The sequence below is a fragment of the Spermophilus citellus genome, assembly GCF_964194105.1.
Source record: "Spermophilus citellus genome assembly, chromosome: 1".
Taxonomy (NCBI): Eukaryota; Metazoa; Chordata; class Mammalia; order Rodentia; family Sciuridae; genus Spermophilus; species Spermophilus citellus.
In genome coordinates, this window is record NC_138182.1 from 39905147 (window position 1) to 39977235 (window position 72089).

Genomic DNA, 72089 nt, shown 5'->3' on the forward strand with positions numbered 1-72089 from the left:
TTATTCCATTTCTAAAAAATGCAAAAATATACAAAGCTAAATAATATTTTCCATGGGATACATTTTTGTGATAAAAACGGTAAATAGAAACAAAAAAATCATTAGCATGAAATTCAGACTGATGTTGATCTCTGAGATCAGGGATATGGAAATGATTATGACAGTACTAGTAACATTTTTTTTCTCATGCCTGGGAGTAAGAACAGAGGTGACAATTTTATTCTTATTTACACATTTTTGTTTGCATTAAATATCTTGTAAATAAAAGATAAGTGGAAACTTCTAGTCAAAATGACTTCTTAGAATCATACTTAATTTCAAGAACATTAATTAATATCAAGATGTTAAGCCCCTGTTCCATCAGGCGAATGGGGAATTCAGTCTTATACATTACAAATGTCCCCCAATTTGAAGGTTATACAACAGTTGGATATTCCCTAACTTGCAGGTTATGCAAAACTTGAGGTCCTGCAAGAGTCAGTTCATCAGGGAGACCTCTCTGGTCTTCAGCCACAGTTCCACACCCGTCCACAGAGCCATGTTACAGGTTATCTTTATGTCCAGTACACCCCACTGTGTCTACCCCACAGTTAGGATGCAGAGGCTTAGGGGTTGGGGTCTGGAGGCTCCTGGGCTTGGAATTCAGTCTCCTCAGCTCATCATCCAACTAACCTTTCACAGGCCTTTCTAGTTCCCCATGTAAATCAGCCTCTATTTTCGGGTTGTGCTTCTTTCATCTCTCAGTGGATCCTTATGCCAGTGCTATTATTATTAATTTAATTATTATTACTAACTAAATTATTAATTTTAATTATTAGAGTGTCAAAATATATATTAACATTGTAATAAGCTCTTTGTCATTGTATTTCTCCTTGTGGCTTTATTTAGCCCTAAATAGCTGCCCCATCTATTGTGGAAGAAAAGACTTGAAATGAAGCTCTCTCATCTCCAGATGCCTTGGGCTACCCCCACCTCCCCATTCTCCCCTGCTGGGTCTCTATTTTCAAACTCTTCTCCAAAAAGAAAAGTGAGCTGGGTAGCCGTGGTGCATGCCAGTAATCCCAGTGACTTGGGAGGCTGAGGCAGGAGGATCACAAGTACAAAGCCAGCCTCAGCAACTTAGCAAGGCCCTAAGTAATTCAGAGAGACCCTGTCTCAACTGTCTCAAAATAAAATTCAAAAAAGGGCTCGAGAGGTGGCATAGTATTTAAGTTCCCCTGAGTTCAACCCCTGGTACCAAAAATAAATAAATAAATAAATAAAAAGAAAAAAGAAAAGAAAAGAAAACTGAATTCTTTACAGAAAGCCATCATCTTTGCCAATCTCCTTTCCTAACCCATTTTTGGCCAGTATGACATCATCTCTACTTGAGAATAAATTGTAATGATGAAATATACAACAGAGAATTGTTCATTTAACATAGTTACAGAGTATAACTGGCACTTGCTTCTTAGGTCCCCATTGAAAAAGCACCCTTCCAGAATCATAATTCTGCCAAAGTTTGCTCAACAGAACTCCTTTGTCCCAGTTGAGCAATTTGTAGGTTTGCTTGAGGAGATATTGAATCCCTCAAACAAAAAGAGCTGGAATCTCTTGGCCTTTACTTTCTTAAATAAAGACTGCTGGGTTTTTTTCCTTTCCCAGGGGTGACATTTTTTTTACCAAATCAGAGGCTTCTCCTTGGTTGGAAAGAGGAAAAGTCTTGGGGAAAGGGAAAAATAATTCACTAAGTCTCTCTCCCTCTCTCTTTTCTCATATCAATGTTCTTATTCCTTAAAAAAATTAAGAATTCATTTGAATTTTAAAATTAATTTAACTTAATTTTTATTTTATTTTATTTCAGCAACACACATTCACAGACAGTTCAACAGTTCTGAGAAGGGAAATCTAAAATCCCCACCTCACTCTCCCACACCCAGCTTCTATCCAGAGCTAGTCTCTGTCCATTCTTCTTGCTGCTGTTTCTGGTATTTACCTCCTATCGCTAAATAACATACTGTACAGCTGTTTATTATTTCCCAGCTTCAGCTGGGATGCTTTTTCTCTGATGAAAGATGGGAACTCAGGTTTCTTACACCCGTCTCTCACACATGCACATCATCTCCCCTATTTCCTGAAAAGAAAAAATGATATCACAGTATTTCTGTATGTATATTACTCACTTTGTAAATATTATTCACAGCTGAGCCATGTAGTGTACTGTGGTTATTTTCATTCTCTGATCAAGTTTCTTTTTCACTTCAATTGTGTACAATGAGTCAAAAATGCATTTTGCTATCATATATACTTACTAATTAAAATAAATTAAGAAAAGAAAAGAAAAAAAGAAACATTGCTCACTACAAGATCACAAAAATTTACACTTACATCCCCTTGTAAGAATCTTGGGTTGATTTTTCATCAATTTTGAATTGGTTTTTGTTTACGGTGTAAGGTGAGGGTTCCAATAAATTCTTGAGCCTGTTCATATGGGCATCCAGTTGTTCCAGTGTTATTTGTTTTATATATATATATATATAAAATTCAGAATTAAGATAAAGTGAAAATATTTTATTGCTAAAGAAAAAAAATAGAGAATTCATCATTTTATTAAGCTGTGTTAAAAAAAAAAACTATTGGGGGCTGGGGATGTGGCTCGAGTGGTAGCGCGCTCGCCTGGCATGCGTGCGGCCCGGGTTCCATCCTCAGCACCACATACCAACAAAGATGTTGTGCCCGCCGAAAACTAAAAAATAAAGATTAAAAAATTCTCTCTCTCTCTCTCTCTCTCTCTCTCTCTCTCTCTCTCTGTGTCTCTCTCTGTCTCTCACTCTCTCTTAAAAAAAAAAAAACTATTGAAGAAAGATCTTTAGGCAAAAAGATAAGATCCCAGATGAACCTCAGAGATGCAGAGTAGAACAAAAAATAATGAAACTTGCAAATAGATGAATAAATTAAATGAAATTTAACCATAATTAATGCAAGGATGATAAAAAATGTTGAGGTCCTTCATTCTGAAAAGGCCTCTATCTACTCTCATTTATTTGCTGGTGTCTTTCACACGAGGGCCTTTTCCTCAAGTGTGCAGTGGTCACTGATGGCCGTTCATAATCATGGCAAAACAGGTTGATTTGATGCTCTTGTGAGTGAAAGGGATTCACTGCATTGTAGGCTCTGAAGTCAGGTAGAAAACAAAACAGATGTCCAGCTTTGAGGCTAGAGGATTCCCAACCTCTGTCAGCCTTTTTTCTAGGATTGTGCAGTTTCCTGTAGGCAGAAGCCCCAGGGTCCTGTCTTGACAGGCATCTGTCTGTTATTATTCTGGTAGCCAAATAAGGGAAGGGCACTGGGTCCTCATTTTAGCATGAAAGCTGTCTTAGTCCCTCCAGAGCCTTAGAACATCACTTCCCTCCAGCCCTCCACCGTGTCAGGGATCAACTCCAAAGAGAAAAATCTTTATTTTTTTGTGAGAATGAGGAGGAGCATATTCCTGGTGGGAGAGGGGAGCTCCTATTCACCCTTTCAAAAAGTGTCCCTGGAGGTTTGCAAGGGTCCAGTGGGTAGAGTACCCGGTCAGCCCTTCCGCAAGGAGGTTTTTAAACTCTCACTAGCTGTTTAAACTGAGGCACACTTCTCAAAGTCTCTGAGCTCCCATTTCTCCATCTGTGAAATGAAAACTTCTCCAGAGTCGAGACGGGAGGGTTCTGTGGGGTGAATGAATGTGAAGTGCCTGGCACAGTCTGCCTGGCACGGGGAGGGCACTCAGCTGTCGGCAGTGCAGTGTCCTTGGTAGTGGTTGTTGGTAGTGGTTGGCAGGATCCTTAGCCTGGTTTCTGTGGACAGAAAGGATCTCCTCCCACGTCCGGTACTTTTGTTTCCACTCTCTGCTCATGTCCTGCTAAAGCATAAACAGGACTTCAGGGGTGCAGCAGCCTTTGCACCTGACTTTCCACTCCTCCCTTTCCCTGAGTGCCCAATCCAAACCCTTAGCATCACCTCCTTTATTTTGGCTCCCAATCCAGTGGACCCACAGCGGGAGTAGTGATTGCAGTGACATCAGTCCAAACCCAGGTCTCAAAGTAAAACAGATACGTGTCCATGACCCTGCCTTCTCGCCTATTCCATGCCTAATTTCTCCACCCTCTACACAGTGCCCCGGCTCCCCCTCCTACTCCTCCTGTCCTTCCTAACCCCAGAGCAAGAAAGAGGCCAGGGAAACATTCCTTGTGCCTTCATTGTGCAAGAACCCTTCTCCCAGGGCAAAATGAAATTCCTCTTTCCCCCACTTGTCATCAGCTCTCTCTGACCTCAATCCTTCCCCTGCTTCTCTCTCACTGTCCTAGTTTGGGGCCTTGGTAACTGCTTTGTTACAGGACATCCTTTCTCTTCACAATATCTTAGCCTGAGTCCCTTCCCCCGCCCCCTCTGGTACCCAGGATTGAACCCAGGGATGCTTAACCACTGAGCCACATCCCCAGACCTTTTTCTATTTTATTTAGAGACAGGGTCTCGCTGAGTTGCTAAATGCCTCATTAAGTTACTGAGGCTGGTTTTGAACTCAACAATCCTCCTGCCTCAGCCTCTGGAGCCACTGGGATTACAGGCGTGCACCACCATACCCAGCCTCTGCCTGAATTTTAGGATGCACTTCTTCTCTGGGGATGCACTTGTGATGTACTGGGGCCTCTGGTATATCTGTAATGGGCTGTATCTCAAAGATTAATAGGGACGGGGAACTGGATATGCTGGGGAAGTTAGACAATTAAAAATGTAGAATGCCTGATGGGCCAGAGATCTGGATACAGAATCTGATGGAAAGCCGGCTCCACTGTGCTTGACATTTTCCCCCAGTCTGAGATTTCAGCATTTAAGACTCTACTGGGGGGTTTCTCCTCCTACATCATTTAGACTCAGCCACTGAAACTACACCCAATGAAATGTCCTAAGTAGGTCTTATTAACAAAGGTCATGGTTAATAAGACGTGGACATCAACATTTGTCAAGAGTGACGCAATGACAATGTCATCTGGATGCTGAGTGAATGAAGGTGGACACAATGGTACGTGAAGGAGCCTCATCTGAGGACCTTACACCCTCGTTTCCGTTTTCAGCCACGCACAAACAGGAGAGCTGCACTTTGTCGTTGCCCTCTGTATATGTTCTTTTCTGAACACAGCCCTTAATTTATCCTTGAAATTCTCCCCAGCAAAGTAATAGAGGAAAGGATTGAAGCAGGTGTTGGCTGCCGCCAAGGCCAATGTGATGACCACGGCTTTGTGCAGCCCGTCCCCGCACTCCTTCTCATCCCAGGTGACCAGGTGGAGGGTCCTCAACGAGTGATAAGGCAGGAAACACAGGAGGAAGATGATCAAGGTGATGATGATGGTGATCATAGCCTTCCTGTGAGAAGCCCGCAGACCCAATTCCGAGAGCTTCACCTTCGACAGGACCCGGATGATCAGCAGGTAAGAGATGGTGAGTGTGAAGAACGGCAGCAGGAAGCCCACCACCAAGGCAACGTAGTTCATGATCAGCAGATTGTTAATTTTTTGGGGATCCAGATCCAAGCATGATATGAGCTCGCCCTTTGGCTCGGAGCCTCTCTTCAGCAGCATTCCTGAGGCAATCATGATAAAGAGCCATATGATCCCACAGAGGATCCAAGCCGTCCTGAAGCTGGTGACGTGGAGAAGCCGGAAGGGGTGAACGGTGGCTAGGAAACGCACAACGCTGAGCACCGTCAGGAAATAAATGCTGGTGTACATGTTGACGTACAAGGAGTATGACATAATTCTGCAGGTCAGGTCCCCAAATATCCAGTTGGAGCCTCTGAAATAGTAGTCAGCCCTGAAGGGCAGAGTACTTGTGAACAGGAGATCGGAAATGGCCAGGTTGAGCATGAAGACATTCACAGATGAGGATTTCTTATAAGTCTGCAGGAAAACATATATGGACAAGCCATTTCCCAAGGATCCCCAGACAAATATGATTAGGTAGGCGATGGGGTAAAATTGTCTCTTGAAGGTTTCAGTCGTGCAGTTCCCCATGTCCTGGGTTTCATTTGATGCCATTTCTGATGTGGAGCTGGACAGAAGCCAGAACGTGAGTTTTCTCTCCCAGCTGCGTTAAAAAGGAACAGACACAAAAAGTTACTTTAGGCATTTTCTTTTTCCTTCTTGCTCATCGATTACATCTTTCTGGGTTGTAATGAAACAGAGAGAAATAGTAGATTTTTCTTGAAACTCATATTGAAAAATATTGGTATGTCTTTACAATAGGCTGTATTATATGTCATGATAAGTTTCCTAATGTATAATATAGAGAATAACCATTATTTGGCTGGAGCCTCCAACTTGGGGAACTTTTGGCCTTGTGCTCATGTTGGTATGAGTGCCTCCCTGTGATACTGCAGCCTGAATGCCCTGGACAGCAGATTCCTCATCAGAAATCATGGGAGGCAAAGGGAAATGGCATGGCATTTCTCAAGTGCTTAAAAGACCTTCCAGACTAGAATTCTCAATCAAGCAAAAATATCCCTCAGGCATAAAGGGGAGATAAAAACTTCTCAGATGGCGAGAAAACTAAGGGATTTGTTTTGTTTATTTGTTTGCTTTTTAATCACCAGAACTACACAAAAAGAAAGGGTAAAGGTAGCCCTTTAATCAGGAAGGAATTAAAAACAAGAATAAAACTTAGAGCAATCAGAAAAAGTAGACTTCCCTTCTTAATACACTCCGATGTGGTTTTATATGGATGTAGGGGAATTATTTAAGATAACTATATTATCCATGAGGAAGACTAAAGAGACATAAAGGAAGATCAAGTTTCCTCACTTCATTTGAATGGATAAGATGATGGTGCTAATAGACTGTGATGAGTAAAGTTTGCATAGTGAAACATGTAGATCATCAAGAAAAAAGCTATACGATGAGATGCACTCAAAAACCCTACAGAAAAATAAAAAGGGAATTACAAAAGATTTCAAGTAACCAACATGAAGGCAGAGAAAAGATGGGACAAACAGAAAACATAAAAAAATGGCAAATTTATCCCCAATATCCAATAGTTACATTAAATATAAATGGTCTAAGTATACCAATTAAAAGAGAGATTGGCTGACTGGATTATAAAAAAATATGACCCAACTATCTACTCTCTACAAGAAATTCACCTCAAATAGTGGTATTGGCAGGTTGAAAGTAACAGGAAAGGAAAATACATGTCATTCAAATCAAAGAAAGTTAGGAATGGCTCTATTGGTGTAAGATAAAGTGAACTACAGAGCAAAGCAAGTTATCAGAGACAAAGAGGAGCATTATATAAAGATAAGAGCATTGTCCACCAAGAAGACTCACAAGTTCCAAAAGGTTATTAGTCAAACAAGAATTGCAAGATATGTGGAGCAAAGCTGGCAGAATTGAAAGGAGAATTTAATAAATCCATAATTACAGTTGGTGACCTTAAGGCCCTCACTGAACAATGGATAGAGAAAATAGACAAAAACTCAGCAAGGATACAGAAAAACCGAAAATACCCCTAACCAACAGAATCTATTTGACACTTAGAGAACACAACATCCAACAAGAGCAGGATGCACATTCTCTTGAAGTGACCACGGAACATATACTAAGATAAACCACATCTTGGGATACAAAGCAAATCTCAACGGGTTTAAAGAAATTGAAATCATATAGAATGGGTCCTCTAACCACAATGGAATCAAGCTAGAAACCAACAGCATAAAGGGAGAAAATCTCTCAACACCTGGAAACTAAAAAGAAAATTCTAAATAATCCCTAGGTCAAAGAGAAAGTCTCAAGGCAAATGGAAATAGTTTGAACTCTTTTTTTTTCTATTCATATCCCTTTAATCTCTTTCTTTTGCAGGAAATCTCAAGGGAAGCTAAATAATATATTTAATTGAATAAAAATGAAAGTATAACATAACAAAATTTTTAAGACAGTAAAAGTGATATTAAGAGGAAACTATATAATACTAAATGTATATATTATAAAATAAAAAGTCTCATATCAATAAGGTAAGCTCCACCCCAAGCCAGCCTCAGCAACTTAGCAAGGCCCTGAGCAACATAGTGAGTGCCTGTCTCAAAATAAAACATAAAAAGATAAAGGGATGAGGATGTGGCTCAGTGGTTAAGCACTCCTGGGTTCAATCTCTGTTATCAAAACCAAAACAAAACAAAACAAAAAAACTAAAAGTAAAGCCATAAAAAACAACAAAACAAAACAAAAACTACCACCAACAAAACAAACCCAAAGCAAGGAGGAAATAAAGAGCAGAAGTCATGAAATTAGGAACAAAAATAGCAGAGAAATCAATGAAATGAGGGTTATTTTAAAGATCAATACAATTGGCAAACCTCTAGAAAGTCTGGAAAAAATAGAGCAACAACAAATTACCATTATATGAAACAGGAGATATCACTAAACAGACCCGAGACATGGAAAGAATCCCAACAGAATATTATGAACAACTCTATAAACATAATTCGACAACTTAAATGAGATAGACTAATTCCTCCTAAAATACAAACTGTCCCAGCTTACCCAATGTTAAATCAGTGATTTGAATAGCTCAATAATTATTAAGGGAATTAAAAATTTTTACTTTAATATTCTCAAAAAAGAAATCTCTAGATCCAGATGGTTTCACAAAAGAACTCTATCAACTATTTAAGTAAGAATTAACATCAATTCCACACTTTCTCTTCCAGAAAATAGGGAAAAAAAACAAGATTATTCTAAAATTTGCATGAAAGAATATGCTTTCTATTTATCTTATGAAGTTATTACTACTCTGATACCAAAACCACACAAAGACAATATAAAACAAAACAAAACAAAACCTACAGGTCAATATCCTCTATGAATATAGATGCAACATACACTTAGCAAAATATTAATAAATAAAATCTATCACAGTGTAAAAAGAATTATACACCATGACCAAATGGGATTTATTCCATGGATACAAAACTGATTTGATATTCAAAAATAGTCAAGTAGTCCATACTAACTGGCTAAAGAAGAAAAACCACATTGGTCACATAAATTAATACGAAAAGCATATGACAACATTCAATTCCCATTCATGATCAAATCCCTTAGAAACAGAGTAATAGAGAAGAATTTCCTCAACTTGAGAAAAAAATATATGTATGAAAATTCTACAGGTAATGGAAAAAGACTGAAGTCTTCCCCTCAGATTAGGAACAATACAAGGATGTTCAGTCTCACTGCTCTTATTCAATATAGTGCTGTAAATTCTAACTGGTGAAATAAGGCAAAAAAGAAATAAATATTATACAGATCAGAAAGGAAGAAATACAATACCCTCTAGTTTCAGATGACATAATTGTATATATAGAAAATCTCAAGGGATCTACAAAACGCATGCATAGACACACACACACACACACACACACACACACACACCTTCTAGAACTAATATGTGAATTCAGCAAAATTGTAGAATACACGAGAAACATACAAAAATTAATTATCTTCCCATAATATCAAAAGGGAACACGTAGACCCACTAAAATTACAAATGCAATCCCTTTTTTAAAAAATATTTTTTTCATTGTCAATGGACCTGTATTTTATTTATTTATTCTTATGTGGTGCTGAGAATAGAACCCAGTGCCACACACATGCTAGGCATGTGCTCTGCCACTGAGCCACAACCCCAGCCCACAAATGCAATCCCTTTATACTCACTCAAAAACCAGATGAAATGCTTAGGTATGACGCTAACAAGTCTTGTACAGGACTTTCCTGCTGAAAACTACAAAATGCTGATGAAAGAAAACAAAGTACTAAAGGAACAGAGAAACAGCCCTGTTCATGGATTGGAAGACTCAACAGCATAAATATTGTCAGCCTTCTCCAAATTGATGGAAAGAATTAATGCACATCTCAATAAAATTCCAGTCAGATTTGCTTTTTAGAAATGAACAAGATTATTCTAAAATTTGCATGGAAAGGCAAAGGAACTAGCATAACTAAGACATTTTGAAAAAGAACAAAGCAGGAATAATCCATTTACCTAATTTCAAGACTTATTTTATAGCTACAGTAATCGAGACTATGTGGTACAGGCTGAAGAATAGACAAGAAGATCAATAGAACAGAATAGAAATCCCAGAGATACACTTACACAAATATGCCCAAGTGATTTTTGACAAAGATGAAAAAGGCAATTAACTGGAGAAAAGAGGCTTTCAAAGATGCCGAGCAATAGGATGTTCGTGAGCAAAAGTACAAACCTTGAACTAAACCTCACACCTTAAACAAACATTAATTAAGATGAAACATGAACTTAACGCAAAATGTAAAATTATAAAATATTTAGGGAAAAAAACAGGAGAAAAATCTTTGGAATCTAGAGGTAGGCAGAACCAAAAACATGATCTATAAACAGAAAAATCAACAAATTGGACTTCATCAAGATGAAAACTTTTTGCTCTACAAAAAAGTCCTGTTAAGGGGACACAAACACAAACTATAGATGGTATGAGAATATTTGCAATCTGCATATTTAACAAAAGAATATATGAAGAACTCTCAAAACTTAACAGTTAAAAAATACAGTTAGAGGGCAGGGGATATAGCTCAGTTGACAAGAGTGTTTGCCTTGCATGCATAAGGCCCTGGGTTTGATCCCCAGCACCCCTCCCCCAAATATGATTAGAAAATGTACAAAAGACATAAGGGGACATTTCAGAGAATATACACATAACAGACAAGCACATGAACAATTGATTGATATCACTAAACCTTAGGTAAAAGTAAATTAAAATCACAATGAAATATCACTATGAACCTGTTAGAAAGGCTATCATGTAAAAGAGTGACATCACCATATACAAAGAAACTGGATCACTCATATATTACTGGTGATAATGTAAAATGATACACATACAGTCATTTTGGAAAACAATTCAGCAATTTCTTTAAAACTAAACATGCAACTGCCATATAATCCAATAATTGTGTCCCAAGCATTTACACCAGGGAAATGAAACTTATTTTCAAAAGAAAACCTATCTATGAGTGATTAGAGCAGCTTTATGTGTAGTAGTCCCAAAGTTGAAATACCCAGCTATCCTTCAATGGTTAGACAAACTGTGGTACATATATACCATGGAATATTACTCAGCAATGAAAATAGAACTATTGATGCATAAAATAACTAGAATAAATCTCCAGGGAATTGTGCTGCATGAAAAAAACAAAACAAACAATCTCAAAAGATTACCTGCAGTATGAGTCCATTTATATAACACACTTAGAATGACAAAATTATAGAAATGAGAAGATTAGATCAGTAGTTGCTAGGGATTAAGAAAGCAGCAAGGGTAGGAAGAAAGTGGATGTAGCTATAAAAGGGCAATTTGAGGAATCCTTATAGTAATGGAAATATTCTGTATCATTAATTGTATTAAGGTCAATATCCTGTTTGTGATATTATTCTATAGGTTTACCAGACGTTACCACTGGGGAAAAGGGTACAAGGGATTTCTGTGTCATTTCTTATGCCTGTATGGGAATTTGTAATTATCTCAAAAAGAAAAGATCAATTAAAATTAAAAGTTTAAGTGTGGTTTGAACCAAATATCCTGGGATGGTTGCAGAATTTCATCTAAAAAGAACTGCTCCATAGTTCTTTTGTTAGATCCATAAGGTCCTCCACCCTGCCTCCCCCTCACCCCTGCAACCTGTCCACACTCCATAGTTGCAGAAATAATCTCAGGGAAGTGGGAGAAGACCCTCAGGGGCCCCACCTCAATTAGTAATGAAGGTGTATGCCAGGGGTCCCCGGGTGGGGAACAGTGACAGGAATAGAGTTTCACCAAGATCCACCTGAAGTCCTTGCTGCCTGGAATAAGTGCCCTCCCCTCCAGGTACACCTCTGAGACCCCTGCCCATGGCTGAGAGAAGTTCACCCTGAAAGGAGAGCTAACAGTTTGTGAGAACCTTCAGCGGTGTGTTCATCTCTCCCTCCTAGGAATAAATCTTCTGAAGGTTTTAGTTATGATTGGACCTGTAAATCTGATAAGTTGGAAAATTTGTTTTCTAGCTTCTAACATCTGTTCTATGATCTATTGTCCTGAATGCTGTTTGTCAGGAAGAGGAAAAAATCCATAAGGAATGGAGAAGTAGCAGCTCCCTAAGTCTGCCGTCCATCTGACCCCTGGCTGGGAGTTCAGGAGACGAGCATTCTTTGCACAAACTGTCCTTTGGATAAACTTTGTGTCATCATTTCAAAACTTTAAGAACTTCCTCTGCCTTATCTTTGTGACTGTGAGAACTACTTTATTTCATTTTTTTTTTTTTTTTTTTTTTAGCCCTGATTGGAGACAAGTGACCTTTGCCCAAATTCTAGAGACACAAAGTCCGACAGGAGCCACCTTTACAATCCACTGCAGCGTTGGTGGGCTCTGCTCAACCGGAGACTGCCCTCCTCCAGGGCAGACACCTCTGCCTTCAGTTTCCTCACTGTCACAGGGGTCTCCGTGGTGAGGTCCCTCTGATGGGAACAATTTCACCAGTGACAATCTGAAATTGCAACGGCTACTTCGGGGGACGCTGACATAGACGATTTACATGAGGGACACTTTCAAACCAAAAGTGAAGAGATCTTCATGAGAAGATTGTCTTGTTTACCAAGAGATATTCTTCTTTTTTTTTTTTTCTTTTTTCTTTTTTCGGAGAGATTCTTTTGTTTAGAGTTGGAGACACAGTTGCCACCCTTTATGTCCCTTCTTTGGGGATTATTAAGTGCTGACTTTTCAATTATGTTAATTGATAAAGTTGCCAAAGACCTAAATCATTTTTGAAAAATATTTATTTTTTAGTTGTAGGTGGACACAATACCTTTATTCTATCTTTTCATGGTACAGAGGATCAAACCCAGTGCCTCACGCATGCTAGGTGAGCGCTCTACCTCTGAGCCACAACCCCAGCCCCTTAAATCATTTTTAATACAAGTTTTTTTGTGTGTTATCTTTGTAATTTGCTCTTCTCTAGATAACTTTATTCCCTCTCTTTTAGGAGGAAGCATAATTAGGCTTTTTCAGTGCTAATTGTCGTTTTCATCTGAAGCAGGCTCCTCTTTTTCTCTATTCCGCTTCCCCTCTGTTCTCCTGTCCTAGGAAATTAATGGTCACCTTACCAAAGAGTCCTTCACTTTTTATGTGCACATTCTTAGAAGATCCAGATAACCAGTCAAAATGTCTGGAAAAAAAAAAAAAGAGTTATTAAACTTTGTATCTTTCTGTGGAGCTTGAAAGTATATTTGCATGAGAGTCTTCATTATTGTAAGAAAAGAAAAAAAAAGCATGATCTTCAAGTTAAAAGAAGTATAATTTTTTGCCATGAGTCACAGTCTTCAGAAAATTACCTTACTATGAAAATTAATAACAGCACAGTATTTTGATTTGGACAAGGCCAGGGTTGAAATTCTTATGATTAAACTGGATTTCCTACATTGGTTGTATGCTTCTACTATTTTCATAACTTATTTAAAACTAATATTATACATATAAAAATTATATTAATACTAATGAATGCCCTTTCAAAGGTTTAATTTTATGAAATTCTTACAATGTGATAAGTCATGAGGATTTAATGTGTTAGCTAAAATTCTATTTCCTGATCCTTAACTAACTTTAAGGTTTTAGACAAAGGGTTAATTAAAAAGTTTGCCTAGGTGATTTCTAAATAAGGAAAAGATACAAATACTGATTATTAAGATCGTTTTTAACTTTATTTTTTTTTAATGGCAATAGACCAACAAAATAAGCAGAAGCCTTTGAATGATAGTACATGTTTATACATCAAAATTGCTTAAATTGTATGAAATAAATGTTACTAGACATCATCTAAACCATTTCTCTGTGTGTGTAGAAAAGGAAGGTTGACAACTTGGGTGAAAGATGATTATTAATATAAATGGTTAATTCAGAGTGCTATGATTTGAATATGGATAGTAACCCCCAAAGGTTCATGGTCTTGTTCCACAGGGTGGGGCTATTGAGAGGTGCCACAGACTTTTAGGAGACAGGGACTAATGGTGGATCCTTAAGTCACAGGGGACCAGCCCTTGGAAGGGGATTGTAAACCCTGATCTCGTCTTCCTCTTTTTTTTTTCCTTACTGGCTGATGAGATGAGCAATTCACTCTACCATGTACTCCTCTCTCAATATTCTGAGACCCAAATCAGCCATTTAATCATGGACTGGAACCACCAAAATAAATCTTTTCTCTTATTATAAGGTAATTGCCTTAAGTATTTTATTATGGTAATGGAAAGGTGACTAATATACAAAGAAATATAAATATACATACAGGATAATGAATATGATTTTCTGGTTAATTAGGAACTTTAATAAAGTTGAAACTGTTTATAGAGATAGTAAATTTAATATGTCACACATTGATTTATTTAATAGATTTAATTTAAAAGCTGTAGTTAACACTTCAAATTCATTACTTATTTGTTTACTTATATATCTGTGTGTGCCTAAATTGATACATGTAGAGGCATATTAATAGAGTCTTTATTGCGGGTTATTAATGAATAATGTACAAAAAGTAAAATTAGAATTTAGGTCTTTTAAAATATAAAATGATTAAGTTTTTATGTCCGTGTGAATAAAGGTTTCTTTTCAACATAAAATACTGTTAACTTTCAATCCTCTTGACATAGTTTTAAATCGTTTTTAAAAAGATTTCTTGCTTTAACAAAAACAAAAATTCCTGTTAACTATTGTTAAATCTGTGTTTTCACAATGTTGCCTATAGTTATTTCTTACCCTAGACATATATGCCTTGTATCTGTGTCCTTGAGAAACTATTCTTGATTCTTTTATTCACAAATTCAGGGCCCCAAATTGGAATAATCAAGCTATTTGGAGCCTTAACTATCTTTGAGTTTATTACAATGGTCACTAACAAAGATTTTCTTCTTTACCTTATGACAAAAAGGACAAAAGGGACAATTAGAAATCTAAATATCCTTTGACACTTAAAAGTATTAAACTATTACAAGCTGGGTTCAGTGGCACATGTGTATAATCCTAAATACTCCAGAAGTTGAGGCAAGAGAACCACAAGTTCAAGGCCTGCCTGGGCAACTTAGCAAAATCCTATCTATCTAAAATATATATATATAAATTAAAGGGTTGGGGATGTATCTCAGTGGTAGAATGTCCTGAGTCCAGGGAAAAAAGTAAAAGAAAGATGATTCTGGATTACTTAGTCACCCAGTCTCTCATGAAGTTTTATTATTCATGAAACATCAGCATGCGTTGCCAACACTCTAAACCTAGTGATCGTCCTTTCCTCATCTGTAGAAAAATGTGCCTATGATTGGGTACCTCTGTGAGGGAACTATCCATACCTTACAGGAAACTTCTAGAGTGTCTTTGGATTCCTCTGACTTAACTTTGATGTTGGTTCATACTAAAACACAAAAGCTAGGAATTGTCACGTAGGTCATGCTATTGTTGACGTTTCCCTTGAAATATAGCTTTTCCTATAAATAAAATAAGTTCCAATGGCTAAATCAATTGCCCTCCCACAGACCTGCCAGCTGACAAAAGATAAAAGAAAACATACTGATTTAAGGTGCGTGAATTTAGATGAGTCAGTCCATGGATTCAAAACACTTTAGAAATAAAAAGATCTCTTGAGACTACAAAAAAAAAATAAACAACAAAAAAACTCTCTAAAATAGACGATGGATTAAGGAACCTTGAGCTACGTGCCATTACCCAGGGAGAGAGCCATAATGAAAATAAAGTTTAGCAAAGCTTCTTCATGATATTACTACAAGAGCAGAAATAAACTGACAATGATCTTAAACCAACATTCAAGGGATGATTAAAGGGTATTTCCCAGGATGTCCCAATGCATGCCCTGCCCAGATTGGCACAATCATGCTAAGGCTAGAGAAGTAAAACATGATGACCCACGGCTGGAGACCACTTTGAACTTTTCCTACAGGCCTATGAAGATGTTCTGGTTATTGTCGTCTATTCTCAGAATGTACTAAGGCTTTTCTTTGCTGGAGCGCCCATGTCTATGATGGTATAAAACTTTTGTTTCATTTTGTTTTCCCAATTTGGGAAATTCCAGCTCTCCTCTCCAGGAAGAGAGGCAGACACACATTTCACTGGTACAATTAATAAAGAACAGTAAAGTTTTACCTTCTACATGGAAACTTCTCTGTCCTTATCATCCACAAACACCACGAAAAAAGTGATGAGGACTAAAGGAATTCGAAAGCCCTCAAATGACCAAGGGCCACTGGATTCCATTGGCCTGACCACGGTGAGCTCAGCCTCCTGCAGGTCAAGCACATTATCTCCTTCTGGGACAGAAGAGGCTGCCCCGTGTATTCAGGATTACTTCTAGTCCTCGATTCTGTCCTATTACAATCTGAGGGGAAGATTGCCAGGAAGCTCTAGTTTCAAAATAGCCCCCTAAGCAGCCTCTGTGTGATCTGAACCCAAGACTTTTGTTGTTTTGGAAAAGACAACAGAAAAAAAAAGCCCTTAGACCCTGATGGAAAGAACATCACTGGGTATTGTTATAAAGGCACAGCACAAAGACTCCAAAAGTTTAACCCTGGCTTCATGTCTCCAGCTAAAACCATGTATCCAAACACTGCATCCCAACTACTGGAAGACTGTTCCTTTAAGAGTCCTCAAGCTTAAGATTTTTTAGAAATTCCTCAGAAGCTGTTAATTTACAGTAATTTGCCTCCTGTCCAAAACAGCGTGACAACTTACTAACTACAGAAACAGCTTTTGACGGGGAGTGGGGAGAATGACTTTTCTGGCTTTTTAGCACGCTGTTTTCTTTCCTTTTCTCTGCTTTCTTGTCTGTCATGGTACCTGGGCCACCTCCCTTAACTGGCATAATGTCCCTTATCTTCATCCTACCCCTTTTGACTCAAGTGGTCTTTTGCCACTTTAGGAAACAAACAAAGCCCCCCATCAACCAAAGACTTCTCTGCTGAGGTCTTTATAAACCTATCAGCAAAACCTAACCCTGCAGGAATGGGGACAAAGTTTTGGCCTCTCCTGGATAAAAACAGTCACTCCATTTCCCTGAGGGACATTCCAGACTGCATGCTGATGTTTCATGAATAATAAAACTTCATGAGAGACTGGGTGACTAAGTAATCCAGAATCATCTTTCTTTTACTTTTTTCCCTGGACTCAGGACATTCTACCACTGAGATACATCCCCAACCCTTTAATTTATATATATATTTTAGATAGATAGGATTTTGCTAAGTTGCCCAGGCAGGCCTTGAACTTGTGGTTCTCTTGCCTCAACTTCTGGAGTATTTAGGATTATACACATGTGCCACTGAACCCAGCTTGTAATAGTTTAATACTTTTAAATGTCAAAGGATATTTAGATTTCTAATTGTCCCTTTTGTCCTTTTTGTCATAAGATCTGACTCCTCTGAAGGAACCTGTCCTTCTCAAGTGACACCCCCTCCGACAACCAAAGACCAAACTGAGTCTGTTGTGATCCATGATTATTTTTTTTTAAAAATTATTTTTTTAGTTGTAGTTGGACCCAATGCCTTTATTTTATTTATTTATTTGTATGTGGTACTAAGGATCAAACCCATGCTAGACAAACACTCTACCGCTGAGCCACAACCCCAGCCCGAGTGATCCATGATTCTTTTTTTTTTAATATTTATTTTTAGTTATAGGTGGACACAATATCTTTATTTTATTTTTATGTGGTGCTGAGGATCTAACCCAGTGCCTCATGCATGTTAGGTGAGCGCTCCACCTTTGAGCCACATCCCCAGCCCGATCCATGATTCTTAAATGCCCATTATCAATCCAGTGTGCCCTACTAGGACAGTCCTTATAGAACATCAGGCTTACTCCTGCCTGTCACACATGAACTTATCTGTGTATTCAGGATAATTGTTAGAGAATTTAAGATATTTTAAACAATCATCCCTTCAGTGAATCATGTTTTCCCTAAAAGAATCCATAGACGTCTTCAAGGCAAGCTCAGGCTCCTTGAGAGCACTTGTGGAGGGTGACCTGACTCCTGGACCTGCAGGCCTTGCGAGCAATAACAACCACAGCTGGGATCACGCAAGTGGAAAGGACCATCCAAAATTTGTCTCTGAGCCAGGAAAGTCACGAATTATACAACTTCCACTCCGGAAGCCCAGTTTTAAATTTATATCCATTAGGCAGAGTTGTCATGGATAATCACTTTGTCCCTAATTTCTTCTTAGCTAACCAAAGAGAAATTTATGTTAGAGTAAACACTCTGGCTGCACCTGCATAAATACTACACGACAGTCTAACTCAGGGGCAAGAACCTCCTGCATGTCTAGAAAACAGCAGGCAGATTTGAGGAACATATTTTAATTTGTTGGGTATAAAAATTTCAGAATCTGGGTCCTCATCTTCAGAATCTGTTACAAGAACTAATAACCATGTTTGTTTTCTGAAAAGTCCTGTTTCCCTGAATTCTATCCCCAAATTACCTAACACGTGCACAAATCCTATGATAATTCCTGTCTAATGCTCTTTTTCTAAGACATCTGTTTTCAGTTATTTTAATTTAGAGTCTTTAAGTTGGAGTGCACCCTTTCAATGATTAGGAAAGACACAAAAGAGAAATAAAGATTTTTCTTATTAGATTCTGGAGGTCAAGCACAGGGAGGTCAGGAAGTACAGGTGGGGAAAGAGAGGGACCACTGGCCAATGTCTTTATTGGATCCTGGGCTTCCTGTGGGGAGTTCTCATTGGTGGATTTAAAGCAAGCAGACATGAGTTCCAGGAACAACACTGTGAGTAAGGTTGTCCTTGTGACATGTCTTCACAGTCCATATGGAACATGGTCAGCAAGGCCAGTCAGAAGGAAACGTTAGCTATCCTATAGGAAGGGGGTCCCTAGAGGTGGTTGCATAAGGCAGTTATCTGGATTGAGCACATTGAGGACCTGGGGGATGGAGTGGAGATCTGCAAACAGTGGCAAGGGTGACTGAGTCCTGGTTTTGGTATAAATAAGTTAAGCTTGTATTTTAAAGGGATGTTTAGGCAACATAAAATTATAAGAATTCACTGTACCAATGGTGTGCATTCTCCCCAGATGTAAGTTCATACACCAACTTCGTACAATTATAGTCTTGTCTTAATGGCCTTTCTCTAGAAGACATTATCCCTGAGAAGCCAAATAATGTCAAAAAAAGGTACTGTACAGCATTAATTTACCCTGCCCAAATAGATGGTTTGTAAATGTATTTCTGATGCAGCAAGAATGTTTTTCACTTGTTCTTCAGAGAAGATGGGACTCACAAACATGGTCAATGTGAAAATGATGTAATAAAAGAGAGAGTTTACTTTTTTTCCCCTTTCATTGAGCACTTTCCAAGGTATCTTCCATAGAACATGGATTCCACAAGATGCTTTGAAAAGAAAAAGCTTCCATAATCAACGCAGCTTGAAAAACACAGCCAGCTCTAATATCCCTCTCTTAGAGATTCATAATGCATTGGAAAGGCTCTTTGGGATCCCACAGAAAAAGATTTGCATAGAGTTTCCCTCCCCAACTTTTTTTGACAGTGAAAACTCTTTTGCACATTAACAGATTCTAACTCCCTGTAATTTATCTAGAATATGATTTTGTTGAATGAGAAAGGGAGCCCCCTCCTGATGGACCAGATCAACTAGCAAGGGAGTGGGAGCATGTGGGGTTAAAGTTATTTGGAATCAGGGAGCCTAAGCGTTTATTCTTGAATAAATTAGCATTTTGGAGCACCCTTACTTCCTTTGTGAAATGGAGATTGTACTTGGTTCCTAGGGCTACCTTAGCAAAGTACCACAAACTGGGTGGCCTAAACCAACAGAACTTTACTTTCTCAGAGTTCTGGGGGCTACCAGCCTGAAATTAAGTTGCAAGTATGGCCAGTCTTCCTCCTAAAGGCTCAAGGGAAGAATTCTTCCTTGCCTAGAGTTCTTCTAGCTTCTGCTAGTTACCAGCAATCCTTGGCATTCCTTGGCTTACAGACATTCTGCTCCAAACTCATGTCTCATCACATGGTGCTTTTCTTCTGTGTCTTCACATTATCTTCCCACTGTGAGTGTCTGCACCTCTGTGTCTTCTCTTAAGAACACTCACCATGTTGATCTCAGGACTCATCTCACCCAGTATGACCTCATTCTAACCTTACATCTGCCAAGAACCTGTTTCCAAATAAAGTCACATTCATAGGCACCTGAGGTTAAGACTTGAACATATCATTTGGTGGGACATGATTCAATCCATCTTATAGAGTGGCCATAAGTGTTATATGAGACAGTGTGTGTGCCACGTAGGGTACTTGGCACAGGGCAATTGCTCCCTCACTGCTCCAGACTCATGAATGAATGTAGAGATGATCTGACTTCAACTTCTATCATCCCATTGGCCATCATCGATGAGGAGATGAAATGAACTCTCCCATTCACATGAGGTGTGAAAAGATAACTCCTGTTGGTGTCTCTTAAAAAGGCCCACTCTACGGGAAAACTGACTACTCTCAGATTATTCTGACATGTCTATAATGAAAATCTCTCAAGACAACATCACTCCATGACCCTGATCTATTCCTTCCAGAGAATAATTTGATATTGGAACCAGGTATAAACTTCTGTAAGAAGTTTATATCTAAGAAGCTGAGAAGGGTCTGGAACAGTAGAATAGACTTGAAAGCAATCGAAGCTTCAAAGTCTTTAACCATGAAGACACCATTGCTCTGTCTAAAGTCCAGCAGGACTTGGGTTAAGGTAAGAAGGGAAGCTGGAGAGTGACCCAGCCCTGGACTCCTCCCCTGGGAGGAGGCCTGGTCAGTACAAGCAGGCCCTGAGTCCTAGGGAGCATGTTAGGTAAAGTCTTGGGCACAGAGGTGGCTCAGGCCAGGGATGCTGGGACGGAGGGCCATATACCCTAATGAGTTGGGAACCAAATCTCAGGAATGAGAGGAAAGCCTAATTTTAGAATCAAGGCATAAGATCAGAAGCGGATCATCACTGAGGGTAACACTGAGTCCCAGAGCTGTTTTGATTCCTTGGCTTGAGGTTGGGGTTGGTGCTGGGCCTCACAGGGCCTACCTGGGTCGGGTGGGATGAGGTGACAGCTGCCAAGCAGCCCCTGTTGGAGGGAGAGGATAACCAAAGAGGCTGAGGGTTTTGATACCAGGAACATCTTAATTTCCTGGAAAGTTAAAGAGAGAAAACACAGAATCACCCTTCCTAGAAATATCATGTGGTTAAAGGACACCTGCAGAAATAGGGCCAGCCCAGATTCAAAACTGCATGTAGCTCCACATTTTTTCTTGAGAAACCTTTAAGATATTTTGATTGTTTTTTTTTCCTGTCTATGTAAAATACATGTGACTATGTCACACCGTAACCATTCCCTAGCCAGTAAAACAAACAAACAACAACAACAACAACAACAACAAAAAACCTTAAAAATAAAAAGGAAGAAAACCTCCCTATTAGATGTAACTGTAAAAATCAGTCAACCAGACAATTAAGTATGCAAGAGGAATCTAATAAATATATGAAGAGGTAAATTCAAGGGAAACTGGAAAATAATTGGGTCATGTAATTTCCACTGCCTTAATGGGGCAGGATTGAGCATGGGCACAGCTTCCAGTACTGAGAGGAGGCTCAGAATCAAACAAGAGTTAAGGCTTGCTCTCCTGCAGCTTTACTATAGTGGAACAACAAAGAAGAAACAGGGAACAGCAGTAGCAGGTAGAGATTTCATATTTGAGTACTGAAGAAAACCCACACACAGGTTTTCAGTGACCAGTTAAAAGCTGATGGGGATAAATAGCTTACATTGATATTTTGCATATTTTCCTGGTCATAGCAAAGAAATTATTTTTATTTTTATTTATGAAAAAATATCTTTGATATATTTTCCTGGGATTGTTAGACCTTGGCACAGAGACCTCCCTGACTATGGACAGTCACCTTGCATTCACCAGGTGTGTTCACCTTCAGTCCTTACATATACACTGTGTCCTGCCTACAGAGCCCTAAAGGACCAAAGTGCTCAGACACAAACATATAGCAGCAACACATTGACTCAGAACAGTAGCAAGCAAGGTGCAATTAGACACTCAGCTACCCTGACCTGATATATTATCTCCTAAAGAGCAGATGATCTTCTCAGAATGGATGTTGGTGCAATGTGCATTGTCTTTATAAGAAACTATTGATGTGATTTTGTGTAGAGTGGCCCTGAGCAAGAGGACAGCAACATCTAACCTGTCAGAGGGTATATTTCCCATGCTAGAAGCCTCTTAGTTGATATTGAGTGCTATTCTGAGTACTGGATGGGCTAAATGTAGAAATCTAGGGAAAAGGGGAGTTAAGGGTCCTCCTGGATATTTTGACCTCTTGACCACTGTCTCTGAGACTATTAACTTCCACATTGAAAATCCTCCCAGTGAACTGACATCAGGACCCTTGGCTGCCTGGTTGTATCAGCCCCCAGCACTGCTCCCCACTTCAAACTGTCCAGTCTCCCCCCAAGGGCTCTGGGAAGTGCACTTTCTCCATCAGCCCACCCCCACCTCCAGCCACAGATACTTGTCATTCAACAAGAGCAATTGTGTTCTCTCTAGCCAGACATTCTGCCAAGCTCCTTGTGTGAATGAACTCAATTAATCCTCAAATAGCCCTTAGTACTCTTATTTGGTAACTGCTCTAGGTGTTCTGATTTTATCATATCAGAGTTGAGAAGACCAAAGTGCAGGACATGGAGTTGCTTATGTTCTCAAGGTCACTGTTGGTCATGGGATGGGGCTTGAAGCCAGCTGTAAGCTCTGAGCCACAACACCAAGTGTGTCTCATGGAGCTGCAGAATTCTGGGCTCTGTGTACATGACAGTGAAGAAAACACAATCTCTAACCTATAGAAACTTCCATCGTGGTGAATGACTTGGACAGGTTAAAAGACAAAGGTCGAAATGAGAAGGACCATGAGAAAGAGATGTAGAGGGGGTGAGAGTGCATAGGGAAGGAGGCAGCCATCCTGGGGGGATAAAGAAGAGTTTCCTTGAGGTTCCAAGGAAAGAGGTTCAAGGATTCCAAGCAAAGAAACAAGACATATGCAGACCCATAGCCCAGAGCCCATGGCAGATTTGGGAAGTATGTAGAATACAGTATAGTCTAGGAGAAGCAGGCAAAGAAGGCAAGGTAGAGAATGGTCCAAGAGAGGCCTGTGTCCATACTAAGGAGTTTGGGTTTATCCTGAGGGCAATGAGAGACCCCAAAATCTGGAGAGAAGATCTGTGCTTTAAATAGGTGATCCTGGAAGTAGATGGAGGAAAGTCTGGGGGAGGCAAGCCTGCTTGAAGAGAGATGAGTAGCGGTGTCCTTGCGATGGTCCAGGGCAGATGGTGTGAATTAACCCAAATCAGATTGTAAGGTATACAGGAGTAACAGCTGGCCCCACGGTGGATGGGCTAGATGTGGAAATCTAGGGCAAAGGGGAGTTAAGGGTCCTCTTGGATATTTGGGGGGGGGGGAATGGGACTTTTCATTAATAAAAGTCATGAAAGATGCTATTTGGGAAAAGAAATGAGAAGTTCCATTTGGGAATTTCTGAATTTGAAGGTTTTCTGTAATAGACAAGTTGGAAGTGTCCCATTGCAGCCTAGAGCAGGAGAGGAGCTCCGTGAGCCTGTGGATTTAGGGAACATCAGCACTAGGTGGAAGCTGAATTCAGAAGAGAGAAAGAACTTGTGTAGGGCTGTGGAAACACAGAAGGAAAGAGGGTCAAGAACAGGACCTTGGGGAACATCAGCAATGAAGGGACAGGTAGAGAGAAACAAAGGCTGTAAGGATGATGGGGAAGATTGGCCAAATAATAAGAGGTGAATCAAGAATGTGCTGCCACAGGGGCCAGAGGAAGGCTGCTGTAAGAAGTAAGTGACCAAGTGATCGATAGGGATCACCAGAGGATTTAGCAACAAGGTTATCAGAGGGGAAGGTGCAAGCCAGTCACAGGAAGCTGATAAAGGAGCAGCAGTTGAGAAAGCACCCACAGTGAGGGGAAAGGATGAGGGGAGAGTCCTGTGGCTGCTGCAAAAGACATGTTGCTTAGTATCAGAGTTCATCTGTCTTACGATGTCTTTGTTTTTAGTTGTGTTTATTTATTTTTATGTGGTGCTGAGGATCAAACCCAGTGCCTCACATGTGCTAGGCAAGTGCTCTACCACTGAGCTACAACCCCACCCCTGTCTTTCCATGTTTTATGTTCTGGTGCCTCCTTTGCATCCTTCACTACTCTTGTGCTTTGGTGCCATTACTAAGTGAAGCAAGGATTTTTTGAACAGAAGCATTACAAAGCAAGATTGTCAACTGAGAGCAGAGATGGCTACTAAGTGATTAACGGGCAGGTAGAGTATACAATGTGGATACTCTGGACAAAGGGATGATTCATGAACTGTATACAGGATGGAGTGGGACAACATGAAATTTCACCATGCTATTTCTATTGGCATGAAATTTAAAACTTATTATTTCTGGAATTTTCTACTTTTGAATTATAATTGCTTGAGACCACTGAAGGGGATACTACTGCACACTCTACTTGAGATCCAGTAGTCCTGGTTTGACTCCCAACCCTCTCTTTCTAGTTGTTTAGCTTTGCTCTCTGACCTTTAGCATCTTCATCTTAAAATAAGACTAACGAAGCTAGTCCTTTAGGATTGTTTGGGGCTTCAAATGAAACTTTGCATAGCAAGAGGTCAACCAAATGTTAGTTTCTTCCCCTCTTACCTAACTGTTTTACCTGCTGAAATTCTGACCCATTTCTTCTTATCCTTTTACACCTAAACTCCCTCAATTATGTGCTTTCTGTTGATATTTCTTTCCCATGTTCCTCTTCCCAATCTACACAATATGTCTGCCCTGCCCCATCCCTTTCACCTCAGTGAGGCCCTCCTCTGAATCTCAAGTGACTTAGATAAAGTCATTAGTTCCTGCCCAATAACCAGCTCTCTAGTCATTTCTCATATTTCCTGTCTAGTCATGCCGTAGAATTGGGTCCTCATATCTTCAAGACCTCCGCTCCTCTGATTTCTGAAGCTTTATGCTTTCCATTTCCTGACAAAGCAAGAATGTCAACTAAGTGACCAACGGGCAGGTAGTCAGTGCACCATCAGCAGCTAAAGCCATCACTGTCAAGGATTTATCCACCCTGGGGACTTTGCCACCTCATCTCTCTGACTCCCAGATGTCTCCTTTGATAACTCCTGTTTTCACTTTATACTTCCAAAGAATTTTAAAGTTATCTCATTTGCTCTGCTTGACAATCTTCTGAGATAGACTGAGTTGGCATTATTATCTCAATTTTACAAATAAAGATAAAAGGCTGAGGCCAGGAGAATTTAAGGGGCTTTTCCTGAGTTCTAATCTGAACTGTATTCTCACACTTCTACCTACAGCATAGTCTCACTTGGAACTTCTGCCTCTACCACAAATGCTGATCTATTCTTTTCACATAGATCCTGCTCAGCCAGTAACCATTATTAGGACATTTTCTTTAATTTTTCTTGCTCACATCTAATCAATTTGGCAGAATTATGGCTTCAAATTCCAACCTTCATTTACAAGAATAATATCACCATCCTAACCTCAGTCTATGAGAGCTGATGCCTAGAAACTAGAAGTGTCTCCTGACCTGTAACGATTGCTAGATTTAACTCATTAAAATGACATTTTCACTTCACTGTGAACCACCTATAATTGCCTATCAGACCAAATGCAAATTAATCAATCAAAAAGATAAGGCTTCCTCCTCCTGGGCTCCAGTGTCCCTGTATTCTCACAAACGAGAGTCAGCACCAAACATCTGGAAACTGCACAACAAGGTGACAGATGGCAGAAGGAGAACAGAGATCTGGGTCCTGTTCCACCATTTTCTAACTGGTTGGCCTTGGATAGACACTTTGGGGACGCTTATCTGTAAAATGGGGACAGTGAAGACCCTGACCCCGTATCTTTGTTGTTATTTTTTGTTCTTTTTAGTTACTCACGACATTAGAATGTATTTTGACATATTTATACATCCATGGAGTATGACTTCCCATTCATGATGTGGAGTTACTTGGCGGACCCCATGTCTGAAGAGGGCTCCAAGAGGAACAGATGGTAATGATGCAAGTGAAAGCGCTTTGGAAACCACGAGCTGGCTTTATCGTCATTGTTCCACTGCTCCTCAGCACCAGGCAGCTCAGACCTGGATTTGCGCTTCATCCACATACCTGTGCCTTTCAGGCCGCTCTCTTCAGTCTCTGGCCTGCCTCTCCTCCCCATCTCCCCTTTCCCCAACCTGCCAAGAACTTAACTCTAGTTAGGCCAAATCTTCAACATCGATATTGCTTTCTCTGCTTCACTTTCCCCAACTGACACATCCCGCAGGCCCCACTTTTTAAAATGTTCTTTTCGCACTTGTAAACGAACTACTGCAGCCTAGGAGTAGTTCTTCACTGCTTTGGTAGATAGTGTTAGGCAGATAATACATCACGTTGCCCTCTATAGATTATCAGATTCATGACAGGAAGGGACAATCTCTTACTGATTTTGCATACCCTACCCTACCAAGCACATATCTGAGGGAAGTTGGTGAAGTGAGAAGGTACGAATGGCAGATCAAAATGACTTTAGTAAATATTTAAAAAAATGAATTTAAAGTCCATGATGTCTTGAATATTAGTATTAATAAAAATAAAATAGATATTTGTTTGTAGAAAAGGCTGGTACCTAGAGATATGAAAATCAGAGGAGTGAGGACATTTGGGATTAGGAAAATGAAACCAAGCTATAATGGGAATAAGAAGGAAAATGTTTTTGGGGGGCAAAAGATCAATGTGAAATTTCCAGTTAGCCAGATTCCAATGTCATAATACAATAAGAAATCATATCAAAACCCTAAAACAAATTATCCAGGTAGGCACGAAAGCAAGGTTATGAAATTTGGATAACTTTTCACTAAGCAAGTATGAAATTTGGAGGTATAAAAACATGATAGCAGCTTTTAAAGATCAAGTCATTCCTAAAGAACAAAAGTCACTCAGAGGCCTCAGGTTGTGGCTCAGCGGTAGAGCACTCTCCTAACATGGGAAAGGCACTAGGTTCTATCCTCAGCACCACATAAAAAGATAAATAAATAAATAAAGGTATTGTGTCCATCTACAACTAAAAATTATTTTTTAAAAAGTCACTCAGAATTATTTAATTGAATTTTGACTTTTTTTAAACCTAAGTTATATACAATTGGCCTTAGAAATCATCCATAAGGAAGATCCTATCCCTTTTCAGATGCCAGGCACCCACTGATGACATCCATCTTTCTGCTCCCTGCATTTAGTAACTCATTACAAAACATACAAGCTGACTTATGGTGATCCCCATAAAATAAAGACTGCATGCAGGACTTCCCAAGTACCATCTATTGGTGACTTTGGACTTGCCAATTTGTTTTTCACTGAAGGCTCAGAAGAGCTCACTACAAGTGTTATCTGTGGATATTAAAAAAAAATTAAACATCTTTCCTCAGCTTTAAGAGGATTATTTTATATTATTAAACATAGAAAACAAGTTTCGCACAGTATTTTTTTTACTCATAAATTCTATATAAAATGTTGCACACAATTTAATGACAGACAAAACTCTCTCACTTTGAGTGAGATTCCCTTGGTTTTCATTGTGAAAATCATTGTAACTTACAGACTGAATATTTAGGCTGAGATGTCATAAATCCCAGTGTGATAATGGCCAATCTTATAATCCTTCAAGTAGATTCTCACAGGCTTAAATCTAACCATTCTATTGTTGTGGGTTTGAATCCTCCACAGTAGGAGGGTTCTGTTTTAATCATCCACCCTGCAATCCACAACTCTCCCCACAATCATGCTCTTCATTTTATCCAAAAACTTTAGAGCATAACTTGGATTTTAGCTCCCAGAGAGACTGTATACTGTGGATTCACAAATAGAACATTTCTTTTTATAGTTCATAGAAATGTTCAGAAGAGAAAGTTGGTGGAAAGTGAGAGAGCAAACCTGCCACTTACTAGCCATAAAGTCTTGGCCAAGTGATTTGTCTTCTCTGAGCCTCAGTTTCCTCATCTGTAAGTGGCATAATGTAAGTGGCTCTCACACCCAGGGGGCACACCATGATGGTAACTATTATTATTAAGCTCAAATTAGGGACTTAGGAAAAGTATTCAGGAGGCAAAACTTTCTCATATAAAAGCAAGGGCTGGGGGATCATCTAATGACAACAATCATTGTGGAAGGCATGACAGCGCTTGCTCTCAGCTGCGCAGAAGCAGTAGGAGAAAAACAGGGAAAAACCACAAACTCAGAAACTGAATCCTGGTCTTTCCTTGATTAATTTGATGAAGTAGGCAGGTAATTTTATCTCCCTGTGCCTCAGTTCCTAATCAGTAAAATAGAGATAATGATGATGCTAGTCCTTACTTCAAAGGATTGATTGTTGCAAGGATGCCTTGAGATGGTATATAAATAGCACTCAGGCCAGCACCTGGGCCATAGAGAGCACTGGAAAAAGCTCCACGATAAGTTTCAGCCATTGTTATTGCAAAGGCTCACAAACCAGTTCCCTGAAGTCATGCAGAGAGAATGCAACCCTCCAGAGGGGACAATTCCACAGCACGTTTGTCTCTCAAAACCCCGGAGACCCCTGAGTCCTGAGTTAATGTAGTCCCCCAAACAGAGAAATCCGTTTTCAATCTATCATTGAAAATCTATTCTTGCAATCTGAGCTGCTAACCCAGAACTTAACTAGAACAGGCCCCAAATGTCATGTTAGAAATGTGGTGTTTGGGATGGAGATGTTTCGGTCCTAGCAGAAATGAGATTCTGCTCTCAGAATTTTTTCAAAGAATTAAAATGAGTTGAGTTCTTGGAGACCAAAACAGAAATACAGATAAAAACAACAAGACTGAGATTGCAACATCTTTTGAATGAGGAACTGAGCTGGTCTCTGGGCTCCCAGAGTATGTCGGGTAGAGGAGTGACCCACTCAGGGCCCTGTTTCCATGGAATCAGCACCTTGGAGAATTTTGCTGCTCCATTTCTTCCTCTGCTCTGTCACCCCCAAAGTACCTCAAAGAGCCGTGGAGTATAAGCCACTTCATGGGCCACCAGACTAATGACCCTTTGCTTGCTAAATGCAATTTGCTTTCACACATTGCATGACTCTGAAGTTACCACCTTGGCCCATTGGGAAAAGGTTTGTGGGCAGATCTACTGTAAACCAGACCATTAAATAAGCATTTATGGCTCTGGAAGTCTCCAGGGGAAGGATTTCTCCAATTCACTTTCTCTGTACTTTGGACAGCTCTGAGGTAGGCAGGAACTTCTCAGGAAGGGTCCAGGGACTCCATTGCTCACCTGTAGGGAGACTGGAGTCTCGCCCCTGGGGCCTGTGCAGAGTTTGCTGCATTTTTGCCCTCCTCTTCAGACTTCCTAGAGTTCAGATGCTACATTTGGAAGTCTTAGAGCTCACAGGGCCCTCTTTTTTTGGATCCCAACCAAACTGTGGCTTGACTTGCCCTGGTGTTGAGTGGAAAGAAATCTGGGCATGTTACTCATGGGATTGCACAGATTTCCAAGGCTGAGCTCCTGAAGAGTAGTCTCTGTTTGCCATTGGAGGAAGATCTAAGAAAATCCTGGCAGGAAGAATAGGCTAGTTTTAGTGAGCAATTGCCACAACAGGCCAGCATCCCTGTGGGGCACCAAATGCACTGGGAAGTTTCTTTCTTGTCATTGCCTCATCTAATTATGGTGGAGGATGCCATGTTACCATACCTACTTCACCATCTCTCCTCAAATTCCTCTTTGGGAATCCCCCAGGGTTGAGGTGGGGCAGGGGGTTCAGAAATGTGGGAGGTTGATAATCCATTGTTGATCTGTCTGAGCTGCCTCCTGACTAAATTCCAACAGGTCCAGAGAAAGTTTAGAACACACACACACACAACTTCTGAATTCATTATCGTGGTTTTCTATTTTAGTTCTAAAGACCAGACACACCATGCTGTAGATATAGTTTTCCAAATAGAATGCTTTTTTTAAAATCATAGTACTTGAGTTGTCAACTTCAGTGATTTCTCCCCATTACTTATCCACATGTGCCCTTCAGTTTATATCTGCTTCCTTCTCTTTCTAGCATTTTCTCTGACCCATGAGAACTCCTGGGAGCCACCAGAACCTTCCTTGCCTGGGTTCTGCCTGAGGTCCCTGGGACTTCTCAAAACTTTGTTAGGCCCAGCTTCTGGGTGGGGCTGGATACACAGCATGCATTGGCTACGGCCTTCTTCCACTGAAAGAAGAACTTTGCCCAGATCACAGAAATGTGTGCTAAAATGACATCTGCCACCATAAATATAGTGTACCTGGACAGATGGAAGAAGAGACACCCAAGAAGACATATATTGTCAAAGCTGCCACAATGCCTAGTTTGGATGATAGTTTAACAATAGCTGCCTTTTTGTATCTTTTGCTGACAAACATTTCCCCTCCATTGTTCTGATTGGTCAGTTTGCACATTCTCCACTGAAGTTGCTTTCTTGAGAATTTTCCTGTGCAAAAAGATGCCTAAGAATCATAGACAGATTTGCAGAGAACTGGCAAAACTGGAGTATTTCACAACTTCATTTCTTCTTGTGTTATATTAAGGGACAATGCTCCCTTAATATAACTGGTCCCCAGAATAACTGGTCCCAAGGGCTGTCTCAGAAGCTGAAGCCTGACAGAAGGCCAGCATCCAAACACGTGATGAGGCTTATGATGCCTCAGAACACAATGCCTGGCAGTATCTCTGACATCCTTCATCCAACCTCTGCTTTGCTAATTCCTTGTTCTCTCTCCATTATTTTTCAAATGCTAACTTTTCTCCCATCTTCATCCATATTCAGCCACCATGATAAACAAGCACAAATCAATACAAAGAAAACACACATGGAGAGCTGAGAGCTCCTTGGAGATATGACTTCCTTTAAAAAAAAAATCTGAGCAAGGAAGGTTGGAGATGTCTGTTATTAACCCAATAACCTAAGTAAGGCCACAGATTTGTTCTGCCTCTGAGCCTCTGATTCCCAAGTGTTCTGATTTCAAGACAGAAGAAAGATCAGCAAGTGCTATCTCAGAAGCTATTATGGTTGGATCTTATTTAATTATTTAATTTGAGCGTTCCCCTATTTTCCATTGTAATTGAACTCTTGTTTTGCAGGGTGGCTGTGTTGGCAGTGCTGTGGACTTTTGAGAGGTGGGGTCTAGTTCTTAGGTCACTAGGAACATGTCCTTGAAAGGGATTGTGGGACTCCAGACGCTCACACTCGTGTTCGATCTCTCTCTCTCTCTCTCTCTCTCTCTCTCTCTCTCTCTCTCTCTCTGTCTCTCTCTCTCTCCCTCTCTCTCTCTCTCTCTTTGCTCTGTTAGAGAAGTGACATGACATCTTACTCTGATACATGCTCCCACCGTGATATGCTGCCATCCATGGCCTTCACCAGAGACCAATCCAATAGGGTGGTCTAATCTGCGACTTTAAACTTCAAAAAGTATTAACTCAATAAATCTTTTTTCTTCATAAATTTAGTTGATCCTGGTACTACATCGCAGCAACACAACACTGACTCATATAAAACTTATTCCAATAAACTTCTAGGGGTTGGTCAACATCAGGACCCTCCCTGTCCTTAACCACAGTGCCTAAATGACATGACTCGGGGACTGCCCAAAGGCCCCTTTTCAAAGTAAAACTCACTTTTTTTCTCTTCTCTCCCACCTAGGCATTTTATATTTCACTATTAGATTAATTTCTTAGAGCAGAGGAATTGTTTACAAAGGTATTTTGTTAAACATCATCTGTGTTTACTAAAACTATATAGAGATATTGTAATATCATGCAAAAAAGCTTTAGAATAAATCTCACAGGACTGAAATCCTAACTCACTTTTTTTCTCTTCTCTCCAAACCAACTGTTTGCTACCTGCCTGATCATCAACAAGTAATTAACCTCTCAGAGTGAGTAGAGAACCATGGGAGGGAACATGGACAGCAGCTGAAAACAGTTGTGCTGCATTTGGAGCACGTGCATGCAAAAGAAAGAGAGAGGCTTACCGTGTGGGGGTGTCTCTTTTGCCTACATACTTTGAGCTCCAGCTCAGCCCCTGGCTATCCTTTACCCAATCTCAAGTTTCTTTCTAAATAACACTTCCAGAAAAAGCCTTCTTTGACTCCTCCAGGTCTTGACTGGCTACAGCTCCATGGGTTTCTCCCCAGTATCTCTCCCAGGGTACATCAGTGGCCTCCTGTCATCCCCACCACCAGAACATTCACCACGGCAGGCAAGAAGTGCCTCTTGTCTACTGCTATTAGCCTTAGCAAGGTGTGCAGCACATAAGGGTGTTCAGATAAATGACCACTGAGTGAGCCAATGAAATATTATTCAACCCTCTCATGTAGGTCTCACAGTGAACATTTTCTGGGAGGAAAAATAAAATCCACCCATCGCTTGGTTTTGGGTAATGAAATGCTATTGGTGTATTTTTCCTTACAAAATTTCTGTCCCTGAAATTCAATTCTAAGATCTAGGAACAAAGATAGGGTCAATGGCATGTGGGCAGGGGGCAACCACAAAAGGTACCCAAATGGTACTATGTTCTCAACTCTGAAAGAAGTGACGCTATTTATATCTCGGAGGAGAGCAAATTGTCTTTCTGATTCTGTGCCAATAAATTCCCAGTAGGGTTTTGTGCCTGTTACAACTAAAAAGGGGAGCCACCTTCAAACCTCTTGGAGAGTTTACTAGAGAGCAGAATTATTAAGGCAAGACTCAAAAAGAAACCAACTTGCTGAAAAGACTCTGCAAGGGGTTGGGGACATAGCTCAGTAGTAGAGCTGTCACCCCGCACGTGTGAGGCCCTGGGTTCCTGTGATGTCTTCAAGAACTCTTTATACCATTGTGTTTTCTGCACCAGAGATGCAGACAATGTGAAACGCCATCTCTCTAGGCTCATGAGAGGAGTCTGGATGGGAAATAGTCTATTTTTTAAGATCTAATTAAAAAAAACTTCTTTTAATAATGTACAGTGAATAAAATAATTTTAGACAGAATTTTTAAAAATTCTTCCATTTTAGTTAAATCTTTAAATTTCCAAAGTAAATGGGTTACCCTCCTCTGGCCTTTCCTCCTCTCTTCCTCCCTCTTTGTTCTTCTTGGGGTCAACTTCTTCCATTTCTTTAAGTCTCTCTCCCTTCAGGACTTTGGAGTTTGTATTAACGATGCAGAAATCTCTGTCTAGCCCCAGCTCTTCCTAAGGATCCATCCAGTTTCGAATTCTTTGTCTTCAAGTTACTGCGTATACCCTCGTCATCAGCCCCTCAGTTAATAACCAGACTTATTTTTCAAAGGTGCCAGACTGTACTGCCACCAAGCCATCAATCCAATTAGAAAGGTTTTGCTTTAGATATCAGCAAAGATTACACTTTTCCCCAAAGGCCAACTAATAGAATCAGATTAATAAAATTCAAAACAAAATTTTAATTGAACATTAAGGCATTAACATGATCATAAACTGTAAATAAAATCCCCATTCACTGATGAATTCATTGATTTGCACATTCCCGTTTCTCACAGTGAGTGAGTAGAGAACCATGGGAGGGAACATGGACAGCAGCTGAAAACAGTTGTGCTGCATTTGGAGCACGTGCATGCAAGAGAAAGAGAGAGGCTTGCCGTGTGGGGGTGTCTGGTTTTATGCAGAGACACATGGTCCAGTAGGGGGATGAGGACTGCACAGAAGTAACTCCAGTACAAAGAAGGAAGTGGTCAGAGCCTGGAGTAAAGCATTCAAAATGTGCCGGGGGGAGGGGGGCTCTGAGGGGATGTGAAAACCTCTCTAGCAAAGCTCAGCAACCACAGTAAGAGGCTTGCCCTTCTATGCATTATCCATCTTGGCCATTGCATTAGCCAGAGTTCTCTAGGTGATTGCACAATCCCTTGTGGGGCTTTTATCTTGCAGGCTTAGCTCTGGGGAACAGTGTGCTTCCAATATTTGCTGTGCAAGACAAATTAGAAAAGCAGGAGGGTCCCTCGAGTCCGGAATGCACACAGGTATTAACAAGGTGATCCTGACACAAGGCAATGCGTAGGAACGCCCACTTTCCTCCCAAACAGGTTTTACCCATGTTGAAAGGAGCTGCTCTTAGACCCCAGGCAGATGGGGAGCCGGACGGTATAATGAATGAAAACATGTGCTTCTAAGTTAAAAAGGAACTGGGTTCAAGTCTCAGCTCTGCCTTTTGGTCACTTATTACATTATCCTTCTGAATTTCAAAACTGTCATGGGCCGAGAGAGCATTTGAGTGAGAATCAATGAAGTAAATGGATGCAAAGTGATTGCTTAGATCCTGACACGTGCTAAGAGCTCAGTGCTAGCTAACCATCACAACAATGTGATCAGGAATGTACAGCACTCAGAACATTAGCAGGGAGGCTTCCATGTGGCCAAGTAAAAGACCATTTCATTTGGAATAGAGCCAACCGGAAAAACACAATTCTACTTAATTTACTTTACATTTTTTATTATACACACAGTGCATACTTATGGTAAAAAAAAAAAAAAGAAGAAAATCAAGGTAATACAAGTTGAAATAAATTACAAAGTTTACCACCAACCAGATACATCTAAATTTTGTGAATTTACTTCCTTTCATCTTTCTTCAAATATACATAATTGTATTTAAACAAAAATGGGCACACTGTGTCATGTCATGTCTTTCTTGGCCAACTAATAATTGACAATGTCATCATTTAATTGACTGAAGGCTATCCAATTATATAGACAAAACAATGTGTATTTAATCAACTTCTTACAATAGCTGTTATTAAAGTTGTAAGAAGGGAGCCCTGTGCCCTCTGCACCAGTACTGGTTCCACCTTGGGAAAGATCCTGTGTTCTCTGGGCTTCATATTTACCACCTTTACAGTAAGAATTAATGCCCTCTAGCACCCAGGGCAATTTCATGGATCCAAAGAACTGGTGTATGTAAACATGTTTCTAAACAGAAAAGTACTACATGAATGTTTAGGTTCATCAAAGAAGATACTAAACATCTATTCCCTTCTGTGTAATTAAAACAAGAAGAAATTTGATTAACACGTTATCAATTAAGTTAGGATAAATAATTTAAAAAAAAAGGCATCCCTGCTGTAGGCTAGGAAAGCAGTAGCAAATGCTTCAACTTAGTTTAGCTGCCTGTTGTCTGTCCTCTGTTCCTGGGGAGAGAAATCAGAAATTCTTTCCAGTTTTTTTATGACTTGGGATCCAGAAAAGATAAGTGTTTCTGGAAAACCTGAGAAACCTCCTGTCACTTATCATCCCAGTCTCACCCGCCTTTGCTTTACCTGGCTGATCACTAAATGTCCACCTTGTGCTTAATGAGAAGGTTGCAAAAGACAGGAAGACTTACTGCCTCAGCAGGTACTAGAGAGCCCGGGCTTAATTTTGATCTGTTTTGAACATTCTAGAGCCTCAGATTCTCTAACTTTGAACTTCCCAAGCAGGAGAAACAAATCCCTCTCCTTAAAGCATTAGCAAATTAAAACTCTCAGGTAGATGCTTGTCTCAAGAGTTGATGTGTCTGAGACAAATGAGAGAAATTTCTACAAGTCTTCTGTTTCCCACAAATTAATGTTTTGCATGGTTTAAGTAGCATTGAGAGGCAGGTTTGCATGGCTTGCCTGAAATTGCATCCTTTTCTTTTAACACATATTACTTTCAGGTAAGTGTCAAAGACAGGAGACTATTTCAAATAACCTCTGTCAACTTTTGCTAAGTCACCTTAGAATTTTTTGGAAGACCAAAAGTCTACAGATGGACAGACTGATCCCCCAAGGTTAAGTTTCTGGGGGCGGTTTTCTAATCTGCTCCAGTTCAGGTGATTCTGGCTGAAGGTACAGCCAGAGTTGAGAAACACTGCCGGCCCCACAGAGAACAGTCTGCAAACTCACATCCCCACACCTTCCACTCACAGTGCCTCTGAGCAAAACCACTGAAATACACATCTTCAAAGCTAACCTCCTCTCCCCCCACAGCAAGACTCCAAGTGAGAAAAAAAAAATATATATCTTCTAGAATAAAATGATTCCATCTATGTAGAATAGGGAAGATGCTGTGTGGCCAAAAACAGAAGAAGGCGTGTGTAAAGTACAATAAATCTCAATGCAATTTATGCAGCAATTTAAAATTATGATTATGAAGAATTCATAGCAATGTGGATAAAAACAAAAGCTGTGATCAAAGAAATGAACATAAACTTATCCATATTGTATGGGTGCAACATGAAAATCAAACTCCATGCACCAAACACACACACATACACACACACACACACACACACACACAGAGAGAGAGAGAGAGAGAGAAGGAAATAACTCCCCAAATGCCAATAGAAGCTGTATCTTGGTGATGGTTTTTGTTCTCTTCTCCTTTTTTTTTTATACTTTCTCAATATTTTTTAAACTACCATATGTATGGTAGAAAAAAAAAACATTTAAATTAAGAAAAAAAGAAGTGATAATCCAGGCACAATTCTCAACAATGAATTAACAAAGCAACAGTAAAAATGCCCACCTGCAGGTCTCTGCCCTCGGTGCCTTGCCTTCTGTCTTTCTCCTGCCTTTCTCCTCCAAGTAATTCAGCTTGATCATTTAAGAAAAAAAGTGAAACAGCAGATTGTGCTTTATGAGCAGTGTCAGCCAATAGCAAGAAAAGAAGGAACTTTGTTCAGTGGGTCATCTGTGCTTTGTGGAAGCTGGTGTGGGTGTTGGCAATGGCTTCTTTCTTAAGAGGGGAAGGCTTTCCGTTAGGGACTACCTCTAAAAGACAGAGCCCTGGGATTGCCCTGCTCTCTCCTGTCTCTCTCCTTCTCTCTCTCTTTTCTCCTCTCCACTCTCCACTCTCTCTCTCTTAATCAGCATCTTTCACAAGAGTTCAGGGGATGTGATGGACTAGAATCAGGGGGGCTCTAAGTGGCTTTTAGTTTTTCTGAACGGTTTCTGTTTCCATGACAAGAGGGACACAACACTACCTCCTGCATCCAGACAGCTCTGTGGCATTATTTGGAGTAGCCCCTTCACCCACGCGCTCTCTCACTTCCACCCAAGGGGAGGTCTTACTTATTGTGCTGAAAATTCTCTGTGAAGCCCAGGGATCACACCCCTGTTGCTCCTGTACGAGGTCTTCTCAGTCCTCATCTTCCTTCCCTTCTGGCTCGCACAGTTAACCAGGAATATCTTATCGAAACTTTCTCCCTCTTCTTTCTGGTTCTTTTTCTATCAATTCTCCAAATGTGAGTTTTCTGCAGAGATCTGTCTTCTGCCCTCTTTCCAATCTCTTCTCTTGCTTTTGGCTACTTTATCCACAACCATGGCCAAATTTAATATGACCTAAATAAAAATTTTCCTTTTTTTGTGGGGGGTGGTTATCAGGGATTGAACTCAGGGGCACTCAACCACTGAGCCACATCCCCAGCCCTATTTTGGATTTTATTTAGAGACAGGGTCTCACTGAGTTGTTTAGAATCTCGCTTTTGCTGAAGCTGGCTTTGAACTCACGATCCTCCTGCTTCAGCCTCCCAAGCTGCTTGGATTACAGGTGCAAGCCACTACACCTAGGTAAAATTTCTCTTTTCCTATCCCAAGCCTACATTTCCCTCATCTTTCCTATCTAGCAAATGGTATCATGTGATTCACCCAGTTAATTCATCCATAAACTTAGAAGCCATTCTTAATTCATCTCTTTTTCCCACAGCCCACTTCCAATCTAATAAACTCCATTTGTCTGCCTTAAGAAGTATGTCACAAATCCATCCATTTCTCACCATCCCTATCCCTTTTCAAACCCTTATTGTTTCCTGGATAGAAAACTGCAGTAATGGACTGGGGATGTAGTCCAGCAGAAGAGCGTTTGCCTGGCATGTGCAAGGTCCTGGGTTCAGTATCCCACGTGTGCATGCATCTGCACACACAAGCCCAAACACACACACACACACACACACACACACAAACAGAAAAATTGGGAATGAAAACTTCAGTAATATTAGGCAATAAAATGATATAAAAGCTTCCAAACTGAAATAAATAAGTAAATTATTTCTGTAGATATCATCTTTTATCTAGAAAAACTTCAAGAACATACATGCAAAGCTGTTTTAATAAACAAATTAAGCAAACTTGCAGAATACAAAATCAATACACAAAAATCAGTTACGTATCTATACATCAACAATGACCAGTCCAAAAAGAAAATTAAGAAAAAAAATCCATTTACAAAGCATTAAAAAGAATATAATACTTAGGAATTAACTTAACCAAAAGGTGAAAGACATGGGCTGGGGTTGTGGCTCAGCAGTAGAGCACTTGACTATCACGTTGGAGGTCCTGGGTTTGATCATCAGCACCACATAAAAATAAGTAAATAAAGGTATTGTGTTCAATTAACTAAAAAATAAATATTAAAAAAAGGTGAAAGACTTGTACACTAAAAACTACAAAACATTGCTGAAAGAAATTAAAGTAAGGCATAAATACACTGAAAGACACCCTATATTCATGGATTGAAAGACTAAAATATTGCCAAAATGTCAATACTATACAAACCGATAGACAGATTCAATGCAATTCCTGTCAAAATCCCAATAATGTCTTTTGCTGAAATAGCAAAATCAATCTTAAAATTTATATGGAAGGCTGGGGTTGTAGCTGGGTGGCAGAGTACTTGCCTCTCACGTGTGAGGCACTGGGTTCCATCCTAAGCACCACATAAAAATAAATAAACAAAATACAGATATTGTGTCCATGTATAACTAAAAAAACTTTAAATGATATGAAATCTAAAGTGACCTCTGAGTAGCTAAAATAATCTTGGAAAAGAATAGCAAATCTTGAAATCTCACATTTGAAGATTTCAAAACTTACTACAAAAATTACAGTAATCAAAACAGATACATAGACCAATAAAATGGAATGAGGCACCAAATGATTTTTTTTTTCTTTTTGGTGGTGCTGGAGATTGAACTCAGGGCCTTGTGCATGTGAGGCAAACACTCCACCAACTGAGCAACATCCCCAGCCTGGCCAAATGACTTTTGACAAGAGAGTCAAGATCATCTAATTAGAAAGGGCAATCTTTTCAACAAATGATGCTGAGAAAACTGTATAACTGCATATAACAGAACAAAGTTGGATGCTTACCTGGCACCATGTACAAAAATCAACTCAGAATGGATGAAAGACTTAAATATAAAAGCTAAAACTATAAAAATTTAGAAGAAAACCTAGGGGAAAGCTTTAAGACTTTGGACTTAGCAATGATTTGATTGTGACACAAAATTCACAATCAAAGAAAAAATGGACAAGTTGAATTCGATCTCTAAAAACTTTTGAGCATCGTAAGACACTAACACAGTAAAAAGGCAAACTTCAGAACAGGAGAAGATACAACAAATCACACACATGTAAGGGAATAATATCCAGAATATATAGAGACTCAAACAAGTAAAAAAAAAATAAAACAGGCAAAGTACTTGAACAGACAGGTTTCCAAAGATGGTATCTATATGGCCAATAGACACATGAAAAGATGCTCAGTACTGCTAGTCACTGGGGAAATGCAAATCAAAACCACAATCAGATACCACTTTAAAGATGGCTATTTAAGAGCAAACAAAATAGCAAAATAACAAATATTAGCACAGGGATGTGGCTCAAGCCGTAACGCGCTCGCCTGGCATGTGTGCAGCCTGGGTTCAATCCTCAGCACCACATACAAAGATGTTGTGTCCGCCGAGAACTAAAAAATAAATATTAAAATTCTCTCTCTCTCTCTCTCTCTCTCTCTCTCTCTCTCTCTCTCTCTCTCTCTCTCTCTCTAAATAAAAAAAAAAAAGAAATTAAAACCCTATGTGCTGCTGGTGGGAACATAAAATGGTCTAGCTATTATGGAAAACAATGTGACAATTTCTCTAGAAATTAAAAACAGAATTACCATACTACCTCTGCAGAGTTCCAGCCAACTTGGGACCAGAAGGTGATAGATGAGGACCAGAGAGGGTCCCTAAAGCATGGCTCCAGGAGCCACATCTCAGAAGAGTTCTGCCTTCACTGTCCAATCCCAGCCCCATTCAGGTCCCATTCCTGTTAGATGCTCGGCTATCAAACTGAGCTATTTGTTTAAATCCCAAAATAGAAATCACTATTTTAGGATACACAACAAGGAGTTTAGCTGTGTTTGGGTAGAAATTAGCCAACACTTCCTGATAATAAACAAAGATGGCCATGTTTGCTTTGCTTACAAGAGGCTGAGGAGTTTCAAGAGACCCAGTCAACATCCCTTGGGATGGAACAACCCCTTGTCCCATGGCGTGACTTATATAATAGGGATTAGGTACAACATTCTTTGTCAAGGGCATAAACATCTTCATTCTTCACTTTCCTGAATCATGCCCTTCCTTCCCTCCTTTTCAGCCAACCTTTACTTTTACCCCTAAAAATCTCCTGCTATTCATCCAAGGTCTTTCTTGTACCAAGGAAACAAATTAAGTGACTTAGGGAACATGGTGACTAAGGATGTAGCTGTCTTCATCCATTTTCTGCTGCTATAACAAAATACTTGAGACAGGGAAATTCATAAATAAGAGAAATTGATTTGGCTCATAGTTCTGCAGGCTAAACAGTCTAAGGGCATGATGCCAGCATCCAATCCACATCTGAAGAGGGCCTACTTGCTACATCATTATAGGCAGAAGGCATCCCATGACGAGACAGCAAGTAGGCTAGCTCAGGTCTCTTCCTCTTCTCATAAAGCCACTAATGCCGATATAGGGGCCCCACCCTCATAACCTCCTCTAATCATATTTACCTCCCAAGGGCTCCCAACTACAAATACCATCAACATATGAACTTGGGGACAAATTTCCAATGCATGAACTTTTTTTTCCTCTTGTAGTACTGAACATTGACCCAGAGGCTCCTACATACTAGACAAGCACCCTACCACAGAGCATATCTCCAGTTCTTTTTAAATTTTATTTTGAGATGGTATCTTGCTAAGTTTCCTAGGGTGACCTCAAATTTGTGATCCTCCTTCTTTGGCCTCCCGAGTAGCTAGAGTAACAGGCATGTGCCAACACATTAACACACAGTTTTTTGAGGGACATACTCAAACTATGGCAATGGCATTCTAGAAAAGGACCACAGAATTAGAACCTCAGCAAAAGGCATAATACAGAAGAGATTCTAGATGCACCAGTTTAGCTTCAAATCTGTAATCGCTCATTATTCCTTCTTGTTTCTTCCAAATCCCAACAGGGGTATCATGATTCCCTACTTGACTAACGCTTGAAGATCTCTCTTTAGGATTCTGTTCTATGATCTGAGCAGATGAGACAGTCCTTCTTCACTTCCATCTGTGTGACCCTCAGCCCAGGTGGCATGTGGCCAGGTAAGAATACCAGACAGAGAATCAAGAGACTGTCTGGTCCTGTCTCAGCATAACTGGTTGGATGGTTTGGAAACTATACTGGAGACCCTTCTCTGTGTTTCCTTCACAATAAAGGACCATGAGGTTCTGGGAATGGGGAAAAAAGAGAATATAAGGTTAAATAAGAACAGTTCCTGAGCTCAAGGAATTTCTATAGTAAACCTCATTTCTTTGCATTGAAAACCAATCGGAGTACCGTCCCCCCAAGACAATACGTTGGTGTATTCCCTGTATTTTTCTGGGTTGTTGTTTGCTCATTTGTTGCATCCTTTGTTTGACAAAAATTTATTTCCCATCAACTTTGTAACAAACATTTTCCCATGTCAGCCCAAATATTTCAATGACTAGATCACATCCCATCAACAAAATGTGCCAAAGTTGGGAAAAATCAATTCCTTTTGTTTTATTTTTCCCCTGATACACGAATCTTTTCCTTGCTTAGGATGGTGGACCGTTGTGATTGGCTTGGGGTTAGTTTCAGTCAGAGAATGCAGATAGATTTGCAAACATGAAGTGTAGCTTGAAAGATGAAGAAAGAACTCTGGGAGAAAAATGGCAAATGAATTACCCGCAAAACCCTAAAGAATGCTCTATCCTCTACCTCCCCTGGGTTGAGGCTGAGTTTGAAGCCAGAGTTTTAAGCACTAACATGGGTGACACAAAGAGAGGGCCATTCCTGATAACATAGCTGGTGTCTAAACTCAGGACCAAAGCACCTCATGCTCCCCAAGAGAGCCTGTAGGGTGCTTCTACCCAGTTCTGAGAAGAGTGCATGTGCAGTAGGAGCAGCATTGATATCTAACTTCCTCCTGGGCTTGGCCCCACCAATGCCCTTAGGCATTTAAATAGTAATTGCAATGGCAGCAAGGGTGATTGCTGTAGTAGAGCTGCTCTCTCTCTTCCATTGCCATCTGCAGACAGGAAAATGACTTGGTGTGTTAATTTTTTATTGCTGTGACAAAATAACCGAGAAAAAACACTTCAAGAAGTAAAGATTTATTTTGGCTAATGGTTTCCAAGGTTTCAGTCCATGACCAGCTAGTTCCATTGTTTCTGGACCTGTGGTTAGGTAGTACCTGATGGTAAAGGGCATTCTGGATCAAAGCTGCTCATCTCATGGCAACCAGGAAGTAAAGAGAGTGAGAGAGGAAGGGGCCAGGACAAGATACATATCTTTCCAGGGCGTGCTCCCAGTGGCCTACTTCTTCCAACTAGGACCTACCTCTTACGTTTCTATCACCTCCCAATATCCCATTCAATTATGCATGCATCAATGGATTGATTCACTAATGAGATCAATCATGATCCAGTTACTTCCCCAAAGGCTCACACCTGAGTACTGCTAAAATGGAAACCAAGCTTTCAATACCTTAGCCTTTGGGCAATCCAAACTATGAGATCCAGCTTTAACAGAAAACTTGCCTCAGTCTGGCTGGGCACAGAATCACGAGCCACTGAAGCAGGAACAAAACTTTATTTTTGAAAAAGCCGCCAATACTCCGTATGCGCCGGCAAGCCAAAACCGGTCCACCCACACGCACTCGGAAGGGGGGGGGCCCCACCTCCCCCGGAATTCCCTCCTACTATCCTTCCCCAACCAATGGGAACTCTCCAGGAGTCCCGTAACACGAGTCCCTAGCAGGCCAAGGTGAACAGCAGGAGTCCAATTTCCATATGAATGTAAATCTTAACATAATCATATCATCTCAATGGCTAGCTGGCGTCACCTTACAACCCAAAGTGCCATGCATCATATTATTTGCTTGTGGCTCCTAGCAAAAACTCAGGAACACATGAGAAATAGAGAGGTATGGGGAAGTTTGGGGACAAGGACAGAAGGGGAAGAGATAGGTTGAAAACAAAACAGCACCCTAAATGAAGACTCCCAAGCCAGACCATGTCGTTTGGTACCTCTCCCACCAAGAGGCACACCTGGCATATTTGCCCTCAGTTTTCTTTATCACATCTCCCCTACTCTGCTTTCTGTGGAGTTGGGGTGGGGGACTCATTCTAAACCTCAGGCCCCCTGCTGACTCAGATTCTGACTGTACTTGGCACCGGTAGGGAGAAGGAAGGTGGAAGAAAAGGAGAAAAAAAAAAACAGAATATTTTTCCCTATGGATTCTTCAGGTGGCATTTCTGACAGCTTTGGTATATACTCTGGGGATTCCAGTTCCTGCCCACCTTGCTAGCCAACCACCGGATTGGAGAAAGCCATCTCCTTTCCTGTCCCTGTAGCCAAGGTAGTGGTAATGGCTTCTGTGTGCTAGTCTCAGTGTTGACTCTGTCTACAGCTTGTTAGCTCTTTCGTCACCTGGGTAATCCTTCCCTGTTTTAAGTTTCTAAATGGACTCCAAGGACCATGGGTCCCCAGGGTCGGCCTACATTGATGCACTCTTGGCTCTGGGAGGAACACACATTTAAATGCTCCAGCAGCTGCTGGACATCTTCCATCTGCCAGGCCCATGATGAGCACCTGACACTTATCTCTTCACATATATTGCAATGATCCTGTGTGTTAGATATTGTCCCGTTAGACAACATCTAAATGATGAGGAGGCCACATTTCTGAGATGCTAAGTAATTACACGTCTTCTTACCTCTAGTGATACAAACCACAGCTCTCTCTGACATAAATCCATTCCACCCCATTAGGGAATTTCTGCTTGCTAAGAGGAACTGGGGTCTTCTCTCAGCATTGTTGAACATTTATATGATGCTTACATTAATCTGATGCTTTATATGTTTACATATAAAGATGGGGGCAATGGGTGCCTCTTCTACTGGGCATGTGCAATAAAATGGTCACCAGCTCATGTCCAAGAAAACAATACTAAGAAATGCATTGTGCACTTACTATAAAAGGAGTGTTTCGCAGTGGCTTTAATAGCTGGCGACTTCAGAATTCTGCAGAGCCCAGGAAATTGCATTATTTCATCCAAGTCATTAGAGAGGTCTTAGGCACCATGCCATTTATGGCCTGCTCAGACTGTTTAATTCACTTTGCTTCTCACAGATGAGCCTTAAGGCTCCAGCTGATACCGTCCCATGCTAGTGGGGTACAGTGGGCACATCAGAGAAAAGCACTGATGGGAAACAGGCTGCAGAGGGGCATTCTGAAACCCTGGTTTCTCACACCCCAGGGAGTCAGTGTTTATCAACTCCTACCCATGAAGAGGCCATCATTTCTGTTTTGAGCCTGTTAAATAATTGGGAGCCTAGAAGCATGAAACCTAGAAAAAAACTAGAAGGGTATTTTAGGGGACCAGCTTGATGTAAGGCTGTAGTTTCCTCTCTTTGTGTAAAGTGATAGAAAAGAATAAATGAGTTTTTTCCTTGTGGGCCAGAACCAGAACATCCTAGGTATATTTTTGGGGGGTAGAGGGGATTCCAGGGGTTGAACCTAGGGGCGCTTAACCACTGAGCCACATCCCCAGCCCCATTTTGTATTTTATTTAGAGATAGGGTCTCACTGAGTTGCTTAGAGCCTCGCTTTTTGCTGAGGCTGGCTTTGAACTCATGATCCTCCTGCCTCTGCCTCCAGAGCCACTGGGATTACAGGCGTGTGCCACTGTGCCCAGCCCTTAGGTATCTTTTTATCTCCACCATCTACACTCTGACTGGCACCTAGTAAGTACTTAATAAATACTTGTTGTATAGATAAAGAAGGAATAAAATAATCTTGCCAACTTCAAGAAACACACATAGGCTCCTCCTTTCCTTCATTTACCCTTCTACTCATTTGTACAGCACACCTTAAGCAGAGGTGGGCTAGTGCTCATGCTAGACGAGGGGCATAGGATGACACCCAAGACTCGGGTCCTATCCTCAGAGGATCGCTGCCTGGTAGAGAGAGGCAAGAGGCAAACATTTACCCGTGCTGGTAGGGCCTGGAGGAAGGAATGGTCAATCCCAGGGCCCAGCAAACACCTACAGGTGCCTCTGTGTGAAGAAGGACCTTTCTGGGTATTAGGATTACAATAAGGTAGACCTTCCTCAGGACCTGCAGCCTGAGGCCAGGGCTTCCCAGTTGCTAAAGCAAAGCCTGGACTTCCATCACTCTCCTAGTAGGCCTTGGTCTGGGGCAAAATGACCCTGCTGTCCTGCTGATCCTGGTCAGATATTGCCAAGAGAGGGCACATCAGAACAGGATTGCTTTAGGCAGAAGGGCTCAGGGAGAGAAGCAGGTGCACCATGGAAGGAGTCATGGAAGAAACTTTACGATGTTCTGCAGGGAGGTCCTGAGCAACAGGCCAGCCTGGGCTCCAATTCCATATCACTGTTTCTGGCTCTGTGTATGGGTACACATGACTTACCCTCTCTACTATAGACTGTGCTCCCACCAGAGTTCATATGTGGAAATCCTCACCCCTGAGGTGGTGGGGTTAGGAGGCGGGGCCTTGGGGTAATGATTAGGTCATGTGGGTGGAGCCCTCACAAGTGGGATTAGTGCCTTATAAAAGAGGCCCCATAAAGCTCCATGCCCCTTCCTCCATGGGAAGATGCAGCAAGAAGACCGTCATCTGGAAGCCAGGCACGCAGGCTCTCAACCCACACCGAATCAATCATGCCCTGATTTCAGGCTTCCAAAGCTGTGAGAAATAAACTTCCGTTCCTTCTATTCTACCCAGTCTGTGGCATTTTGTTATAGCAGCCAAAATGGATTAAGACACTCTCTGGACCCCTTTGCTCCCCATGAAATGATGGTGATAATAACTCAGCAGCACAGTGAGGCCCTTCTGAAAGTCAAGCAGATGAAGAGTTTAGCAGGGCCCAATTATACAGTAAATTCTTCCAAGTTTTCTGAGAGGACACAAAAACTAATTAAAAGTCAAGTCTCCCCTCCCAACAATCTATAATCCCTTTAAAAAGTGTTATTGTTCTCATTTTTTTAGTTGAAGAACAGTCACATAACTGTTCAAAATTATCTGGATTTCAAGACTCTTTGGTTCTGGAGATCAACCCCCTTGGCACTCCCTGACACTTGAGGACCCAAGTAAGACACTGAGGTGGATCTAAAAGCCTCTCAATAAATGTGTGTTCTTTTTTTTTTTTTTTTTTTTTTTTTTTTTAAGGAGAGAGAGAGAGAGAGAGAGAGAATCTTTTTTTTTTTTTTTTTTTTTTTTTTGGTAGATGGACACAACACAATGCCTTTATTTTTTTTTTATGTGGTGCTGAGAATCGAACCCGGGTCCCGCCCCTGCTAGGCGAGCACTCTACCGCTGATCCACAATCCCAGCCCCAACAAATGTGTTCTTATGAGGAAAAAAACGGAGACTACCAGTAAGGAGCTCAAAGTTGGATAGTTCAGTAAGACATGTATGCAAAAATCATACTCCAGACAGAATGAACGTTTCACAGAGGACACCAATGAGTTTAGCTTCCTTTCAAGTTGGTTATCTTGTAAGCTGAAGTGATGGTTAATTTTGTGTGTCAAGTTCGCTAAGCCCTGGTGTCCAATTGTTTGGCCAAACAGCAGTCTGGATGTTACTGTGAAGGTATTTTTAAGAGGAGATTTAACATTTAAACCAGTGGACTCTGAGTCAAGCTGATTACCCTCCATAATGTAGGTGAGCCTCATCCATTTCTCGAAGGCCTAAAGAGCAAAGACTGAGGTTCTCCCAAGTAGAAGTTTCTCAAAGCTGCAACATAAAATCCTGGTTGAGCTTCTAGTCCACTGTGGCATTTGGACTCAAAACCACCATGTCAATCTTTCCCAGAATTTCCAGCTCGCCAGACTGCTCTGTGGACTTTTAACTTGCCAGTTGAGCAATTCTTTTAAAAAAAAAAACAAAACTCAATCTCTCTCTCTCTCTCTCTCTCTCTCTCTCTCTCTCTCTCTCTCTCTCTCTCCCTCTCTCCTTTGTGTCTTCAACTGGTTCTGTTTCTCTGAGAAACCTGAACTTATACAGCATTGTTCAGGGAAGGAAGGTTTCAGGAAAAGGGTGGGGAAGGGTGCAGGGAATAACTTCCAAACAACACAACTCTCCCTTTTACAAGTCTCTGGCTTGTGGCCTCGTCCGTTTCCATGCTGAGTGGTATGAAAGCAGGCCTTCTGGGGTCTGATTTCAAACAAACCTCTCAAGGAATTCACATCATCAACAGAAAGAGGCAAAGCTGATTATCACTGTTTGGCACTTAGCAGAAACTCCCTGGCATTGCTAATGCATGCCGTCCTGGGTTTCTCCAGCTACAATGGGAAGCTTTTCCTCCTCACACTTGGCACCTAGTTGGCCATTCGAGACTCAGTAAGTGCTCAAAAAACATTAATCAGATTGAATGGAGTTGAATCTGTCTTTCTTGGATAGCTCATTAGAGTATGTTAAAGCCCTACAAATGGAGGATTCTAAGCAGACCCCAGGGGATGGAGGGGATGGGGATGGATTTAGAGATTGCTTCAACCTCTCTTCTCCCCTCTTCCCGTCACACACATTGAATCTCACCCCTGCTTTCTGTTCCCTCTGTGTACCTGACTTTCAATCCATGATTATAAAGGACTGATTCTATGTAGAGCCCTGTGTTTGGTGCCTGGTGGGAGAAGAAAGGATCAGGACTCCAGCCTCTTGGTTTCTTAGCCTTTAAGGCAGGGGTCATTTTTTTTCTACCCACCTTCGCCATCTGTCCCTACAGACTTTCTTCACCAAGACCCACATCATCTCCAAAGTCTCCACTCAGATGGCCTGCTTGATCCTGGCCATCACCTCCTCACCTCCTGATTCACTCACCTGACTCCCAGACCCAACTATGCTTCACCCACCTGTGTGCACATGCCATGCCATACAAAGAACTGCTCACTCAATTTTCCTCTTCCCCATTCTAGAGCCTGTGGTTACCCTGGCCCTTCTCCTACAAATGCCCTCAATCTTCCGTCTCTTCTCTCCTGCCATCCAGGTCATCTGGAAAGTCCAACACTGATTAAACCCACTGTGTCTCCATCGCGCTTGTGCTCCAGTGTTGAAACTCGATGAAGTCAATCAAGCAGTCCTACTGACTCAAGGACACCACACTTCCCGTGTAAATCCAATCCCCTCTCTTTGGGGAGACCGTTTGGCACCTTCTCCTCTCTCCTCAAACCTCCATGAGCCTTTCTTCCTTGGTTTCATGACTTCATTTCGTACCTCATAGAGAAAATACTTATAATTAGGTGAGAACTCATACCTCATCTTCCTACCACCAAACTCCCAAACATGTAACTGACCTGCAGATTTTTGTCTTCTCATCTGATACAAAGGAAGAAAGATCCCTGCTCCTCTCCAACCCAGCCCCTCTCAATCCTACCATCTTTCCCTCCACAACATCAACCTTCTCCTCCTCCTCCTCCTCCTCCTCCTCCTCCTCCTCCTCCTCTTCTTCTTCTTCTTCTTCTTCTTCTTTTAAAACTTATTTATTTGTTCTAATCAGTTATACATGACAGCAGAATGCTCTTTGATTCATTGTACACAAATGGAGCACAATTTTTGACTTCTCTGGTTGTACCCAAAGTAGGGTCACATCATTCATGCAATCGTTTGTGTCCTAGGGTAATGATGCCTGTCTCATTCCACCATCTTTCCTACCCCCTATGCATCCTTCACCCTCCCTTTGCCCCATCCAAAGTTCCTCCACTCATCCCATCACCCCCCATCATGGATTAACATCCACTTATCAGAGAAAACATTTGGCCTTTGGGTTTTGGGAATTGGCTAACTTCACTTAACATGATATTCTCTAACTCCATCCATTTACCTACAAATGCCATAATTGTATACTCTTCTACTGCTGAGTACTATTCCATTGTGTATATATACCACAGCTTCTTTATTCATTCATCTATTGAAGGGCATCTAGTTTGGTTCCACAGTTTGGCTATGATGAATTGTCTGGCTTCTCTACTTCTAGTTCTTTCCTTATGTGATTTCAGCCAATCACAGACCCATATGCCACCTATATGCTAATAACTCCTCTGAGTTCCTGTAATCAGGAGCTTAACTTCAATTTCTAATGATAATATCAATCTCAATATGTAATCATCTGCAGTTTTTGGTTACGCAAAAATCTGGCAATTATCCTTGATTCCTTGATTTTATTTCTAACTCATGTGATAGGGACATTGTTTTTCTCCAATATTCATTTCCTCCTCCCTCCATAGTAATAAAATTTTTACTGGACTCATGTTCATTCAGAATAAAGACTACATTTTTTGGCTTCCCTTTCAGCTAAATATGGACTTGTATTTAGATCAGGTCACGTGGATATAACCAAAAGGGTCAAGGGATCACCCTTTGTCTCTTCTTCATCCCTTCCTCGACCTGAATGCCTGGGATATAGATACTGACTTGGATCCTGAGGATGGGGTCACACCCTATGATGGCCTAAGAGCACAAGACATTCAACCAGTCACAAGTTCTGGTCCCTACATAGGCAGGTGATAAAACCTCAGGTCAATGAGATATGAGAGGAGTTTGTTGAGGTGTTATGTTTCCTCTCTCCTTGCAGAGTTCTACAGGGGAAGTATCAGATGTTGTCCTATATGTCTGGATTCAGAACAACCAAATAAACAGACCATCATGCATAAATTTGGCATTTCCCAGGTAGGTATTCTTTCTGATAGAAAGGTTCAGTTGCCATAAAATGGGTACAAAAATAATAATAACCTACTTCATGAGATTGTTATAATCATTAAATTAAATGACGTATATAAAGTGTTTAGTATAATGCTTACCACATAACAAACATAAATACTATTGCAACATTATCTCCAGGTATTTTAGCAAAATTTAAAAATCAATTATGGAGTTAAATAAATGTGACAACAACAGGATATCTACTTACCCAAATAAAAAATTATATATGAAGGCATTGAGCAGGGAAATGTCTAATAATTTCCTGATTAAGATGTAAATAGTTATTCTAAATTTTTTAAAATTAAGTTATATGTTGAAGAATAAGACAAAAAAAGAATATTAAATGAGAGCAAGAATAAAGAAATATTCTCCACCATTTCCATCAAGCCCCAAATTAATTGAAATATTATATCTCGCCAATAGAAATTGAACCTGTGCCTTCAGGCTTTTCCCTTTCCCATCTCCATTTCCTTCCCAACCTTCCTTATTTCCATTACTGCTGTGAAATCCCCTAGATTTATCCATCAGTGATGGGCAATACACACAGGCTTTTCCCATAGGATTCTTTTTTGGGTGGGGGAGGGCAGTACTGGGGATTGAATTCAAGGGCACTGACAAGTGAACCACATCCCAAGCCCTGTTTTGTATTTTATTTAGAGACAGGGTCTCAATGAGTTGTTAAGGGCTTCTCTGTTGCTGAGACTGGCTTGGAACTCAAGATCCTCCTGTCTCAGTCTCCTGAGCCACTGGGATTACAGGCGTGAACCACTGCACTCGGCCCCATAGGATTTTTTTTTTATTGGTTGTTTAAAACATTACAAAGCTCTTGACATATCATATTTCATACATTAGATTCAAGTGGGTTATGAACTCCCATTTTTATACAGATTGCAGAATCACATCGGTTACACATCCACATTTTTACATAATGCCATATTAGTAATTGTTGTATTCTGCTACCTTTCCTATCCTCTACTATCCCCCCTCCCCTCCCCTCCCATCTTCTCTCTCTACCCCATCTTCTGTAATTCATTTCTCTCCTTGTTTATTTTCCCATTCCCCTCACAACCTCTTATATGTAATTTTGTATAACAATGAGGGTCTCCCTCCATTTCCATGCAATTTCCCTTTTGTCTCCCTTTCCCTCCCACCTCATGTCTCTGTTTAATGTTAATCTTTTTCTCCTGCTCTTCCTCCCTGCTTTATTCTTAGTTGCTCTCATTATATCAAAGAAGACATTTGGCATTTGTTTTTTAGGGATTGGCTAGCTTCACTTAGCATAATCTGCTCTAGTGCCATCCATTTCCCTGCAAATTCCACGATTTTATCATTTCTTAGTGCTGCATAATACTCCATGGTGTATAAATGCCACATTTTTTTATCCATTCATCTATTGAAGGGCATCTGGGTTGGTTCCACAGTCTAGCTATTGTGAATTGTGCCGCTATGAACATCGATGTGGCAGTATCCCTGTAGTGCGCTCTTTTAAGGTCTTCAGGGAATAGTCCGAGAAGGGCAATAGCTGGGTCAAATGGCGGTTCCATTCCCAGCTTTCCCAGGAATCTCCATACTGCTTTCCAAATTGGCCGCACCACTTTGCAGTCCCACCAGCAATGTACAAGAGTACCCTTTTCCCCACATCCTCGCCAGCACTTGTTGTTTTTTTGACTTCAGAATGGCTGCCAATCTTACTGGAGTGAGATGGTATCTTAGGGTGGTTTTGATTTGCATCTCTCTAATTGCTAGAGATGGTGAGCATTTTTTCATGTACTTGTTGATTGATTGTATGTCCTCCTCTGAGAAGTGTCTGTTCAGGTCCTTGGCCCATTTGTTGATTGGGTTATTTGTTATCTTAATTTTTTGAGTTCTTTGTATACTCTGGATATTAGGGCTCTATCTGAAGTGTGAGGAGTAAAAATTTGTTCCCAGGATGTAGGCTCCCTATTTACCTCTCTTATTGTTTCTCTTGCTGAGAAAAAACTTTTTAGTTTAAGTAAGTCCCATTTGTTGATTCTTGTTATTAACTCTTGTGCTATGGGTGTCCTATTAAGGAATTTGGAGCCCGACCCCACAATATGTAGATCGGAGCCAACTTTTTCTTCTATCAGACGCAGAGTCTCTGATTTGATATCAAGCTCCTTGATCCATTTTGAGTTAACTTTTGTGCATGGCAAGAGAAGGGGATTCAGTTTCATTTTGTTGCATATGGATTTCCAGTTTTCCCAACACCATTTGTTGAAGATGCTATCCTTCCTCCATTGCATGCTTTTAGCCCCTTTATCAAATATAAGATAGTTGTAACTTTATGGATTAGTCTCTGTGTCCTCTACCCATAGGATTCTTAACAACACCTTAAACCACAGATTTGGCTTAAACTGAAGACCAAAGCGCGCGCGCTCTCTCTCTCTCTCTCTCTCTCTCTCTCTCTCTCTCTCTCTCTCTCTCTCGGGGTGTGTGTGTGTGTGTGTGTGTGTGTGTGTGTCGCGCGTGCACACACTGAGGAACCTATCTGAACACTGGTGCAGGGCTGTGAGTGTAGCTCAGTGTTGGAGCACTTGCCTAGTATATGTGAGGCCTGGGTTCAATCCCCAGCACCAAAAAATAAATAAATAAAAATAAAAATCAAGGGCTGGGATTGTGGCTCAGTGGCAGAGTGTTTGCCTAGCATGCATGAGGCACTGGGTTCGATCCCCAGCACCACATAAAAAAAATGAACAAATAAAATAAAGGCATTATGTCCACCTACAACTAAAAAAATATTTAAAAAATCAAATACACATTCCTGTCTGTCTAAAACACTAAGACAACAAAAATTAAAATTATAGAAGGAAAATTATTGGCGTGCACCTTGTGCACGCCTCAACAAGTCAACCTCCTTTTCTACACTTCACTACATTCTAAAGTTTGTCAATCAATCTGGTAGTAAATGCTTCAAATTGTTGCATTTCAATCTTCTCCAGGAGCCTCAGAATAGTAATCAGAATACAGCCCACAGATATTTTTCCAACACTCAGTCCTATTTATTTTCTTAATTTCATGTGCCTAACCCAGAAGTTCTATTCTATTGATCCCATAAAGCCTCACAAGGTCTCTAGGTTCTGCCTCTAAGCAAATAAAACAGACCATGAGGCCATGATGTATCACTTGGCCTTTTCCAGCAATCACTGGTTGGTCTCAGCACAGGACATGGAGAACAGACAATGCCCTGCCCTTCATATCCTTTGTGGTCTCTGACAAGAAGATCCTGGAACCCTAGATTCCCCCTCCCCCGACTCTGGGCATCCATTAAGGTAGAAACAAAAGTTTAGGAGTGGTTTTCATTATTTTCCAAAAAATGAATAGAAACTTAAGACTCCATTGGACGTCACAAGGTCACCTCCTTAAACAGGTATCGTCATTGGTTGGTCACAATTTGTGTGGCTATTCTTGTGGGCTGGTAGCTTCCACAACTCTTCCACCAACTCTGTGACCAGCACTGTGCTCAAAGTTCTACCTGTGTTGCTCCCAATCCTGTGTGATCCAAGCTTCACTGAGCCCTGAGCCCACCTATAACAAAAAGACCACAGTACTGAGTAAAGTTCTACCAAATATTTCTGGGAGTCCCTGCGGGTATTTCGCCAAGGTTCCAGTCCCATCAACTCTGCCAATTTTGGTCTCATTTGGTCTCATTTGTGGCTCCATCTGCCAATCACTGCCACATGACTGCCATTTGCTGCCAACTGCTCAGTGGACATCTCGGCTATTCCCACTTCTCTTCCAGAACAGCCACCCAGTACTGGAGGCTTTGAGCTACTAAACAGCACGTGGACTCTGACAAAGACGTGGAGACCATGTCTACCTCCACACTCTAACAAACGGATACCCAACAACGCAGTTTGTGTCCTGGTATCTTAGTTTCCAGGAAAATGATTCTTTCTGTTCAGCCTTGGTGGTTACTTCCTCTTTTCCCCTCCCTTCTTTGCTATCACTCCATCAGACTTGAACATGGAAGGCAAAGTCACGGGACAGACACCCACTGCACTGGGAGTCATACTTCCTTCCCCAGAATGAAGTTTTGTGACTGCATCTGGCCTGCCTTGTCTGGAAAGTTCCATCATGGGAGGCGTGCTGAGCTCCTAGCAGATAAACTCCTAGCAGACTTGTCTTTCCAGAACTCCAAACACTATGACCTTTTCTGACCCCAGTGGTAGATGGGACTTAGAATCCTGCTAAATCTCAATCATCCTGCAAGGTTGAAGCCTATTCGTCTCTCCTTATAAATAATAAAACCAAGACTTGGGGAGATTAAGAGATTTGCCCAAAGTTCCATAGCAATGCCCCAATTTACTTTAAATATAAATTTGTCAGTTAATGAATATGGTTTTATAATAAAAGGATTTCAAAAGTGGTGACTCAGGGGCACTGAAGCAAGGAAAAGGGATTAACTGACGAGGTCTGGGTGCTGAAATGATGGGGAAGATCAACTCTAATGCCAGTGTTCCTACAATCATGCAGGCGGGCCTCCATGGCTGCCTGGGACGTAAACCTATGGATGCCCAAGGGTACAACCTCTGTATGATTCCACTGGAAGAAATCTGGTTCATTTTCCTCTTCATTTTTGGTGCTGACACCCTGGTGTAAAGGGCAGAGTGAAACATTTGATTCAAGGTGGCAGATTATGATGTGGTCTTACTATCCACATGGGTCTCACCCTCCCTAGCTGGAACACTGAGCATGGTTACTCTCTAGACAATCCACAATCCCAGATATAATATAGGTATTATATAATATCGATGTATAATATAATATATGTAATATGTTATATATTATATAATATACAATGTATATTATATTATATAATATATATTATATAAATGTAATATATATAGTATATTTGGTATAATAAAGATAATAAAGATGGGAAACATGTCATTGCTCTGCTTGTGATGGAAAGGCAACAGAATGTAGATGAGTAAAAAGAATACCAGGGCTGGGGCTGGGGCTCAGTGGTAGATAACTTGCCTTGCACGTGTGAGACACTGAGCTCGATCCTCAGCACCACAAAAAAATAAATAAAATTAAAAAATTGTTTTTTAAAAAAGCATACCAGTGGAAGAAGATTTAAGCAGCACCAAAAGGTCAATTATTCCAAAATTTTTGAATAAATCTATACAAGTCAAAGGTTTTGATTGCAAACATTGAATCAGCTTTAGGTCCCTTAAGTAGAAGGAGAATCAAATGGAGAGACTTGGAGAGCAGGAAGAATTGTTAGGAAGGCTGGAGAACTGAGCCTGGAAGAAAGGCAAGGAATTAAGGGAACCAGGCCATTGACCCCCTCTTGGTCTCACCCCAGGACGGTGCATCTGGGGCGCTGTTGCCGCTGCTCCTGAACATTCCACACTGTCCTGGAACCCAGCAGCAGCCTCACCACCACCGGGCCCTGGATTCCTCCACTGCCACTGGGCCCCTGGACAAAGGGTGCCACTAACTGCTGCCCTGGCTTTTGGGTGACCTCACACCAAACTCAGAGTCCTTGAAAGAGCCAGGCTTCGACCACCTGTCCCCTTTGTAGAGGGACAGGATAAACAATATCTTCTTTTGAGCTCTCCTAGTGGAAGGTGGAGACCTGTCTCCCAGCAATACTCACACTATGGTGGGGTCCTCAGATGCAGGAGGGGGCTCAGAAATGGGTACCCTCTGCGTCAGTCTACTCAGACTGCCATAACTAAGTTCCACCGCCCGGGTGGCTTAAGCAATAGGAATTTATTTCCTACCGTTTTAGAAGCTGGAAGTCCAAGGTCAAGGTATGGGCAGGATTGGTTTCTCCCGAGGCCTCTCTCCTTGGCTCATAGGTGGCTCCTTGCTGCGTCTCACACGCTAGTCCCTCCATGCACATGCTTCCCTGGTGTCTCTCTGTGTGCCCAAATTCCCTCTTCTTATAAGGAGTCCAGTCAGATTGGGTCACATCCTTCCCAACAGTTTAACTTAATTGGTGCTTAAAGGGCCATATCTCTAGCTACAGTCACATTCAGAGGTACCGGGATTAGGGCTACAATATATGAATCATGAGGGGATTACAACTCAGCCCAAAATATCCTTCTAAATGGAAAACATCTACTGCAGCAATTAAAAACAGAGATGACAAGTGGGAACTAGGCCGAATGTGTGCTCAAATACAGAGTGAACTCTTAGCAGAGAAATTCTTGTCACTGAAACACTGAGGATGCCAATGAAGATCCAGAAGCAATCCAGGGCCAGGCGCAGTGGCACACACCTGTAATCCCTATAGCTTGGGAGGCTGAGACAGGAGGATGGAGAGTTCAAAGCCAGCCTCAGCAAAAAGTGAAGTGCTAAGCAATTTAGTGAGACCTGTTTCTAAATAAAATTAAAAACATGGCTGGGGATGTGGCTCAGTGGTCAAGTGCCCCTGAGTTCAACCCCTGGTACCCCCACACACACCCAAAAAAAGAAAAAAGAAGCATTCAAGGTCCTTTTTTCCAGTCAGTGGACCAGCTGCAGCCTCAGACCCCACTCTTGCCCAGCCAAGTGGAAACCTGCCCTCTTACTGCATCCCAGTTGAATCTTTTGCTCCTGGCTGTTGGAGACACTGGCTCTAGGGAGTGCTTTAAGGAACAGGATTTACTTCCTGCAGATGAGACGGTGTGCACAGCCACATGACCCCAGGGTCCTGGGGGGTATATCTCAGTGGAAGAGTGCATGCATAAGATGCAAAGGTCCCTGGGTTCCATCCCCAGCACCAAAAAGAAAAGAAAAGAGATCAAGTCACAACAGCTACTCTAAGAGGCCTCCTCCCTGGTCACTGACTGGAGCAGGCCCAGAAAGCCCTCACTGAGGGCCACCATGACAAGAGCAGTAGGGACTCTCTCTAGTATGCTTCCTGCTTGGGAGAATAACTTTTATGACATTTGGATACTTAAGTTAAAAATTCACTGGGGCTGGGGTGGTGGCTCAGAGGTGGGGCACTGCCTAGCATGCACGAGGCACTAGGTTTGATCCTCAGCACCTCATAAAAATAAAATCAAGATATTGTGTCCACCTATAACTAAAAAACAAATTTATAAAAATTCATGTAGTGAACTCACTTTCTACTACTTCCTTGAGCAAGTTTTTAAGCTCTTTGTGACTCGGTTTCCATATCTGAAAATAGGGACAGGAGTACCTTTCTCAAGAGCTGTGATGACTCACTGGGCTGGTGATGTGGCTCCGTGGCGGAGCACTGAGAGGCCCTGGGTTCGACTCCCAGCACCACATGAAAAATACCTGGCACATCAAATGTGCCCCCTATTAGCTATTATTTCAGGAAAGGCAAAAGAGGTACCATGACCTCCTTTTATGGCTCTAATATATTCTTAGAGTTAACATTCAACAAGAGATCATCTCCCCTAAGATTCATCTCCATACCTAAAATATTTGCCAGAATTTAAATTTTCATGCAAGTATTTCCAAACCACATGAGCTCCTCTGGCTTCCGGGCAAGTTTCTGAAGCTGTTGTCATCTGGCTGGTGAATACATTTACATGTGGCAGCTGAGGTACTGGAATCAATAGTCAACCCCTGGCCTGAGGAAGAGAGCAGATAGAGCCTCCTTGCTCCTCCAGAAGAGGAGAACTCACCAGGAGCGCAGTCTGGCTGAGGAAAACAGCACAGCACTTTGTACAGAGATGCTGTGGGTCTTCCTCGATTGGAAAAGAGAGACAGAGGAAGGGGAGGAAGGGAGGAAATGCCTTAGAGCAGGGAACCAAAATAAAAAGGACCTGGATTTTTGCTAGATAGACATACCAGAAAGGCAAATAATGACCACACGTTGGTTGGGTCCAAAACTACCAGTCCCTCCCAGGAGAAGAAAGAACCCTGATGATTACAAAAATACTAGGTCATCTTGGGGAGATGAAGACACTTGCTCAAAGCTCCTCACCAATGCCTTCACCCATTTTGAGTAGAAATTTGTTAATTAATGAGTCGGGTTTTATAACAAGAAATTTCAAAACTGACGACAGAGTCCCCATGTCCTGGCACTCTGGTCACTCCTGGGAAGAAAATGGCACATATCCAAGCCCCAGGCAGCATGGAAGGGGGACAATGGTTAGGTAGGATTTCCTGTTTCGTTGTTTCATTTGAGCCCTGAAGCTCCACTAGAATGGAGGGAAGCACTTTCTAGAGATAATTTGGATCCTATTTGTTAATTACAGTCCGTAATTTTCGACTTCCAAGGAAATTTGGAAGGCAAATCCTTAGGGTCTCAATCATCTTTTCTGGGACTTTTGAGATGTGCCCTTTTCCCCGTTGCTTTCCTTGGAACCCTGCCCTCGTATCCAATTTTGGAAATGGACAAAATTTCTCACTTGGGAAAGGAAAAGGGAATGCCCCGCCCCCATCCCTTGATGCCATACCCTGATTTCCCTTTTGCTTTTTACAGGCCTTGATAACAGGTCTTCTTGATTTAAAAAAGAAGAAGAAGAGAAATTCAGTTGGGCGGTTCTTCCTACTCTTTTCAGGCCTGATGTAGAGCTCCATATACGTATCACCTGTTTCCAGTCATCTGTTTATTGTGAACGCCCTCAACTCCTGTAATGATTATTTCTATGTGTCAAGTTTTCTGGGTCAAGATATCTGGTCAAACATTATTCTAGATGTTTCCATGAAGTGGAGGTGCTTGGGAAGAGATTTACATTTAACTCTGTGGACTTTCAAGTAGATTTCCTTCCTTATTGTGGCTGGCCCTCATTTAATCAGTCGAAGGCCTGGGAAAAAAAAAAAAACAAACAGAAGGCTGACCTCCCCTGAGCAAAGGGAAATTCTCCAGCAGATGGTCTTTGAACTTCCTCTGCAACGTGGGCTCCTCCTGGTTCCACAGAAGACTGACTTTGCCAAGTGCAGCTCTTCCCAGAGCCTCCAGCCTGCTGGCCTTTCCCATGAGACTTGGGACTCACTAAGCCTCCACAGCCACATGGGCCAATTCCTTAAAATAAATCTCACATGCTATTGAGTCTGTTTCTCAGAAAAACCCTGAGCAATCTCCCCGCCAATGCACACACATGATCATTCTTTGCCTCAGCCCTTGTTCATATCCCTCAGAGGCTCATTCCAGTGGGCGACCACCTTCTCATGTTTTCTCTGGGTCTTTACTGAATGTAAGTTCTGCCAGCCAGGGCAGGACTGCCTTGTTCTTTTTTTCGGTGTCCTTATCTGCTATAGTGTCGATCTTCAATGTTCCTCCAAAGGCCCATGGATTAAAAGCTTAGTCCCCAGCTTGGCACTGGTGGAAGATGGTGGACAGTTTAAGAGGCAAGGTAAAGCCTAGGGAGAGGTCTTAAGGTCATTGGATTTTAAGACCCTGGTCTCTTCCACTTTCTCTCTTGCATTCTCTCCTTTGTTGATTAGATTTGCTCTACCATGTGTCCCGTCCCACCACAGGTACAAAAGCAAAGGGGCCAATTGGACCATGGACTAAAACCAATAAAATTGTGAGCCCAGCTGGTCATGATGGCACATGCAGGTTATCTCAGCAACTCAGGAGGATGAGACAAGAGAATCATAAGTTTGAGAACAGCCTCTGAAACCTAATGAGCGCCTGTCTCAAAAAAGAAAAAGAACAGGGCATATAGCTCAGTGGTTAAATATCCCTGGGTCCAACCTCCAGCACAAAAACAAAACTATAAGCCAAAATAAACCTTTTCTCTTAAAAAGTTGATGATCTCAGGTATCTGATTAGCATACTAACGCTTCCCAGAAGTGCTGAGCATGTGATGGAAGCTAGTAAATCTCGAGTAAATCCGTGGCTAAAGTTCTCCAATAGATGACATACAACACTACAGTTCTAATACGCATGATAAGATTGTGAATAAGATACTATTTCCATTCATTATGACGGCTAGAATCACACATACACACGTGCAAGCACACACAAGCAAAATGACACAGACACAAAAAAATGCAAGTGCTGGCAAGGAGTAGAGAAATTGGAACACTCATCTCTTGCTACTGGGAATACAAAATAATGAAGCCAGTATGAAAATAATTTTGACATTTTTTCAGAAAGTTAACTTTAGAGTTGTCTTATAATCTAACAATTTTATTCCTAGATATATATTCAAGAGAAATGAATACATCTAGCCTCACAAAAACTGGAACATGACTGTTCATAGCAGCACATGAATGGACAACATCTGGAGACAGTCTAAATGTCCACTGACTGATAAACAAAATGAGGTAGACCTGTACAGTGGCATATTATCCAGTAAATAAAAGGAAGAAATTACTGGCCCACACTACTCCATGGATAAACCTTGAAAGCATTGTGCTTATGAAAGAAGCAAGACACACAAGGTGACATACTCCACTGTTCTATTTATGTGAAATGCCCATCCTAGGCAATCTATAAAGATAAAAAGTAGATTAGTGGTTACCAGGGACTGGGGGTACACAGAAATCAGAAATGACTGCTAATGGGGACAGAGTGTTTTTTTTTTTTTGAAGTGAAGAAAACGTTCTAGAATTAGATAGTAATGGTTGTACAACTTTGTAAACATACGAAAAAACACTGAATTGTATACTTTTAAATGGTGAATTTTAAAATATGTGAATTTTATCTCAAATTTTTAAAAATATAAAGACGGGGGAGGTGTCAAGAGAAGAGCTCTTATGATCTAGTGGTGGGACAGGTGCGGTCTCAAGCTAAATGGAGAGTACAGCGTCCCAGCCACTGCCCTGAAGAACGCCCCCTTCTGTTCAAGGGTGTCTCTAAATAAGGACTGTGTTCATTATCACAAGGAGAGGAGTGTTAATACCGTTCTCTGGGTTTCCTTTTGGTATATAAATACAATTGGAGGTGCCACAACATTCTTAAAACTTACATTCTAGGGTTGATGAACTTACGGATGTAGCCCCTTTGAACACCATATTTGAAAACCACTACTGAGGGCACACAGTCCCAACTTCCTTCCCCACCCTTTGTTCACATCTTCTCCTCTTGATGTAAATCTTCATAGAAGTAGTTACACAGGACGCGTGGCTGGTTAGAAATGATACACTCACCTCCCACAAAAACACAGGATTCCCCTCACGTCAGCTTCCCGGAGGAGCTCTGCAGCCCCATCTCAACCACAAAAGTCCTTCTTGTCTCCACCCTCAGCCACAGGGCACTGGCTGGTGTGGCTTCGTTTCCTGTCACTTCACTTCCTGTCACTGAGGCCTACATACTCCAGGCCTCTATCAAAGGCATCTGAGAGAAAGGCACTCTCCTGGGCACTGAAGAGAACACAAAAAAGGCCATAGCACCTCACATCCTAGGGGTACCCCTCTACTCTTGGGGATAAACTTGTGGAAAGGAGGGAGGAATTACTCTGCAGAGGATTTGCTAGGCCACATCTCACATGCACTTGGAAAGCCCCCTTCTCTTGAAGTTCCTTTAAATGGGAATTTAAAGGGAAAGGGAGTGAGGCATTATGACTGGCTTCTGTCTCCCAGATCCTATGGGAGCCAGTAGGAGTCATCGGAGCCCTGGAGTTTGGTCTAGGAAGAGTTCATAGGCACAAGGATGAGTGAGAGAAGGCTCCAGCTGACCAGTGAGAAGAGCCTCCTAAACCCATGCCTGGTCCAGGCAGATATCCCCGCTGCTCTGAGGCTGAGGTAGGAGGATCATAAATTCCAGGCCACTCAGGCAACTTAGCAAGGCCATGTCTCAGAATAAAATAAAATGGGCTGAGGATGTGTCTCAGTGATAGGGGGCTTGCCAGCATGGATGAGGTCCTGGGTTCAATCCCAGATTTCAGGGAAAAAAAAAAAAACACTAGAATAGAAGAAATTTACCTCAATATTATAAAAGACTATGTATGTCAAACCCAATGGTGACTTCATACTGAATGGAGAAAACCTGAAAGCACTTCTTCTAAAATCAGGAACTAAATAACAATATTCACTCTCACCACTTCTATTCAATACAGTTCTCAAAACTCTAGCTGATGGCATGATTCTATATCTAAGAGACCCAAAAAATTCCACCAGAAGACTTCAAGAGCTGGTAAATGAATTCAGCAAAGTAGCAGGATACAAGATCAACACTTTTTGTTTTTTCATACTCCAACATTCAGCTGAGAAAGAAATCAGGAAAATCATCCCTTTCATAATAACCTCAAAAAAATCCAGGAATTAATCTAACTAAGGAAAGAAAAGATCTGTATGAGGAAAATTATAGAACACTGAAGAAAGAAATTGAAGAAGACCTCAAAAGATAAAAAGATCTCCTATGTTCTTGGATAAGCAGGATTAATATTGTCAAAATGACCATACTACCCAAAGCAATCTACATTTTTCAATGCAATCCCCATCAAAATATGAATGACATTCTTCACTGAACTAGGAAAAATTGTCCTGAAATTCATTTGGAATAATAAGAGATTAGAATAGCCGAAACAATTCTGGGCAAAAAAAAAAAATGATTCCGAAGGCATCACAATACTTGACCTCAAATTATACTAGAGAGCTATAGTAGCAAAAACAGCATGGTATTGGCATCAAAATAGACATGAAGACCAATGGAATAGACTGGAAGACAGAGAAACTGACATACTTACAGTGATCTGATACTTGACAAAGGTGCCAAAATTATGTGTTGAAGAAGAAGACAGTCTTTTTAACAAATGATATTAGAAATATCCACATATCTGTATGTGGAAGAATGAAATTAGATTCCTGTCTCTTACCCCAAAGAGAAGTCAAATAAAAGTGGGTTAAAGACTTAGAAATTAGACCAGAAACCTTACAACTGCTGGAAGAAAACATATAATCAACACTTCATCATATAGTTGCAGGTACCAACGTCCTCTACAAGATCTCTAAAGCTCAAAAGACAAAACCAAGAATCAACAAGTGAGATGGTATCAAATTAAAAAGCTTCTGTACAGCAAAGGAAATGATTCAGAGTATGAAGAGAGAGCCCACAGAATGGGGGAAAAAAATCTTTATCAGATACTCCTCTCATAGAGGATTAAAATTCAGAATACAAAGAACTCAAAAAACTCAGTCCCCCCTCAAAAAAACCAAATAACCCAATCAATAAATGGGTAAAAGAACTAAACAGAAATTTCTCAGAAGAAATATATAAAAAAATATGAAAAAAATGTTCAACATTTCTAGCAATCAAGGAAATCAAAACTACATTAAGATTTCATCTCAATCCATTCAGAATGGCAATTATAAAGAACATAAACAATAATAAATGCTGGTGAGGATGCGGGAAAAAATATACCCTCATACACTGTTAGTGGGACTGCAAATTATCTTCACACTCTAGGAAGCAGTGTGAAGATTCCTCAAAAAACTAGAAACGGAACTACCAGCTATCTCAATTCTCCTTATCCAAAAGAACTAAAATCAGCTTACTGTAGCTTACTATAACAATGCAACCATTTCAATGACTATAGCAGCACAATTCACAATAGCCAAATTATGCAATCAGCCAAGATATCTGTCAATAGAAGAATAGAGCAATAAAATCTGGTATAAATACACAATGAAGTTTTACTCAGCCATAAAGAAGAATGAAATAATGGCATTTGTCTATAAATGGATGGAAATAAAGAACATCACAATAAGTGAAATAAGCCAGACCCAGAAAAATCAAGGGCCAATTGTTTTCTCTTATATATAGAAGCTACAGTAAAAGAAGGGAAAGAAGGCTATGTGGCAGGGTGAGGGAATTGGTTATCATTAATACTAAGAAAGATCAGTGGAATAGAAGAAAGTTAACATGTGGATGGAAGAAGGGGAAGGGGGGGAAATATGCAAAGAATTTAACAAAATCATGTTATATGCATATGTATATGCACCAAAGGGAATTTCACCTTTATGTATGTGTAGAAAGTACTAATTAAAAATAAATAAATAAATAAAGGAACAAAAGGAAGATCAGTAGAATAGAGGGAGAATAGACAGAGGAGGGAGAGGAAAGAGGGGAATAGGGATTGAAATCAAATTCCTAGCTCACATATCTGGAGTCTAATCATTAGGAATGGTCACCCAAGCTCAAATTAAGGGATGATCTACATCTCACTGGCCTATACTACTAAAAAAATCATTTTCATAAAATACAAAGGGAGACTTAATAAAGGCTGTAAGTTAGAGTCCAAAGAGATTTAACAGCAAACATAACACACAGTCTTAAATTTTCTTTTGCTACAAAGTCCAGTGTTAGGTCAGCCAACAAAATATGTCTGAGATTTGTAGACAGGAGGATAGTATTATATTAATGTCCATTTCCTAATTTTGATAATTATGTTATAGCTATGTAAGGAAATTCTTGTTCTCAGGAAAAATATACAGTGAAATATTTAGAAGTCAAGGAGTACCACTCTGTCTTACTATTAAGGGATCTAGAAAAATGAGAGAGAGAAGAAAGAGAAGTGGCCATGAATAAAATCAAGATTCTTCTAATAAGAAGGAAGGGAAGAATGGATGCTGGACTGCAAAACCAGCACACAGACTTTCGTAAGTGTCTTCTATCGCTAGGGAAATAACTTGGATAAATTCTACCCTGAACTATTAAAACATGCAATGATGTGTAACAGGACATCAAGTGAGAAATTTTCCTGTGATCCTGAAATTACTAAGAGACAAAAAAAAAAAAAAAGAAAAGAAAAGAAAAAGACAGCAGCAACAACAAAACCAACAGAAGTGTTACCCCCACACTTCCACTATCCATTGGTGTCAGTTGTCCCCTGCAGGGCCTGTGAGAGGCACCACTTATTTTCTCTCCCCCACTCCACCCCCACCTGGTGACTATAAGAAGCGTGGACAGTAAGGGAGTCCTCCGCTTCTTACCTACTACAAAATTCATGGAAAGATGCTATTTCCTCTATTTCCTCCCTCCCACTCTCAAAAGCCAAAGGATCATAGGAGACTCCAAGAGATTCAGCTCTAAAAAGTGGGGGAGAATACATGGGAGAATTTCATTTTAGTCCCTGATTGAACTTACCCCCCTGCCCCTCTCTGTCTATTTGAGTCTGAGTACTCATGGTCACATGCTCTAGCTAGAGGGTGAGGGGCACTGACACAACAACTTCGTAAGGGTTCCTTCCTGAACACAAAGTTGTTTAAAAAGCCAACCATGGGAAATAGAGACCCCATGTCAGAAATGATGATTGAAGGGAATCAAAAGTTAAGAATAGCACGCACAGCATGACAGTTGGGTCTGACACACACTGGAGGAAACTGGAGATAATTTGAGCAATTCACCCTGAATGTGAAGCATTTTTTTGCTAGCTCTACAAAATGAATATGGATATTTGTGCAGTTAAATAGCACTGTGATGGTATCCCCAATTCTGCTGTCAGACAAACGTGGGGTGAATCTCCATGGTGCAGCTTAGAAGCTAGATGTCTCTGGGTGAGTTAAAATTAGGTTTTCTCTTTTATATTTAGTACCAATCTCAAAGGGTTATTTTAAGCAATAAATAAAAGAATGTATTAAATAAATCTGGCCTATAGTAGAAACTCAATAAATATTAGTTATTATCCTGATTAGCCAAGTTTCTTTGAAAGGAAGGTGTCTGAGGCTTATGTTAAGAAATCTGACAAATGCTTTATTCCCTTAGTCTTTTTCGAAGTCAGAATCACTTCCATGTGTCCAGCTACAGTGTTCACATAAATATTTTTATGATAATATGTCCATAGAACAATAAATATTTTATGATAATATGTCTATAGAACAATAAATATTTTATGATAATATGTCTATAGAACAATAAATATTTTATGATAATATGTCTATAGAACAATAAATATTTTTATGATAATATGTCTATAGAACAACTAAGACAGGCAGCTCATCATATAGATGCCAATGACTCCCAGTTGCATCTCCAGCCCAAGCTTCTCCTCCAGACTGCTCTGATTTATAGATTTAGCTTCCTACTTCACATCTCCTCGTGGATGCCTAAAAACTGTCTTAAACGTGTTCAAAATCGAAGGCCTAATCTTCACCTCTTCAAAATGCTCTTCCCACAGCCTTCCCCTCTCCCATCTATGGCAACCCTAACCTTCTAAGTGCTCAGGTGAGAAACCTCAGGAGGTCCTTGATACCTCCCTTTCTCTCGCACATCCTGTCTGTCAGGAGAGAGTGTTGGTGCTGATCTCAAAATACATCCAGAACCAGGCCACTTCTCATTCCTCTTCTGTCACGACTCAGGTTCAAGCTCCTAATATCTCTTCTCTGGGTTGATGCTGTTTGTAGCTGGCCTTTTGCTTCCACTCTTGCCCCTGGTTGTGCATTGGAATGGAAGCTCCAGAAAGATATGTTGAAGGCCTAACACCCAGTCCTGTGAACGTTATCTTATTTGCAAATAAGATCTTTGAGATGTAATCAAGTCATGAAGAAGTCTTACTGGATTAGTATGGGCTCTAGCCAATGACTGGTATCTTAATACTTATAGAAGGAGAAACAGAGACCAAGGTCATGAAGACCAAGTGTTCTTCACTTGAAGGCAAAGTTCAGTCTTACACAGCCACAGACAAAGGAACATCCAGGATCACCAGCAACCATCAGAAGCTGGAAGAGGCAAGGAAGGAGCCTCCCCTAGAGCTTTCAGAGAGAACATAGCTCTCCCAACAGCTTGAAGAATTTTTATAAATTTATTTATTTATTTTTTGCGTCTAGGCTCCAGAACAGTTAGAAAATACATGTCTACTGTTTTAAGCCTCCTGTTTGGGGTGCTTTGTTGTGGTATGTCCAGAAAACTAACATACCCTCCTACAGTCTATATTAACACAGACCCAAGAGGGACCTTCTTAGGTCGTTCAAATCATATCATCCCTCCAGCTAAAACCCTCCCGTGGCCTCTCTGTCAAAGTCCTTCCATGTTGTGACCTGCATGACTGTTTATTTGGGGCTAAGTGGACTGGTCACTAATGGGATTGAGAAGAGACAGACACAGAAATAGAAAAAAAGCTGGGACCTGGTGGTTCAGCCAGCCCCTAGTGGAAGAAGACTGACCACCAGCAAGATCAGCACATTTATTATACATCAAAAGGATTTATTGTGAGAAAGTTTCCTCAAAAATAAACAGAACTGAACTTGAGGGTAAAAGCGGCCCCATTAGGACTGTCCACTTTGGCCCATAATTTTCTGCCTCCAGGCAGCCAGCGTTTAAACCCACGGTTAAGAACTGATAAAATTCTGAGGCTGCCACAGAGTTTCCCTTTGAACAGGGAGTCACCATAGCAACTGAGCCATGCCCATTAGTGCCTAAGCATTGAGAGTCTCCAGAGGAGCATTGCTTCTGTCACAGGACAGTTCAGGACCCCTGGTTCAGCCGCCATTCCTTATACTTCCAGCTGCTAAGAAGATTCTCTGTGATCTCATCATCCTCCTATTTCCCGCATGACAGTCTCACTGGACTCCTTGCTGTTCCTTGAACAAGCCAAGAACCCTCCCATTGTGCACTCTTTTCCTCTGTTTAGAAAGCCCTTCTTTGCTTCTCCATGGGGTTCCTCTCTCACCTGCCCCAAGTCTTCACTCAGGCTACCTTCCCAGAAGGCACCCCCTGACTACCCTGTGAAAACTGCAACCTACCCCCCTCTTTACTCCCAAACTTCTTTTCTTAGCTCCATTTTCCCCATCTTGCTTAGCACCCACCCAGATATCATATAATTTATCCATCTAATTTGTCTTCTCACAAAGGTAGAATAAAAGCCTCACATCATAGTGATCTCTGTCTGGATTGTCCATTAAAGCAGACACATCAAAGGCACTAAGTAAACATTTGTTGAATGAATGATTCTGCCGAGACAACATGAATCTCTTAGCAAAAGTCATATCTTAGGGTGGATAATCCTTCTCCCAATGGTTTGAGAAAACTGAGTTCCTTGGCCAATTTACCTTTAGACCACATTCCTCCATAACCAGCTTAAGTTGGTGTTATGGTTTGGATAGAAGGCTTTCGGGAGCTGCTCTGTACAGGAGCTATGTACACACCTCTAAGTCCTCAGTGAAGAGGTGCTGAACAGGTATTGCACTTTGCAATGCATTTGGACTTTACCTCCACTGGGATAAGAGAGATGCAGCTCCAGGAGTGGGCATCACCAGATGGGGTTGGATTCCACCCTCTTGTTTGTTGTAACCCTACCCCTTGCCTCATTTGAATAGCCTCCCCCAATAAACCCGGGTTGGAGGCATGCTCCTTCCCTTTCTTGCTTGCCTTGCCTGCCTTGTGGGAGTTGTGGCTCAGGAGCTATCACTGAACCCAAAGAAAAGGTACTTTCTGTGTCTGTGTCTTTATTTAGTTGGCTAAAATTCCACTTGGAGTGACCCTGACTGGTTTAGTCATGTGTCGAAATAGGAGGTGTCCCCCAAAAGCTCCTGTGTCAATGCAGGAAGCTTCAAAGATGAAATGATTGAATTATGGATTAATGGGGTGGCAACTATAGGTGGGTGGGGCATGCCTGCAAGATACAGGTCACTGAAGGTGTGCCCTAGAAGGGTGCATTTTCCTGTAGCCCCTTCCCCTTGCCCTCTCTCTGCTTCTTGGCTGCCTTCCTGAGCTGCCTTCCTCCACCACATCCTTCCACCATGATGCTCTGTCTCATCTCCCACCCAGAGCAGTGGAGCCCCCCGAAACCATGAGCCATATAAACTTTCCCTCCTCTAAGTTGTTCTTGTCGGGCATTTTGGTCATAGTGATGCAAATCTGACTTACACAGCTTGGATCTCCAAGTCAATTAAATGAGGATTAAATGTACATAAATGTAGCTAACACTGTTCCTGGCACAGAATAGGTTCCTAATAAATTAAGTTTCCCTTCTCTTTCCCAGCAAGTATGGGATTTGATTCTCCAAAAGGAGTGGGTCAGGGGCTTCTTTCATGTGAGTCCTTCTGGTGACAGGGAGAAATTATTTGGGACAACAGCAGCAGATGGCCTTGGCACCTATACCAGAGACTGCTTTCCTAGGCTAGGCTTGTGGGTAAGCAATGATGACAAGGACATGTGGACATGCTGACATGATCGGAAGACAGCTCCAGAGAGGTGAGTTATAAATTTCTGGTCTCCTGCAACAACAGGCCATTGGGTAGGTGGGGGAAGGTTGTTGCTTGCTATTTGTTTTTTACTGGTGCTTGCTCCTCAGTGCCTTCTGGCCTTTTGTGTCAAAGTACTGTGTCAACATCAGAGGACCCAGAGTCAAGAAGCAGTGGTGTGTTCACTACCAGGTACTGGCGCAGTGAGTTGCAGGTTGACATGGTCTTCCGGCCCTGGGGACCTAGCTTTCCAGGAAGCAATGAAGTCACTTGCCATGGCTATCTCTAGTGGAAGGAGATTCACATCTCTTAAAGCAGAGCCTGGGGAGATGACATTTGTTCCAATTCACCTTCTCTTTTATTTTCTACCTTGTATTGAACTCATGCAAGATTTCATAAAATCTTTCATATATATATGAATTATCTCATTTAATCCTCTCAGGATGTAGGTATTATCATTTTCTGGATGAGAAAACTATGGACTACATTGTTCAGAAAATGCCTCTAGGTCACTGTGTTACTTTCTTGGGGTCACCCTAACAAATTCCCATAAACATAGTGGCTTAAATTAACAGAAATGTATCCTTTCACAGTTCTGGAAACCAGAAATCTGAAATCAAGTCTCTGAAAAGATACATCCAAATCCTAACAACACAATTTCGCCTCAACAGAAAGATTCCTTTCATTCAACAAATATTTACTTAGTGTCCTCTATGTGTTAGCAGGATTGTCTGCCTCTGGAGACTCTCGGAAGAATCCTCGTGCATCTTAGCCTCTGGTGACTCCAGAAGTCCTTGGTGTTCCTTGATGCATAAACATATTGTTCCATTCTCTGCCTCTGGCTTCAGGTGACCCTCATATTTGTGTGTCCCTCTGTGTGTCATGTGTCTGTGTCTCCTTTTTCTTACCAGGCAGCACTTATTGGATTTAGGACCCATTCTAAGTTTACGTTGATTTCATCTCTAGATTCTTAATTATAGCTGTCAAGACCCTATTTCCAAATTATGTCCCATTTACAGACACCTGGGGTTAGGACTTGGACATATTGTTTGGGGGCCATACAACACACTGCAGTCACTAAGAAATGGGGAAGCCAGAACTCAAAACCCAATTCCATCTGGTTGTAGTCTTCTAAATCTACACTGCCTGTCTGGTGACCCCAGGGGAACCAGCACAAGCCACTCTGGACTAGAAGATGGTTGTCAGGACAAAGTCCTCTTCACTTGACTTCTTTTCTTGAAAGAGAAGTTTTATTTCTAACTTCTCTCCTATGTTATCTGGAATCACATGGAATGTAAGTCCTTCTGAGAATTCCTTGGGAGGTATGCCGGTTGCCGTTCTAATGCTAAGTATGATGTATTTCTCTTCCTGTGAGAGGTTGACGCTGTTCTGAGAGCACACGGCAGCAGAGCTTCCAGAAAGAGCACCACATTGATAAACCTGCTGCTGACGTGGGGAGTGCAACTCTAGACATGTCTATACTGTCTGAATATTCTCTAACATAAGAATGCTTTTGGATACTGTGCAGTAAGGATCTCAGCAAGTCTCAACTCTGCACGTCTCAAAAAAGTTTGGCCCATGCTCAGATCCTGGGAGATAATCATAAAACCCTTGAACTATCCTGCAAGAGTGTTTTTGTTCACCTGGGATCCCCCAGGCCACACTTGATACTTACTGCTAACAATGTGACTTACAATGGGGACCTTGAGCCATCTGGTTCAACTTGATCTCTAGATTGGCTAGAGTAGGGTGAACCGTGTTGGCAGTCTGCCAAGCCCAAGTGACAACCACCCCTAACTCCAAATACCAACTCTGGACACCAAGGCTCAAGTGACCTTCTCTGTTGGCAGTGCTCTGCATGTGTTGCCACATATTGTCACTGGGAGCAGTGAACATTGTCCATATGTCACCACCAGGAGAGAACAACTAGAAGTCTGGTCTCCTCCGGATTCCATCCCACACACATTTTTCTTTTGTTGCTGTTAATTTCTGTATTTGTTTACTATAATAAACCCTAACCATCATTAGGACAACTTTGCTAAATTCTGTGATTTCTTATAGTTAAATTGTTGAACCTGGGGGTAATAGTGAGGACTCTCAAACTCAAGAAACAATTGTCTAATAAAAGCCTACAGTTTTGTTTTAATGTAGCATGTTTTCTTCAACATTCAATTCTTGCAAAACCTTGCTGAATCACAAAATTCATTACAATGAGAACTCTGCCTTTTTATATTCATGTTTACATCTCCCTCCTCCCTACAGTTCATTGACAGAGCTTCATATGTAATTGGTGTTCAGTGAAGATCAAATGGGAAGGAAATCCAAATTGTGAGACTGGAGTGAAACCAGAGCTGTCTCGCACTGTTCCCGCAGGCCTTGGTAAGCCTCACTTTAAATACTCCTCTGAGCAGAATTCTACCCTGGTTACCTCAACCACCCAACTCAGATCCTGGGAGATGACCATAAAACCCTGGGACTATCCTGCAAGAGTGTTTGATATTACTAGATTATTGGGGGCATATATTTGGTACCTATATTATTTAGCCTGAAGCTTAGTCCTGTGTACCTCATCTGATGAATTTAGGATGATAAATTCTTCCAAGGTGGCTCTTCTTGAAGCCTCTCTGCTCAACACTGCATGTGGCCAAAGCTGGTATATCTGAACCGACCTTAAAGGAACATGCATTTCCTCTTCTCTCTCTCTCTCTCTCTCTCTCTCTCTCTCTCTCTCTCTCTCTCTCTCTCTCTCTCTCCCTCTCTCTCTCTGTACTAGGGATTGAACTCAGGGGCACTCAACCACTGAGCCACATCCTCAGCCCTATTTTGAATTTTATTTAGAGACAAGG

General features: G+C 41.1%; 1 protein-coding gene across 2 annotated transcripts; it reads right to left on the reverse strand.

Moving 5' to 3' along the window:
- Nucleotides 1-4285: 4285 nt before the first annotated feature.
- Nucleotides 4286-56081, reverse strand: CYSLTR2 (cysteinyl leukotriene receptor 2). Of its 2 annotated transcripts, none has more exons than XM_081263334.1 (2): nt 55992-56081; nt 4286-6099 (listed from the first exon to the last, which is right to left on the reverse strand). In XM_081263334.1, the coding sequence occupies exon 2, from the start codon at nt 6048-6050 to the stop codon at nt 5067-5069; it is 984 nt and encodes a 327-aa protein (XP_081119460.1). In that variant the 5' UTR covers nt 6051-6099; nt 55992-56081; the 3' UTR covers nt 4286-5066. The 2 variants fall into 2 exon arrangements, with proteins under 2 accessions (XP_081119460.1, XP_081119461.1); XM_081263335.1 differs by lacking the exon at nt 55992-56081 and adding an exon at nt 36728-36762.
- Between the last annotated feature and the right edge of the window lie 16008 nt (nt 56082-72089).

Coding starts and splice junctions, on each gene's coding strand:
- CYSLTR2 (XM_081263334.1), bottom strand. CDS start 6,050: ATGGCATCAAATGAAACCCAGGACATGGGGAACTGCACGACTGAAACC.